The sequence below is a fragment of the Hibiscus syriacus genome, unplaced genomic scaffold, assembly GCF_006381635.1.
Source record: "Hibiscus syriacus cultivar Baekdansim isolate YM2019G1 unplaced genomic scaffold, ASM638163v2 tig00111718_pilon, whole genome shotgun sequence".
NCBI lineage: Eukaryota > Viridiplantae > Streptophyta > Magnoliopsida > Malvales > Malvaceae > Hibiscus > Hibiscus syriacus.
In genome coordinates, this window is record NW_024063161.1 from 214,733 (window position 1) to 286,821 (window position 72,089).

At 33.2% G+C, this 72,089-nt stretch overlaps 4 protein-coding genes, 1 long non-coding RNA gene and 3 pseudogenes across 7 annotated transcripts in view; 2 read left to right on the forward strand and 6 right to left on the reverse strand.

Moving 5' to 3' along the window:
* Nucleotides 1-24,879: 24,879 nt before the first annotated feature.
* LOC120168277 (cold-regulated protein 27-like) lies at nt 24,880-25,399 on the reverse strand (the record flags this gene model as incomplete). The annotated part of the gene is made up of 2 exons (XM_039177059.1): nt 24,880-25,174; nt 25,274-25,399. Coding segments are annotated over 2 exons (387 nt in total), but the record flags the coding sequence as incomplete, so codon positions are not given.
* Nucleotides 25,400-25,488: 89 nt separating this feature from the next.
* On the reverse strand, nt 25,489-36,015 carry LOC120168279 (annotated as a pseudogene).
* On the forward strand, nt 31,295-32,649 carry LOC120168262. Its single transcript, XR_005520122.1, has 3 exons — nt 31,295-32,010; nt 32,090-32,197; nt 32,461-32,649. It is a non-coding gene; the product is annotated as an uncharacterized LOC120168262 (long non-coding RNA).
* Nucleotides 35,536-39,989, forward strand: LOC120168260 (bZIP transcription factor 23-like). 3 transcript variants are annotated; one of them, XM_039177044.1, is made up of 5 exons: nt 35,536-35,639; nt 36,241-37,322; nt 38,054-38,125; nt 38,227-38,256; nt 38,743-38,898. In XM_039177044.1, exons 2-5 carry the CDS (start codon nt 36,249-36,251, stop codon nt 38,818-38,820), a joined length of 1,254 nt encoding a protein of 417 aa, XP_039032975.1. In that variant the 5' UTR covers nt 35,536-35,639; nt 36,241-36,248; the 3' UTR covers nt 38,821-38,898. The 3 variants fall into 3 exon arrangements, with proteins under 3 accessions (XP_039032975.1, XP_039032976.1, XP_039032977.1); XM_039177045.1 differs by having other exon boundaries at nt 38,746-38,898; XM_039177046.1 differs by lacking the exons at nt 38,054-38,125; nt 38,227-38,256; nt 38,743-38,898 and adding exons at nt 39,061-39,065; nt 39,979-39,989 and having other exon boundaries at nt 36,241-37,373.
* On the reverse strand, nt 39,112-43,564 carry LOC120168261 (annotated as a pseudogene).
* A 12,770-nt stretch (nt 43,565-56,334) lies between these two features.
* On the reverse strand, nt 56,335-57,180 carry LOC120168280. Its single transcript, XM_039177060.1, has one exon. The coding sequence runs from the start codon at nt 57,178-57,180 to the stop codon at nt 56,335-56,337; it is 846 nt and encodes a 281-aa protein (XP_039032991.1).
* A 5,017-nt stretch (nt 57,181-62,197) lies between these two features.
* Nucleotides 62,198-63,043, reverse strand: LOC120168286 (annotated as a pseudogene).
* Nucleotides 63,044-70,801: 7,758 nt separating this feature from the next.
* LOC120168288 (heat stress transcription factor B-4-like) overlaps nt 70,802-72,089 on the reverse strand; it is a 1,554-nt gene continuing 266 nt past the window's right edge. Inside the window, exons 1-2 of the mRNA XM_039177064.1 lie at nt 71,915-72,089; nt 70,802-71,809 (exon numbers count right to left, since the gene is read on the reverse strand). The exon at nt 71,915-72,089 is cut by the window's right edge and continues 266 nt beyond it. Coding sequence (XP_039032995.1) covers nt 71,000-71,809; nt 71,915-72,089 — 985 coding nt within the window. The 3' untranslated portion in view covers nt 70,802-70,999. The remainder of the gene's footprint in view (nt 71,810-71,914) is intronic.

Below are 72,089 nucleotides of genomic sequence, written 5' to 3' on the forward strand. Positions count from 1 at the left end.
AGTATTTATGGTATTGCCTTGTGGATTAGAGTTTTTATTTAGACTCCAACAATTCTTCTTCAAGTGACCATTCTTTCAACAGTGGTAGCACTTTAAATTCTTCTTGCTTCTCGACTTCGATCTACTATGTTTGTGACTGTTGCTTTAGTCACGTTCTGTTGATCTCCCTCTCATCGTTGTCAATGCTTTTGCTTGTTGCAGATTTACTTGTTTGTATTCCTTGTTCTTGTGTCGATTTTCTTCTTGTCGAACAGCAGCTGCAACTTCATCGAAGACTAGACTGGTGACATTACTGTTTGTCAAGTTGATGATAAGTTGATCATACGAATCATGTAGACTTTGAAGTAGAAGTTCAGCACGTTCTTGTTCTCCTATTATACATCTTAAGGATGTAAGCTGAGAAAATAACGTGTTCAGTGTGTTTAAATGCTCCGTCACTGAAGTAGATTCTGGCATACGGAGAGTGTACAATTTCCTCTTAAGGAAAATTTTATTGTGCAGCGATGTGGCCTCGTACAATTTTGTGAGATGATCACATATCTCCTTAGTTGTCTTCTTCTCCTCGATGCTTGACAATACTTCATCTGCTAATGCTAGATAAAAGTTTGCCATAGCATTCCCGTCCATTTCAATCCATTTGTTGTCATCTGTGAAATCGATCGGCCTTTCACTAATAGTTGCTAGACAACCGTCTTTCCTCAGGATGACCTTCATTTTCAATTTTCACAGTGAGAAATTTCTCCCATTGAATTTTTCAATATCAAATTTCGTTGCCATAGCTTCTATTATGGATAACTCCCACTATTTCACTATCGTGAATAGTTATCTAGAACCTTCAAAGGATGAGTAATACCTTCTTACTTTCTTATGTTGAAGGATCCACCTTTTGGTGGCAACCACAAAGACAATAAGTAGATATTACACACTCTAATCTGGCTCAGATACCAATTGTTGCGGAAGAAGGCTATCAGATAGAACAAAATCGCAACTGATAATTTGAGAAAATAAAAATGAAGATAAAAGAGACAAAATTTATGTGAAAACCCCTAAATAATATAAGGTAAAAACCACGGGCAACGGTAGAAGAACTTCACTATGAGAAAATAGGAATTACAACTTCTCTCTATCTACCAAGGAGAAAACAATGACAATTCTCTCTTGATAAAAAGGAGAAAACAACTCTTAAGAAACTCTCTAAATTCTCTAGTATTGTGAGAAAACTAGAATGATTTGGGATGGTTTTGAAGCTAAATGAGCTAGGGTATTTATATTTGAAGCTTAAGGACTAATCTTATAAATAACTTAAAGTACAATGACTAAATTGTGATTTTACTATTGTCCAAAAAATCAACAATTTCAAGCTGTATAATTTTGGTACATTAATGCACCGAAAGCCACCACCATGTATTTTTGGAAGTTTTTGGCCAAGTTGGAAACCATTGACTTTTCAACATGTATGCCATTCAATGTTTTGTCCTTTTTATACATGGTGAGATAAAGATATTCATGGAAAATCCACCGGAAACCATTGGTTATCATTTTACAGACAATTTTCACCAGGTATAAGCTAGTGTTCCAAATTCAAACATATCCATATCTTTCTTCACTACCCTTCATTTTTATTGCTATTGAAACACCACTGTACGCTTTGACAACGGAAAGCTGGATTTTAAATATCGAATATCACCTTTTTGAAAATAATTGTTTATTCTAATTTGATTATATTTTAGATTTATCTATATTGCTATATCTTATTCGTTTGTAGAAATGTATCTCTATCTCGCATCAAGCTGATATTATCAAAATACTTGATTTGTACGTATGAAATACTTTTGATGACAGAATCATAAGACTTTCCAAATAAAACTAGAAATACCTTAAAAAGTGGATGCAAATACTCCAAATTAATAATTATTCCTCTTACAATTATTTGGTATTTTACACCTCTTCCCCGAAAGTAAAATTAAGGGTAAATTATGCATTCAGTACCTAAACTATTAGTCTTGGTCCGTTTTAGTATATAAACTTTCATTTTTTCAAATTTATACTTAATGTTTAATTTTTATTTCATTTTAGTACCCGTCATTAAAAACTTAACACGTTTAATACCTAAACTATCGGTTTTGGTCTATTTTAATATCTAACCTTTCAATTTCTTTCAAGACTTAACATTAAGTTTTTAACGAGGTTACTAAAATGAAATAAAAACTAAAATGTTAAGTATGATTTTGAAAAAATAAAAGCTTAGATACTAAAACGGATCAAAACCGATAGTTTAAAAACTAAATACATACAATACTTATTTCCTTGCATTATGACAGGTAAATGAATCCTCAGTGTTCTTACTTTGAGTATGCAAACCAAATGCATGGGATGACTTTTTTAATTACGATACTTAAAATTATTTTTAAAAATTCAAATACATACCATACTTATTTTTAAATAATAATAATAATATAAACTAAATTAATATCCAATCGAGCACGAACCGAGCGACCTCAATGGTAAATGAATTATTGTTATTTTTTGATGTCTCGAGTTTGAACACCATGAATGTCAGCAGTATGAGTGTTCAATGTCAAATGATTGAGAATTATCTTTAAACATATAATGCCTCGTACGTTGAGCTTGGAGAAATAAATCGAGATTAACCTTATGTTTTTAATTGTTTCCAACCCATTTATAAAAATTCTTTCATCACAATCTTTAAACGTTTTATACCCTTTGTACCTTCAGCTCGGATCATCCATAATCCAAATTATTCAACTTTTGAAAGGAATCAAATTTCTTGTCAAGTTTAAAAAATACACAACCATCGTGCACAGAGAACAAATGCCTTCAATCATATTTCTCACTATTATTAGCCTTTTATCACCTTTCTCAAGCATCCAGAACCATATTTATAAGCTTACAACATTCTTAATAAAATTCTTTTTATGAGAAAATAATTTTAAATAAACTTTTCTAAATTACACAAATGATCACTGTTCAAAATAAAAAAGATAAGAAGAAAAAGAGGCTAAGGTTATCAATTTCTTGATAAAATGATATGAATATATGATATCGGATTAGAGTCTTAATTAAGAGGATGGAACTAATAAGCAATGACTTAACCATGGAGGGATCCATGGGATCGTGAACCCCAACCCTTTTTTTAAAAGAAAATATTGTGTTTTAGCGTATATATGATCTCGTAAATTTTGATTTTTTAATTGATATCTGTAAAAAGTTTAGACTTTTAAATGATTTTTTTGAGAAAATATGTAAAACTGAATGAATGAATGAATGAATGAATGAATGAAAATGAAAAACTAAAAGGCAGTGGCATCCAGCTCAACAGGTAGAGCTGGTGTAAGAAATGAATTCTTATGATCTCCGACTCCCACTTCGCCGTACCAGAATCCCATTATCTCAATCTGATTTGGTCCCCACACTAAAACACATTCGGTGGGCCCCATCCCTTGTCGGTGATACCGGACATAATCTCGCCCAAACTAACAAAAATGTTTGCCGAAGTGGAGCTCTTGATGCGGAATTGGACCGCAAACTTTTCTCCCGCACAATACCACTATTGCTCTAAGACAAAATGTGGCATGGCCAAGGCCCAAGGGGTTCTCTTCATGTCCTCAGGTGGTGCCCGTCACCATCACAGCAAGCTGGATCTTTGACACATGTCTCAATCTGTGTGGACTCTTTCCAGAGCCTTCCAATTCCTCAAGGCCCCCCTGATCATCTCTTGTTCCTCTCTAGAGGAACCTATCCTCACTCCTTTTATTTTCATTCAGATATTATTCATTTACCATAAAAGGATAACAAGTAAGAACAAACATCTGAATGTTGATATGAAGTTCCAACTTATAAAATGCAGCACAACATGACAAGTGATACCCGGCAGAACCAATATTTTCCAAATCAATACAAGTAGATTCTGTGGCAGTGGTGATGTATGTTTGTGCATATGTATCCATTAAATTATTTCATTATTTTTCAATATTTATTTTCTCTAGTGTCTTGAATCTATTAAAAAAAACACGATTTTTTCGTCAAATTTGTTCAATTCACAATTTTAGAATTCAAACATTTTGTTTTATTTAAAATGTATATTTTTTTCTATTAGACTAACCTATTATTGGTATAAAATTATATTTAGTTTATTTATATTCACAAATAAATTTATATATTAATTCATTAATAGTCTCTTTTATTAGTCTATCTATTAAAAATTGACGTCTTATTATAAAATACATTTAAACTATTTATATTTATTTCATTTATAATATAAATAATAATATTTATGTTTATATATGTGATCATTTCATATTTGTAAATATTAAATCAACAAATAAAAACACACATAAATTTAAATTAACTAACATAAAAATATTTTGGAATTCTCAAGGAATATAATGAAGCACAAATAAACCTAAAAAGAAAAAAAATAAACAAAAACTTATTCATTGAAACCCATTTCATTTATATCTTCTCAACCTATCAAAATATAACACTTCTCAGTTAGAAAATAATAATAATAATACTCGCTTTTTTATGGGAATATACCCTAGCACACAAGATATATAAAGATATATTGAATTTTATCACACTTATTATAGATGAAAGTAAATATTTGATATTTTTCTTTCAAAATTTATCCAATCATGGTTATGGATAAATCATAGTAAACATGGGTTCAAACCTTAGATAAGTAAATTTTAATTGTATTAACTTATTCAGATATTATATATATATATATTGATGGGTTATTCAGAGATTATATAAAAAGTTGCCTGTAAAGGAATAAATACATAATTATAATAACATTTAAATTGTTTAAACTGAGTTAATTCCTAATTAACTGGTGACATCAACCTAATAGACTTATATATATATATATTAATAGATTTATTATACAAATTGATACTCGAAGATGATAATTTTTTTAAATGATACTTAAACTTATTTTATCTTAAATTTGAAAATTTCTCAATTTGATACTTGAATCGATGTGCACTCAACCATTAATTAAGTTTTCAATAGACAATTGATATGATGCAGACATCGTTAATTGTTATGTATCACAATTTAATTAATTGTTCAAACATCATATTAGAAATCAGTATTAATTTACTTTTTTTTTCAAATTTGAGAAAAAATCATGTGATAATTTAAGGAAAAAATGTAAACATAAATTTATATAATAAACAATTTTAATATCAAAACTATAACAGGTACAAAATCGGATAAGCTATGCATTTAGTACATAAATTATTAGTTTTGACCTGTTTGAGAACCTAAAATTTCTTTTTTTCCCCAAAATCATACATAACGTTTAGTTTTTGTTTTATTTTAGTATCTCACCGTTAAAAACTTAACGTATTTAGTACCCAAACTATTAATTTTGGTCCATTTTATTACCTAAACTTTTATTTTTTTTAAAAACTTAACGTTAAGGTTTTAACGGGTACTAAAATGAAACAAAAATAAAATGTTGGTATGATTTTGAAAATATTAAAAGTTTAAGTACTAAAACGAATCAAAAATGATAAATTAGATACTAAACACATAGTTTACCAAAAAATAATATGTTATAGTCATAACGGAATTCAATTCATTTTACATATATCCCGACGGTATTCCAAACATAAATATGTTTCAATCCCGAAGTGTTTTCCTGTGAAAAGATTGACCCGATATTTTAGAACGTTGCGTTATTCAAGGGTTTGACTCTTTATATTGTTTGTAAAATGATTTTTGTAGTTATAGTCGCGAATGAATACATTCCCTTGGACAGCGTTGACGAGAACCCCACCATTAGAAAGCGTATTCTCTTTAGAAGACAGAGCCCTAATCCATGCCTACAAATGATGGATCTACGGATCAAAATTTGCGTATGCCATTGATGTCTCTTAAAAATGCTGAACAACTGGATTATGCTTTAATCACCATAAATTGCAAATTCATCGACGAAACACCTTGTGGCCCCTGCTTGCCTAAATTTGGAAATCGAGCTGTAATAGTGTTATCATTTCAACGTAAACAATCATGCATGAATGAAAAAGTAGAATGTACTAAGATACGGAACATTAGCACGTGTCGAATTGTGAGTTGCACCTTCCCTTTGGTTTCGACGCGTAGTTGGACATTGATTGATTTACGTAATCTTCGAATGACAAGGAAATCTGTCCTTCTGTCAATCATTATGCAGGTATATATCCGCTTCTCACAAGGTTCAGGTACGGCCACTCACCTTGCCATGGTACTCGTGTTGTTTAAGCACCTCAGCGTCTTTTGGTTGATGTCTGAATAAATAAATATTAATGTAGAGATCCTAATTGTTTATTCACGTAAGGAGAAGACGTGTTAAAATATATGATAATTAGGTGCACATACACTAAAAAGCAAGGCTGCCTTTGCAGTATAACTTTACGTCATTTCCAAGTGAATAAGTGTGCAACGAAATAAAATCTTCAACAGTTAATGGTGATGAGTGGAACAACTCCAATTCATTTGTTACTATTAAATAAAACCTCCGATTCTATTATTGCACAATTGGCTAGAATTTTAATAATTATAAGTCGACTTAAAATTAAAGTTGCCTGTGTCTTTTTATTTAAAGTACTGCGTTTGATAATAATCAGAAATTTTCATTTTGCTAGAAGTTTAAGAATTTAGTATGAAATGAGGTTTGAGTTTGACCGAGAATATAATTTGAGTTGACTGGGACAGGGTTTGTTGGAGAGTCCGAATTCAAGTGGGAGTGTAGATTCCTGGGTGGTGAAAGAAGTTGTTAGAGGATAATCGAGTGAGGTTGTGGTATTTGAGCTGACATTTATATAAAAAAAATCATTCTAAAAATTATTACCTATTAAAATGTCGTATTTATTAAAATGTCACCCTTTCATATTACTTGGCAATAAGATACATTCTATAGAACGCACTTTACGTACATGCCATCATACTCAACAAAAATACATTCTACAAAACACGCTTTATGTGTAAATGACAAAGACACTTTCTATAAAAAATATTTTTTATTGATTTCACGACACACGTGTAAAACATATTTAATATAAAGCATTTTCAAAAAATTAAAAAAATAAAACTATAAGGACAAAAGATGTAATTTGATACATTTTTGGCTTCATAACTTAGAAAGCTAATGGAGCTAGTTTATATGCATAGGTGAAGTTTTAGGCTTTTTTTGTAAACAATGCAAGATAAAGAACAAAACATCATTTCTAACTTTTTTTTTCAAATTATCTCTTTTTTTTCATATTTACAATATACCATATACACTATTATTAAATTTCAGGCTAATATTTATTATTAAAATATAAATTAGGATTTATATTAATTAAAATTAAATATTTTTATAAGTTAAAACATTTAAAAACTTGTTTTTAATTATGAATTATAATTTTTATGAAATATTTTGATGAGAATATTTAAATTTAAATTAAATAAATAATTATATATTTTATAATATTTTTACAAAATATTATTAAATTGATTTTGAGATTAAAAAATTATATTTATAATTTAAGATGAGTCTTAAATAAAAAAATATGAATTATTATACTGACACATATAAAAATAACTTTTAATAAAAACAAATTTATTAAAATATAAATTTTATTTTTAATATTATTCTTAATATAAAAAATAAGTAATTATATTTGAATAATTTACTATTAAATATAGAAGATTATAACAGTTAAACTTGTATACACAACTTTTTGATAAGATTCATTTTATAATTTATAAGATTAATTGTATAATATTTTATAGTATTAAAATATTTTATTTTAATTTATATATTTTTAATAATAAAATTTATATACAATAGAATATAAGTGGAATTACCATGGTATATTGTAAAAAGTAAAAATAATATGAATAAATTTTAAAGGAATACTTTTTTGTTCTTTACCCCATATTGTTTACAAACAAAGTCTAATAATTTACTTATGCATGTATAAATTAACACCATTAATTTTCTAGCTCAAAGAGTCAAATCAATTTTCATATTTGGTTCCTATAGTTTTATTTTTTTTCAAAGATTTCGTAAAGTACATTTTATTAAATATATTTTACGCGTGTTTGTCAAATCAGTATAAAGTGCTTTCTACAGAAAGTGCCTTTGCAATGTATGCATAGAAGTATGCTTTGTAGAACTTGCTTTTACTATGTGGAATGTCTTGTGTGCATGTTTTGTAGAACTTGCTCTTATAAAGTGAAATGTCTTGTGTGCAAAGTGTGTTCTTTGGAACGTCGCATAAATTACTGTTCAAAATGAGTTTAAAATAATACACATGCACTTAAACATTAGAGTTAGTAAGTTTCTACTGTCTAATTAAATATCACCTATATATTACCACATATGGCTTCTTAGGTTAGATGGCTAGCTGCCTAGTTAGCTAGGCACTTGGAACTTTCACTGTTTTTGCATCCTTTCAACATCCACACGTTTATATGTAATGTCGATTGAGGGACATATCGAGCACTAAAATTGCTAGCAAATTATCATTTTCTAGTAATATATATATATATATATATAATATATACATCATGGATTCAAGACACGTGCATGTTATCTCATCACAATTCACAAGAAAAATCTTTATTGGATTTGATTTCCCTGTGCAAAGAAAGGGTAACAAAATTCGAATTTACATATGCAATAGTATCTTCACGTCTCAATGCAATCGATGTCGATAGCTTTTGCTTGCATTCTATGTGGCCGATCGATCAATATAGCAAACTGAAGTCGTCGACTCATTTTTTTCGGATTAATATTTACTTTTATAAGAAATTAATTGATATGGATCAAAATAAAAATCAATATCAAATAACTATTTTTATTAATATACTATATATTTTAATGTCCATTAAATTCTTAGTTTTAAATTATAATATTAATGTTATATATCAAATATACCGTATTAATTAGTTATTAGATATGTCTGAATATCAACGATATAGATTAGATTGGATTATCTAATCTAATCTAATTTTTTCTCATTCAATTCAATTATACCTTGTATAATCCTTACCTTATGCAAAACTTTGACTTTCCTTATCTTTGTATAATTAGGTTTCCTTGTAATCTTATATATACTAATTACTGGTAAATGTTACAATTATCAAATACACAAATTCTTTACATGGTAATCAAAGTCTAGTAGAATTTCTCTACTCGATCATTATTTTTTCTCTTTCACTCTCCTTCAAATTGAATATCCTCTTATAGCTCCGTCTTCCATCACCAATAATCTCATGCATCTCAATGCACCGACCAACTTTTCAATCAAACTTACTCCTGCCAACTTTCATGTTTAGTGTCGACAAGTGAAGGTCATTCTCATTGATTTTGGGCTCATTGGTTATATTAATGGATCACATCATTCCCCATCTCAGTTTACTGATGTCATAGAAAAATTGCTAATTCCGAATATCTTCAATGGTATCACCATGATCAAATTCTTATCAGTTCTATTCTTGGAATTTGTAATGATCTAGTTCAACCTCTCATTTCATCCGCAGTCACCACTAAAATAGTGTGAAATACTTTGGTTGAAAGTTATGTTTGTGCATCTCCTGGTCGTATTATTGCTCTCAAATCCAAGTTAACTCAAAATTCGCGTGGTTTTAGATCTATCTTTGACTAAATGAAAGACATACAAGTTTATTACCTCTGATCTTGCCTTGGTAAATTATCATGTTTCTGATACAGATTTGTTGATTTCTAAAAATTATGATGTTTCTGATACAGATTTGTTGATTTCTAATGTTAATCAATTAGGCGATGACTATTATCTAACAATTGCTACTCTTTATGAGCATAACACATCAACCACAATTGTAACACTCCAATTTCCCCCAATTTCGAAACCTTAAAAATTAGGAATTTTGCTCTAAATCCCTAAAATTGCTTTTAAAGATTAAATTGATTTTTCATAAATTAAGTGATCATATTATAATAGAAGTGAAGTTTTGAGCCATTTTCGAAAGTCCTAATGAATTCAGGTACTGACTTAGCAATTAACCCATCTTCTTTACCTTAATCCCAACCCTGTATTAAAATTATGGAGCGTTCGTTTGCTTGTTTCACCCCCCCCCTTCATTTTGTTTCAAATTTACACCACTGCTCCCCTTCACACCACGTCTCCGTTCACTTTCCCACCAAGGTTGGCCGTCGATCGTTGCCCATAAAGCCCCTATGTTGTGAACTTAAGCCTTGCCATCGATGTGGGCTGTTTTGGTATGGAATCAGCAAGCTTTGGTCCAAATACGTCGTTGCTACCACTGTGTTACAGTCGTTTAAGGTAACAGTAAGGTTGGTCGTGAGTTCACCAGTCCATGGGACTGCTGCCAGTGAAGTTTTGTCGCCGACAGTCCTGTTTAAATATATTGACGGTCTGTTATGTTCAAACCAAACTCACTGTCGGTTCTCCTATCGATAGGAAATAATTTTAATTTGCACATTAAATTATTATTTAGTAATCTAAAATTACTGAATTAGGATTTGAATCGGATGTTGTTAATTTTACAGGAGAATTGAACTAAGAACCGAGTTATCTCTCCTCCGTCTTTACCCGCGAACTTCGAACCAAATCATGTTTCTTATGTTGAGCATGAGTGATAGTTGTTATTTTTAGTATATTTGGCTTCGTCGTTAATTTAATGTTATTTATTTATTTAAACTATTCCGTAGGTTTTGATTCGAGTTGATCCACTATTTAGGTTGACCGTGAAAAGTGTTATTATTGTCCTTAGTTGTTTGTCGAGGTGTGTCTCACTAATCGGTGCTACATTATTTTATTTAAATGATTAATGGCTTCTTTGGTTGGAAATTGTTTGAAAACATGTCTAACTTTGAAATTGATTGAGATAAATGTGAAAATGTCATGTGATACATGTTGATTTAAAATGAGATTTTTTTGGAATTTATTATTATTACTATTTTCGATTTTTTTTTTATAAATGTTTAATTTTAGGAACTCCAAATACCAACTTTGATATTAGGTTTTGCCTTTTGTAGATAGTTCTCTATGACACCTCGTAAGAATTCTCGTCTAGTGACTAGTCAAAGTCGGTGTCGTACCACTACGGCTAGAGTTAACCTTCCACCTCCAGGGTCATACCCAAAATTTGGATTAAGTTAATGAGATTGAGAAAGACGAGCAACCTATGAATAAGACTGAAGTTCATCAAGTTGGGTAGGAATGAGCATTCGATCGAGTCGAGTCGAGTAAAAAAATTTAAGTTATTCAAGTTGACGAGTCGTATTTTACAACTCGAACTTAACTTAAATTTTTTTGAGTCGAGTCGAGTTTAAGAAATTTGAGTCGAATTATTTGAGTTTCTATACTAATTTTATTATAATTATTTATAGTATTATGACAATGATTTGTTTCAATTTTTTTGACTTTCTCTAACCATATAAGATATAGATATTATATTATTTTCACATTAGAATGTTATTTAATATATAAATACAATCTAAAATTATAAAATATATTCATAATATTTTTTTAAAGAAAGTATTTTGAGGGTAAAATATTGATGAGAGTATAAAGGAGTCAACTAATTGATTGGAATAAAGAATTTGCAAACAATTATAGTCAAAATACCAAATTGAGTAAAATGCAAAGTTAAGAGACTAAATAAAAACAGATAATATTTTTAGTAAAAAAAGTATGAATTGAAGTTACAAAGGAATTCTATTGTGGTACATAAGCATGTGGTTCAAATTTGGTAAAAAAACAAACTTAAAATAAAGGATGAAGTGAAGAAATAAGGAAATTATGAAAAATTGAGGGACTAAATTAAAAATTAAAAAAATGTTATAAAAAAGAGGATTTGAAATCAACATTGATCATGGGCGATAAGACTCCATCGAGACCAACATTGCCGAGATTCTTTCGTACCTCCGCCCGAGCCCTTCACGACGTGGCTGTGGCTGCGACCGACATTGATCGGGGGAGTATTTTCACCCTCTCTTTTGAATTTTAATTATTGTTCATGTTGGGTTAATATGATTTAAGTGAGGGGTGGAATTAGAAATCAAGTTAACTCTTGCTTATTCTTTGTTATTGAAATTGAGTTATTTCTTGATTTGAATTGTTAATGATCTTGGTTGCTGATCTCTTGTTTGATTTAATTTCTTTGCGTTTCTTTGTGAAATCAATCATGTTCTTGTTGAGTTTGGGATTCAAAATAGTATGAAATGATTAATTTAGGTATATTTTTCCTGGTGATTTCATGAATTCATTGATTGAATTGGATGCATGACTTAGTTCAATAAGCCTTTCATGAGCGTCCTTGCTCGTTGTTTCAATTGAGTGTGTCGAATTAATCGATTGCATTCTAGAACTTGTAACTCGATGCTTGTTGAGACTACACATTTTTTATTGTGAAGTTTTAATGTGATAGAGGCATTAGGATTAAACACATTTCTTTTCTCCAAAAAAATTGCCTACCATTTTTTACTTTCCCCTAGAAAACCACTTTGAGCCTTATATCATTTTATTTGATTCACCACATTTTTAAACCCGAGCCGATTTTGTTTTCCCCTCTTTTTTGTTACCCTTCTTCAAGATAAGGTGAGATTGTTTCCCGAAAAAAACTGTTCGAGAAATACAGTGCATAATCGGAAAAAATAGTCTAGAAATTTACTCTATTCGAATAAAAGAAAAGAAAAAAAAAACTAGTGCAGTTTGGTTCGAACAATGCATAAAATTCAATACAGAATTTTTTTTGGTTCGAGTAAAAAAAAGCAAAAAGAAAAAACATAATGTTTCGAAAAAGGAAAAAGAAAAAACAGAAAAAATGTGTGAATAAAGCTTTGTTTTTCTTGTTTCGTCTTACTTTCATTTTTACCTTCCTTTGAATAAATTTTCGGAATAGTCTCCGGTTTGTATTGAATTTTTGAAACCCTATTTTTCAGCCTTTATCCTACCCGAACTATAGCCCCATTACAACCCATTTTGAAGTCCTCTTGACTAATGCATCTTTTTCATACTAAGTAGTGGAGATTAGATTTAGTTGCAAACCTATGGTAATGTGTTGAATAGTTTAGGCTTGAGCGATTCTTTCACCCGAAACACTTGAGCGAAATGAGTGAGCCCATGTGAGGAACTAAGTCTTGAATTCTTTGAAATTGATGGATGATTGAAATGCCTTGGCTGATTTACACCTAATTGGTTACACATTGCTTGATTGATCTTGAATTTCGACATTTGCTTGATTGAGTTTGCTTAGAAATCTTGGAAATTCTATGAAATTTGAGTTGGCAACTTGAGATATTTTGCATGCTAATTGAGAAATGCTTGGGGACAAGCATTGAATAAGTGAGAGAGAATTTTATTAGTTCTTAAATTATACATTATTTTATGATCTATTACTCCTTTATTAGTTATTTTAAGTTGTTAACTTGGCCTTTTTCGTTCATTTTCGATACAAGACATTAAATTCTGAAAATTATGCTAAAATTGACGAAATTGTGCAATATTTTATTCTTTGGATTCATGGTAAGAATAGTGGGCATGACTTTGTGCATGCTCTGACGTGGCATCCAGTTAGAAGCTTCTAGAAGGTCCAATTAGTAGTGGCATGAAGACCAAAGACTGAAATTTTTGAATTCAAATTAGGATTTACTTTATTTTTATTTTATGAATTATCTTTTTAGTTTTAAATGTTATCTTTTAGGGTTTTTGAGGACTATAAATATCCCATTGGGGTAAGCCTCAAACATCAACGCAATCATTCAGAATTCATTTTTCAACTCTTGTTTCTTCTTTCTTAGTTTAATAAAGTTTCCTTTTTTTATTTTATCGTCCTTTCTAGTTTTTATTTTATTTTTCTTTCAAAATGCTAAGTATGGTTTCTATCATGCTTAGCTAAGTTTTCATAGCCGAAGGTTAAAGCAATGACTTGATTCTAAGTTGTGAGAATCGAAAAGCTCATTATACCCTCAAGGGTTACATTTTCAGTTTTCAGAAATCAATGATCGATAATCGGCCATTCTTTTACAATCAAAGCGATTTCATTTCAAAAAGTGCACGCTGGAATTGAATTTAAGTTTCGATTAATACTTGAGAGGAAAGATCAACATGTGGTATATTCGACTTCCTGTGAACACACTTAGCGGCGATCCACTAAGAGAAACTGAAATCGGGTTAGATTATGAATTGAGACGGTAGAATCTGAGTCAGGTTTTTCAAGAACTTAAAAGCTTTGAATTAGTGAGCGATCGTCGCAATTGATTCACAAAAGAGTTGAGATCTAAAAATTGATTTTAGATTCTCGAGTCATTTGAGAGAAAAACAAGTTATAGAGGTTTGACCCTATAGACTGTAATCGGCGTAAGCCCAGAGGTAAAATCCTATTCAAAGATCGATTTGAATCGAAGTAGAAGCTTTAGCCCAAGACTAATTTAATCATATTGAGTCTTCTACGTTAATTTCATTTTTACTTTCTTTTGTTTATTTAATTATTTTCATATTTAATTACTTCAAACCCCCTTTTTTATTGTCTTTTATATCACGCCTAAATCGGAATCAAGAGCGAGAAATTCATCAATCTTCTAGTCCCTAGGATCGACCCTTACTCTCCCTATACTATTCTTTATTTAATTTTATTTTGAGATTAAGACTATTTTATTTTGACATCAGAACGACACGCTGTCAACAATCTATGTCGCTTGATATCTCGAGTTGTCGATGGTTACTATGTCTTTTTCATTATCTCATAATTACTCGTCCGAATATTGCTTTTGTTATTAATTATCTATTTCAATACATGCATGGTCCTATACTTTCACATTGGAAAAAAACAACTAAACGTATCATGTGTTATCTAAAAGGTACGTTATGTCATGACATTCTTTTTTCACTCCACATCTTCCCTCCATCTAATTAATTACATTTGCCGATGCGGATTGGGGTGGATACTCTACGATGGCAAATCCACTCCTAGGTATGCTATTTATATTGGTTCTAATCTCATTTCATGGAAGTCAACTCGTCAAAAAATGGTCTCTCATTCATCCACAAAAGTTGAATATCATGTTATGGCAAATACAACTGTAGCAGTACTTGGGGTTCAACATCTTATTCAAGAAATTGACAAGGCATTAAACAAACTATCATTTCTCTTTTGTGACAATCCCAGTGCCACATATGTTTGTAAAAATTCGTTCTTTTATTCTCGTATGAAGCATCTTGCACTCGATTATTTCTTGATTTTGTGACTTAGTTGCCACGGTTTCACTATTGGCTTAACACAATTCATCCAAAGCTCAAATTGTGGATACTGTCACCAAATCGCTTCGACAAAATCTCTTCCTTCATTTGCAGTCCAAAATTATCGTCTCTGATGGATCCTCTATCTTGCGGGATGTATCAAAGATAAAGATTAGATTATGCAATGTAATGTAATCTAATCTCATTCAATCCAATTATACCTTGTATAAACCTTACCTTGTGTAAAGCTTTACTTTCGTTATCTTTGTATAATTAGGTTTCCTTTTAATCTTATATATACTTATCATTTGTAAATGTGACAATTATCAAATATAAAAATTCTTTACAATGAAATAAATTCATGAAAATAAATTGTTAACTATGTACTACGTATCATCCATTAAAATTATTGACTGTAATTTGCTCTACATTATCAAGTATGTGTACTATATACTTATTCAAAGTGAGAATCCAATAACTTGGATAACTTTCAATTTTCGTTTTCATCATATCTACGGCTTTTTGAGAGCTGCGATGAAAACATCAGAATATCTTATCAGCGTCAAATAGTCGTCAATAATGAATGTGTTCACATATGATTATTTATGGAACAACTTGTTATATATGGCGGATAAATCAGTCGTTAAATTAAATATTAAATCTACAAATAAATTTCTAGTTAAATAAATGATGTATTATATAAATTGTAATTTAAATCTACAAACAAATTTATACTTGCTACTAAACCAAACCCCTATTTGTAATAACAAATTTAATAACAATTTAATCAAATCGTTGTATGACTAAAAAAATGTCGTTAAAAACCTGTTTTGTTGTAGTGTAAGGAGTCAGCCTCAACATGAAAAGTAGGCAATTGGCGAAATCCCAAGAAAGAATGCATTGATGAGCATAGCTGGAGAGGGGGATCCACGACCACATTATGTGGGGAGTGTAGAGGTACAATAACCAGGCATTCCAGATATTTTTCTTAGGAAGATGGCTGCTTAATTGCTTGATGTGGGATTCCACGCTTCGCCGCATCATTATATAAACCAAAAAATGGGCCGCTTTCCTCTTCAAACCCCCAAGTTATTGATTTTTAAAGGGTTGATTATTGGAACAAAAGATACGGAAGCATGAGAAAGAGTAGAATGAAGATAACATTTTTCTCATTATTTACTTTTTTCAAAAAATGTTTCTTATTTTTCAAAAATTATACAAACGTAATAATTTTGTTACCAATCGACTAACTATTACTCTGTCTGATTACATCTCCACACAACACACTATAATTTTATCACTAACCCTATACGATAAGACAAACATCCAATGAATCCCACTCTCAGTTCACCACCTATATAAAGGGCTTGTTGAGAAGGAGAAACTTGTGCATACTCTTCTCCAACATCCTCAGAGCTCCAAAGCATAGCAAAATCATCACCAGCGACTCAATCTGAATTGCCTCTTAATTAGCTTAAACTTGTGCATTTGATTTAGAAAGTAGATGAGACAAAGAAACAACGAAAAAGAAAAGGAGATATAGTATTAGCTTAGCTGTTAGTCATATTTGGCATGTAAAGGCAAAGAATATTGGTTAATACGCATATCTAATCATGCCATCAGGATCTTTGAAAGGTCCCATTGCGAATGTTTGAAGCAGCCATGCAATGAAAACACCGGTTCCAGCTGGAGCGTATCTGAATTATTGATTACCTTTGGCTTTGCGGTAAATAGGGAATCTCAAAACTCCCAATCAAATTGGACCGATCACTTACAGCCTCCAACTTTGCTTTTAAAATCAGTGCACATAGCTGGATGGTCAATCATATGTGGGGATCACTCTCGTCATCCTCTCTTTTCTTTTGCTCTAAAACGCTCTTATCAATATTGATAAAGCACACTTTGGTGTTCCGTGGCAAAAGTGGTTCTTACTTTATAGGATTAAAGTTTAGATTTTTGATTAATTTATGTGAGGTGGTTTTTATTTTTACGATGGGTCGTTTTCGTGAGTTTTGTACTGTCATCCATTACCGCAATCTGTCTTATCTTCCATAGCCCCGCCTCCCTTCCCTTGTCTTCATCCACACCATACATGTAGACACTACATTTTTTGTCCGAACTTTTATTTACTATTTATTTGTATTGTTTTAATAATATTATTAGTTTTATTAGATTATTTATGATTTTAGTTTTAATTATTATTAAGTAGTTTATTATTATTATTCAATATTTTTTGGTTACATATTATTATTCAATATTATTAGTGTTATTGGATTATCTTTTTTAACCATAAACTGTTTGGTTTTAGTAATTGTTTTGCTTTTATAATTATTACGAAAGTTAACGCCAATTATGATTAATTAAAAGTTCATAACAACAATAAAATACTATTATCATATGCAATGGGAGGTAGGTTAATAATAAAATACTATTCTCATATGCAATGGGAGATAGGTTAGTAAACTATCTCAAACGTCAGGTTGAGAGCAGCTTCCGTGGAAGAACTCCGACAGTCAGAAAATTAAAAATAAAAATAAAATACAACGCATGTATAAATAAATAAATAAATACATAGTTGAACATTCTTTATATGCAGTCATTCATATGAACGTCTGTAATAGGAAATAATCCCTACAAATAAATCCCTATGTAAAAATCTCTACATATAGACAGAAATATAAATTCCGAATAAATTTAAAAAAAGAAACATGAAGAGAAGTAATAAGGTCAAAATAGATTAAAACCTAAACTAAAACAACACTACTACGCTATCCTAATTCTACACCTTCATAAATTCCAATGAAGGAAACGTATAAAAAAATAGAGGTCATAAAAATTACTATAAAAGTAATTAAAAAGAAGACAGAGATACTATATCATATAAATGTGACCCCACTACTGGACTTGATTTTAAATCTCCATACTTCCCATCAGAGATTAAAAAGCAGTGAGTGATATACAGTGAGTGATAAGTTAAAAAGCAGGCATCCAGATTTTGCAGAGTTGGTCCCATCGGTATTCTATATATGGGATACCTTCATTTAAGGAAAAAATTGTCAGATATAATTGGGTTTTAAATCAAAATAGCAATAAACGAGCTGGATAACTTCTATTTATTAGCTTTTATTTATTTGTTAGCATATTACAAGAAGGCCCAAATTAGATGTTACAAACCAAAGGATCAATAACAAATTACAAGCCCGAAATTCAAGTGACTCAAGGCAAACCTAACTGCTGAAACCCAGTTGTAACCAGCCCACAATATTTAGACAGAACAAAGAAACCCTAACAGCTAGGGTTAAGGGGGCGCCACCAAGAGAGACCTACCGTTGGATCTGATGAAGATCAACGGTCCGGATTGTATCGTTTTAGGGGTTTTTTTATAACCCCAAATGTAACCCACCATTGTTTAAGGAAGAAGAATTATCTGATCGGCGCGTGTGATGAACGAGCTTAACCACTCGGCTTCCTAGCCGCGTAAGCCTTCACCGCCGATGTTTATGGTCACCAGTGTTGCTGACGACAACCATTTTCAACCACTCACCATCATCATCTCGACATCAACAGTAAAGAGAAAACCAAATCAGTTAGAAAATCCAACAAACCCATACCAAAACCCATTAAAAAATTAGATTAAATCCCAAAAAATCTAGTTTTTTAATGAAGTTTTAGAGAAATCATTTCCCTATGGCGAGAAGCTTCTCTGTACCACCAAAACAATCACCAAACATCCATATAAACATGTAAGAGGGGACTCAAAAGAAAAGAAAGGAGGGGCATCTATAACCATTTCCGAACAAAAGAAAGAAAATGAAAATAGAAAGAACAAAAGAACCAAATCAAAGCCAAAGAAAAAGACGAATAGTGAAGAGAAGGACTTATCTCATTCTTCGTTCGTCGGAAAGCTCAAAGAGGCGTTGGTCTTCTTGGTTACCGAAAGGTAATCTCTTAGATCTAGGATTTTTCGTTGGGTTTTGGTGTGAAAGAGACTCGATTTAGTGTTTGGAGTGAAAAAATGAGTTTTTTGGGTTCTCGGCCACCGTGAACGGTCGCCGTTAGTGGCGGTGGTTGATGGTCTCTCATTAAGGAGAAGAAATGGTTGAGAGAAAGAATCTCTCGATTTTTTAGATGGGGTTATAAAATAAGGGCTTCAGGCCTTTTTTTTAATATCTCAAATTTTGAAATGGTGACTGAAAAGTAAATTTCGAATGTCTAAGGATCAAAGTGTAAATTTGTAAAAGTTTATGGATTAAAAATATAAATTTTCAAAAGTTATATTTTGGGACTATAATTGAGTATTTCAACTTAGGAATAAAATTTTTGTGGGTTTTAGAAATTTGAATTGAAGTTTGTATAAAAGTTTATTAAGCGATAAAGATCGGTTAAATATTCGGATAACTGGATCAAATCGTAAGTTTGCAAAAATTTGAAGGAATGTTGTTTGGGGATAGAAATATTATATTAATATTTTTAATTAGTGTAATTTAAGTTGGATTGGTGGAATTTGGTGAGAATTGCACTGTAAAGTTGAATAGTATAATTTAGTGACTAAATTGAAATTTTGAAGAATTGGAGTATAAAAAGAAAATTTGGGAAATGATATTTTTATGGTTATTTAATAATATTAAAATGTAGATTATGTAATGGCATGTGTGTAATTTTGGGAATTCGTTAATGGTAATTTAGTCTTTTGACCCAAAATGAATAAAAATTAATTTTTAATTGATTTTTAAAGGCCAAAGTATGAGATTTTTTTTTTGAATTTTTGTGAACTCTTCTCTTCTTCAGCTACTGCCGTGACTCCATAGCCAAAGGGTAAGTTTTCTTTTTCTTCAATTTTGATCTATTTTAATTAGATTTTGGACTAAAGTATGAAATATAAAAATAATCCCCATTAAATCTCTACAATTTGGTGTAATTATTTCTTGGTTTCATGCTTGAATGGTGAAAGTTGTGATTTTGGTGGATGAAAGGGAGTTGAGAATTTGATGAAATTAAGTTTGATTTTGATATTATGAGTGTTGTAGAGTTATAATTAAGCATGAAAGTTGAATACAAATTTTTGAAGGGATTGGTTTGGTGATTTGGCCATTGATGGATATGTTAGTAACTTGGTTGAATTTGATTTGTTTTGCTTTGAATTTGTTTGGAATTGATTGGAAATGGTGTGTGAATGACTAAAGTGTGATTGAATTAAAATGGAGACCATTAGGAGAAATATTGCAAAGTTTCGGCCTAAGGGAAGAAATAAAGGGAGAATTTTGGAAAAATTCCTAATGGTTTAGATTGAATGTAAGAATAATTTTAGGTGCTTTAAATGATGTTTGGGGACCAAATTTGGAACTTTGATAGGCTTTGAGAACATTTTCGCAAGCTTTGATAATTTAAAGGGTTAATGCACAATTGTGGAAAAATTGAGGTCCTATGCTGAAATTTAGTGTTAGAATATCAAATTGGATTGATTTGAGGGAGTTTAAAAGTTAGGAACATAATTGTAAGTTGAAGGAAATTTGGTGGTGAGTTAGTGAAGTTGTTAGGGACATTTTACAAAGTTTAGGAAACTTAAAGGATTTAGATGCAAGCTTTGGAAAATTTGGATGCAATGCTGGAAATTTTAGTTAAAATATGGGAATATTGAATTTGGATTAAGGTGGAAAGTTTCACAAGATTAAAGGAGAGAAATTAGTTTCGACTATGTGTCGTTTATTTTTTAGAAAGTTGTTTGAATATAAATGAATGTTATATTATTAGTTAAAGTATTAATTCATATATGAAATTATTTATGTTGGGAAATTGATGATATGAAGATCGTGATTGAAAACAAAAACAAATCGAACCAAAATAAAAAGATTAAGTTGAAGGTGCAAGGAAGATAATAATTAAAGTGCACGGAGGCAAAATGTGAGTGTAACTAACTTTTTATTAAAATAATACGATGAAGACTTGTGATGAGTCAACCTCTACTGATTTAAAATGAAAAGATTTTCAAATCATATTTTGAATAAATGTTTTATTATAATTTTATTTATTTATTTCACGGTGAATAATTATTTTTGGGTATGAACTGGTCAATACTGGTTTTATGAAATTTTATTTATATTCAATCATATGAATGTTTTATATGGAAAACAAAATATTATTTTTGATATAAGCCCAATGTGTATGGATTGAGAATCTGAGGTACAAATAACATGGCATGAGGTGAAGTGATTATACGATACAAGTTTATATTGCACTTTCGAGTGTAAATCTACGAGGCACTTTCGAGTGCAATTGTACGAGGAATTTTCGAATGCAAATATATCTACGATGTACTTTAATGTGCATATAGCGCAGACTTGACTAGAATCATGTGCCTGATATTCTCAGTCAAAATATATTGGGCTATGAATTAAATACAAGAGAAGTACAAATTTATATGACTAGAGTATGGAAAATACAAGTTATATGAATTGAAAAATAACAAGTGATCTACCAAATGCGCAAGTTAATTTAATATCTTGTATATATGAAATAACTTTAAAAAAATTGTTATAAATTTTTGTTATTTTTAATAATTTTATATACTGTGATTTTATAAGACAATTTAGTTACTATTTGGTTTATTAGAATTTGCCTAATGCCTCATTAAGTGAAAACTTAGCGTGTGTGTATTTCATACGTAGGTGCAATATAGGAGGAAAAAATAGAGAGCATGTCAGTATTATTTTTGAGGAATCATTTATGTCACCAGAATCAAAAAGGACATCTTGTCTATTAATTTATTTGGTAGCGACATGTATATTAAAGAAGTTTCTAGTTGCTCTGATTTGAGTTTGTTTGAGATATTTTTGTTTAAGTTAAGAATATTAGTTATTTAAATCATAATTATTTTTTATAGAAACGATTTTCAAATCAAGCAGTTTTCTTACAGTTTTGATTTACGATATGTTACAATATAGAACTGCCAAAATGCTATCTAATTCGGTTTTAATTTTTACATTTAATCTTTGTCTTGTATACGGGTGCTTATATGGGTTAAGGGTGTTATATTTTTATCCATGAGTTTGAGGCTTTTATACCTCATGCCAAACGACGTCGTTTAGGGGAGGGGTGATGTGCGTTTTAGTGCATGGGTCGATCTCAGTTTTAGACATTCATATTTTGTAACATTCCGTTTTAGTCACCAAAAACGAGCTTTCATTTATCTTGTTTCAAACTTTTAATTTTATTACATTTTCATTTTAGTAATAATTTGTTTAATGATGTGATTTAGGTAAATTGCTGATCGTGACTGTTAATTATGTCTTATTGTGTATTAGTTCTTTACCAGTATTATATGTCAAAATATGCTTGATTTACACTTCTGGTCACTGTAACTTCACAATGTATTTATTTTGGTCTTGATTTTGGTTGAATATTCATGAACTAATATGGATTATTAACTTAATAGCTCGTTGCATTATTTTGTTGTTTCGATTTAGTCTATGTATTTTTTTAATTTTTTTTATAAATGGGATATATTAATATATTATTATTATTATTATTTTAAGTGGTATTTTAAATATATATAAAAGTATAGTATTAAATGTGTAGTATATATATATATATATATTTTTGAGAAACTTTATATATGTATTTATAATTGTCCGTCCAGCTCAGTTGGTAGAGCGTAAGACTCTTAATCTTGTGGTCGTTGGATCGAGTCTCACGGTGGGCAATTCATAATGCCTACTACCTTACCTTCCCCTCACCCCCATTATATATGGGAATAAGGTCAGCTAATTTTATATATGTATTTATGTATTAATGAAAAGAGATTTTTTTAAGTATTGTATTATGTACTTATGTAAAAATTTGTTATTATTAATATTATAAAATTATATAAGATTCTTTGTCAATTATTCAACAAACTTATGGAAGACCTCCGAAAACCTAAGGTGTCATTCCGAGAGTTATTAAAATAAAATAATATTAATATTAGTATTTGTTGCTTATTTACATTTATGATTATATTAAGTCAATTAGATATATATCTTATTCATTTTAAATAAATGTGTCATTTCTAAACATTTTCGTATTTCTTATAAAGGAATTATTCTAATAAATAAATATTTATTGTATCTTTTATTTATTTTAGTATCTTGTTAATTTTTTTGTTTACTCATTTGTTTATTACATCATGTGAATATTTCATCCATTTTATATATATCATTTATTATTGTTGCATTAATAAATCACACACTTATTTTCTTGATTTGTTAAATATTCAAAGAAAATGTTGTTTTGCGTCGTACATTAATAGAATTGCATCCAACATAACTGGATTTCAATTTCCGTTAATCCACATAGCAAGAGGCATGATTTTTAAATAAAAACGAGGGAATTAAATCTTTCATCGAATCAAATGTTTGGAGAAAAAGAGATTCACTCATTTTCTCTAATTCATAGAAATAAAAGGATTGTAACTTAAATTTTGAGTTCAAATTTATGAAATTTCATCATTTTAGACAACATATAATTGAAGGTACTAATTTTGGGCGTTGTAGGGGTACTCACCCTTCCCCATGCGTAACTGACTCCCGGATTCTTAAAAAATGAATTTCTAGTTGCATGTAGACCAATTTGTGTCTTTAAAATAATTTTTTAATTTTTTTTTCAGAAGACAATTTTAGGTATTCAATCTTCCTAACCGAAAGCCGATGATGACTCCAAATTTCAAATTAAACGAAAATTCATATTTTCTAAAATAAAGTCAATATTATTTTAAATTCATATATGGAGAAAAAGTACCAGAACCAAAATAACTTGTCTACTGAAGTGCGGGTATGGTTTGAGAGTGCTAGAAAATAACAATGAGATAATATGGCAGGCTATATATTAGGGCTAATGTTGCTACGTAAGATGTTGTAGCTTTAATGCAAGTGTATGTATCGTGTCAAGCAATAAAAGTGGATACATGAGCTGTATCAGATGTCGAACCCAAAATGAGCATTATGTTACAAAAGAGTTATGAAAAGATATTCAAGTTGAAAGAATTAGAAGCAAACTAGTGGCTAAAGATAAAAATCAGATTTAGAAATACCAGACAATGTTACAACATTAGTGAGAGCAATAGGTCAAGGATTGAATAGATTAGAAAGGCATTTGGTAGCTTCTACTACGAGTATGTCATGAACCAAATGTTTATGCATGTAGCAATGATTAATACTAACTAATAGACATAAATCAACTCCCATTAACTCAATCGACTAAACTATTAACAATGCTAGAAATTGGACATCATATATCTCACATGTAAACATGCTTTTCAACAAACCAAAGTTGAACAAAAGTAGTACATCTATTAATGAATTTCATCTCTAAACATCATCAATAAACATCCATGAAGATAATTATATTTTTACAACTATCTTTGAAAGTGTATCGATACAAAACATAAGGTCAAAGCATAAAACCTAATAAAAACATTCCACAAACCACCAAGTTTATATCCCAAGATATTAATTAACATTCAAATCTACTTGCTATTTCCCTATACCTAACGAAGAGCAACAGTAGAAAAGAAATCTTCTTGATTGCCAATGCTATTAATGAAACTACCATCATGAACACACCAAAATATCAGCTCAGGCATCTGTTTTATCGCCAAATGAAAAAAATGTTATGTTCACAGTCTTGCCAATTCTGAGTTATGACATGCATGTACGTGTTTGTGGAGCTGATATACAGAAAACTGCTTTATTCACATCTAAATTGTTTGCATTTTTACCTCTGGATGAAGAACTGTCTTGAAGAGTACAGGAGGCTAAAACACTTGTCTTAGATCCAGATCTAAAGTGCTGGATCCAAGGGCTTGCCACAAGAGAATGCGAGTCATTTGTTTTATGAAGTTGAACTCCAGGTCTTTGGAAATCGACCTTCTTCCAGCAACCGTCTCGAAGAACTTTAAACTACAATACAGATTGGGGACAATCAGCAAATAATATTTTGCTTAGTGAACGTAGAGGAAAACCATCAGTATGAAGAAGCATGATCTAATAGCCTTGATCCTGGCCAGAAGAGGTATAATGTTTTCGCCTTGATGACTCAGGCCTTGATAACTTCTCCTTTTGTGAGTTCGAGCCAAGAAGATTCACAGAATCATACAACTGGTTAACAAAGGATGTTTCCAGATTTCAGGTAACAACGATACAAGTAGCAACGCGAGAACAGAAAGGGAGAAACCGTAGAAATCAAGTTTTGAAGTTTGCAGCTAGATGATAATTCATGTCATTAGAATGTTGCCTCGACTATTTGTTTGCTGGATGGGATTTCCCTGGAAGAAGCGTAATGTGTTAATTCGACTACATTCACTGAGAATTCTAAAAGCCCACCTCCGCATTCCGTTTAGTTTGGCCCTTACAAAATGGTCGTGCCTTCTTACCAGGAGCACAGTAGTGACTACGAAAGCAAAGGCCGAGATTCCATCTGATACAAAAAACAGGCCAGCGAATGGGCGAGGGCCTAAGATTGAGCTTGAGCCTCCGCTTACGGCAGTAGAAGACGAACATGAGTTGTAAGAGTTGAGCAAGTATTCTTCCAATCGCGGCATTTCCCCATTTTCTACCACTATGAGGATTGCCTCTGAAAACTCAAATGCCAAAGCAGAACCTTTCGGAAACACCTATAGCAGAGAAAAAGTATATATTTTACAAAACATGTCTATGGAAAATCGATAGCTAATATCTTTTAATAAAGAAAAAATATTTAAAAGTGCTAAGAATTACAAAGCCAAAACCACCAAGCTTGAAGGTAGGTTCTGCCATGGTGAACCCTTTACAGTACTTAGCGAGAAAGACTTTTGCATGAGGGACAACAAAGAAAGCTGCTTGAATATCTCCATTTCCGAAGGCATCCGGGTAGTCATTAATGGAACTGATTTGCTTGACGTTATTTGGCTTAAAACCCAAGACACTGATCAAATACCTAACACTAAAGGAATTCCCATTACATCCAACAGTTGCATTTGTTCTCAAAAGTGTGTCGATGTCTGGAACAGATGGTTGGAGTTGCGAGATTGTCAACACGGAGGTAAGACTGCAGTGAAACTTGCTGATAGCCTGATATGATTAGAATTGCAAACAACCATGGTGCCAGCACAAATCTGGATAAATTGCTCCTTAGTGGTTCTCCTGCATGTATCATTTGTCAGAGTTCTCTTATGGAGATTAATGGAACATATGGAACACTTTTATGATCTGTTTGTTTGGCTATAATTGGTTTTTTGAAATTTGAATTCTGGAAAATAAATTACATTTTTTGAAGACGTTTTCCAGAAAATATTTTCCGTAAAATGAATTACATTTTTCTGGAAAATGTTTTACGATGTTTGGAATATGTTATTTAAACTTTTTTTTCACTAGTTGATGAATTTTTTAAAATTTATTTATTATAAATATTAAATATAATAAATAATATTATTTATCATAAAACTTAATATTATTATTTTTTAAATATTAAAATAATTTATTTATTATTAAATATTTTTTTATAATTTTATTAATAAAAATATTAATAGTGGTATATTTTATTGAAATAAAAATATTATAAATTATATTAATTATTTATTAAAGTAATAGTGTTATATTATATTTTAAAAATATTAATTAGTATATTTTAAATATCTTTATTAAAATATTATTAGATTATTATATTAATATTAAATATATAAATAATATTATGCATTATTAATAATTTAATATTATTATTTCTATGAAATTAATAAATAATATAAATTTTATTAAAAATTTATTATATATTATTAAAATAAAAATATAATATCTTATCTTATTATAATATAATTGATTATTTTATTATAATATTAAAAATATAATATAATATTATTAGAAATATTAATAAATATATTTTAAATATTTTAATAATTAATATTTTGATTAAAATGATATTAAAATATTTTATTAATATGAAATTCATAAAATAAAATTATTTTGAGTATTCATTATTTAAAATGAAAAGTTTGGAAAATGGCTTACGAAAAATTAGACAATAAGTCTTTTTCTACAAAACACAAAGGAAATTCTGTTGAGCAGGAAAATGTTTTACGTTGACCAACCAGTTTTCCTCCGACCAAACACTAGAAAACATTTTCCGGAAAACGAATTACGTGAAACAAGGGAAAACATTTTCCGAAAAATGAATTACGTGAAACAAACACAGAATTTCGAGAAAATCAATTTCGTAATTAATTTTACGGCAAACAAACATACCCTTACATTAATTTTGACTGAGCTTACTTTGTGCAAAGAATAAAACAGTGACAGAGAACCAAAGCATTGCCCCCAAAGCTCTTGAGATCAGGGTTCTCTGCATGTTCAATCAGCCAAATTACAAATCCTATGAAAGTGTGCATAGCTATAGTTACCAGCCACATTCTCCTTGTAAATGTCTCCAAGAACATCCACCGTTCTTTTGACTTATCCGGGTTTACTGTCACTACCATGATAACTCCGGATTCTAGGTATGGCTGCGAATACTCTGTATACTGATACCGATATGCCATTATTTCTGTATCTCCAACTGCTGCATCTAACCAAAGTTCACATGAATCTATCAGTGTTTCACCAATCACAGTTGAAGATTATAGATAACTATAACATAGAGAAACATTTGAAATATAGCAAGAATAAACCTGACCTTGCTATAGACTTCTTCCACCATGTCATCATAAGATACATAAAACGGAACAAGTTTGTAAGGTAAGTGATAAGGAAGGCGTTTAAGAACGGCTTCGAACACTTCAACTGAAAATCCTGTGACATATGAGCCATTAACGCTTTGGTCGTAACTCACTTTAACAAACAGGTTAAAAGCTCCCCTGGCAGGAACCCCACTTTTCAGTACTTTGTCCTCTCCAAAAGAAGTCCATCCCTTTGGAACAGTTTGTAAGCCGCCAGGCCAATAAAACTGGCCTAATTCATTCATGGTCATGTTTCCAATTCTAGAGTGATCTTCATGTTTCTCGGAGGTTCCTGTGAATCCGAAATCCGGTGACCAAATTGCTACCTCTCTGTAGCTTTTACCCACCACATTAATGATCCCAAAGGTTAGGTATTGCAATAATACGTTGCTTCTGAATCTTATTCTTCCGCTTAGACCTCCAAAATTACTTGATAATAGTTGTTTAAATAATTCATTGGGTGAGGCATTGGCCTGTGATTTGTGCTTGGCTTCTGCAATTGTCCAAGTTGCATCATAAGCTCGCAGGGCATAAATACTTGGGCTAGAATACTCTTCTTCTTTGGCATATCTTGTACCGTAGCTCTTTCGGAATTTTGTTTTGAACCGTCTAAAAGACTTGGTAGAGTCGGCGGAATTGATTCTGCAACCAAGTGACGATCCATACATATCCTTTTTCCATCATTCCTATTTGCTTAGCCTTCTCGAAAAGTGAGATAGCGAACTCTATAGAGGATTGTGCCACTATGAAGGCCCTGTTGCTCTTGCTCCTCCGCTTCCTAAGATCTTTTCCGATGGTATCATCTTGCTCTGAGACAGATGTTGGGGTGGGAAAGTTAAATGATCCTCAATCTCTGAACCAACAACTCTTAGCGAGTCAGAAAGGAGAGTTATGAGTCCAGAACCAGTAGTGAAATCATTATTATCTTGGTAAATTACAGTCACCTTTCGCCATCGGCACTACAACAAATTTATCAATTTATGACGAAATTTCTATATGACGTTGTAAATAACATCACAAAATATATTATAAATGTGACATTTTTTTGTTTTCGTCACATTTAGTGATTTATTATATATTTTTATGATAATTTTAACATTTGTCATTGATTTTCATCACTATATGTTTGGAGCCAAAATTTACCTCCAAAACTTTTTGGTAGGAAACCTTTTTAATGATGTTATAAAATTGTCTCCAACAAAATATAACTATTAGTGACGATTTAGTATTATGATGATATTATTTGAATTAGTGACGTTGCAGATTTGTCACTTATAGGTTGCATTTTGTGGCAATTTGATTCGTCATATTTTTTAAGATATAAAATATAACGTTTTATTTGTGCCACAAATAGGTTTAACATAACAAAAGCAAATATTTGTCACAATCTCTTATCTTTTATATAACAATTTTAAAAGACATCATGAGATTATGTCACTTAATATTTGGCACAAGGAATTAACCAAAAAAATTGTGGAAATTTTTTTAGTGACATCTTAGATATATCACTAATTTAAAATCTTATTCGCGATAAATTCTAATTTTTTTTTATTTTTTTAAATTTATGTATATATATACATAAGATATTTTTTGTTAATACATATATGTACATGTATTTATATGTTCAAGATCTCTTTTACTGTTAAAAAATAATCTTTAGTTGATCATGTTAAAGACGAGTGCTAATAAGATAATCAAATATGTTGTGCCCAAAATTGAGATTAAAATCATTTTTGGGTTTAAATTTGGTTTTTGATATATTAATTCTAAATTTTGGATTGAATTTGAAAGTTTGTAAAGTTTCTATAACCAATTGATAAGTTTTAGAAATGTGAACTATAGACAAATTAAGGAATGAACCTTTAATTTTACCCTTTTGGTTTATATTGAAAAAGTTTTTAAATATATTTATATGTATGCTTAAGTTTAAGAACCTTTTACCATTAATATTTTTTTGATGCCGATTTGCGTCACATACTTAATTTTGTTGGATGAGTCTCTAAATGAAAATTTTCTGCATAGACAAGGGGTCAAACTTGAGACATGCTTAAAAGATATCAACTTGCTTACCACTTGAACCAATATTTTTTAATTAATTGTGTCGAAGTCTATTTACCACGCTTTAAAATCAAGTTTAAAAACTTGGTCATAAGAGCGTAGTAGTAGTAGTAGTATAGTAGTAGTATAGTAGTAGTAGTAAAAATATTTATGGAAATATGTATCTTCAAGGAAATGATCCTGCAAAAAATAAAAGAAAATATATATTATTAAAATTTATTTATGATAATAATAAAATAATAATAAAATCAAATGAAATGACCAACAACATGTTAGTCCAATGTGATGAGCACTAAATTCCTTAAGCAAGGTAAGAGATTTGAATCTTAATAATTGTGAATGGAGCAAATTGGGTTGAGAGGGTTGCCCTTGCCTCTACAGTACCTAATCTCGATTAGTCGATCAATAGATCCAATACTAGTGATTATACCAAAATCAAATGATATGAAATAAAAAAGAGATAAAAATATATTAATCTTTAAAATTGACACTGTAAAAAAGAAAAATAATATGTGAGTGAAAATAAAATAGTAATAATAACAATAATTAAATAAGATAAATACATAAAAATAAATAAAAACACATTAATGTAAGGACCCATATGAAATAAAAAAGAGATAAAAATATATTAATCTTTAAAATTGACACTGTAAAAAAGAAAAATAATATGTGAGTGAAAATAAAATAGTAATAATAACAATAATTAAATAAGATAAATACATAAAAATAAATAAAAACACATTAATGTAAGGACCCATATGTAAAAGAAAATTTATTTGGGTTGCAATAGCAAATAAATTTGACTCAACATGATAGAATTAAGACAAAAATAATAAAACTGAGGACCAAAATTAATATAATCCCAAAGGTTGGATAGCAGCGCGGGTGTCCGTCCTCTGTTGCTCCTTTATATTTCCTCATGCCAAACTAAGAAAAATGAAATTCTCTCAACATCCAACCCTAGCTGTCGATGCTTTTAAGCCCTCTCCGTTGCGCTAAGGTGACTCTACCGGTGATACTTTTTATCAAAATGACCCACAATGCCTTCTCTTCTCTTCCATCCGAACGAATCTTTCGAAACATGAATAAGGACAAGCAAAACTAGATCAGAGCGTTAGTCTCTTCACTCGTTGGATTCACATTGTTCATCTTCGGATGTGATTGAAATCACTCAACGTTCCTCTCTTCGACTTAGGCTCCTTATCTACCATTTTGATTCACCGAAGAAAGCTCTAACCGTCACCAACTTAAGAACCCGAGAAGGTAAGCCTTCCATCTTCTATCCCTTTTGACTTCGTTTTCTTTCCATTTATCCTTCTCAAACTTCTTATTTTCTTTGAATCTGGTGGTATTAGATTTTACTCGATCATGGGTTCTGGGTATGGTCAGGGTCATTGAATTCAAATCTTATGGCTCTAGATTTTCTACATGGGAAAATTCGTGGTCGAAGCCCATGTTTGCTACAGAAGCTTATGAAACTGATGATAAACCAATCGAAATTTATGGTTTTAAAAATTGATGATGCCATTAGTCCATCAGACTACTGAGGTATAATTTCCAAATTGTTTCACCTAGAAGATTACCCTGTTTTGATTGTGTTTTATGGTCTCCCAAAACTTTTTTGTTTGCTCGAGAGAAACATGTTTTACTTATATATTTTTGAACTGTCGAGCCCTCTGTTGGTTGAAGTAGAATGATGGACTCGTGTTATTGGCAATGATTATTTACATCTTTAGTTATTGCCTTCAATCATCAATGGATCAATTTCCATATTCCTCTTAAAAATGTTTTATATTATTTGTCTATAACATTATTTTTATGTAGAATGGTGATTTGAATAATTCAATTTTTTGGCACTCGTTGTGCAGGGTGTTGGCCTGGAAAACTTGGGTAATACATGCTTTATCAATGTTTTGTTATAATGTTTTACTCACACGGTTCCATTTGTTTTGGGTCTTCAATCTTTGAATCATCATGAGAAGTCTTGTGATTGTCTGTTTCTTGTTTAATCCTTGTTCCTTTGTTTTCTTTTGGGGTTTCTCATTGTTTTTGTTTTTGTTTGAATTGTTAGGTGATAATGAGGGCTTCTGTTTACTTTGTGCTCTTCGTCATCATATTGAACTTTCATTGAATTCATCAAGAGTTGTATCGCCTCACAAAAGATTTTACAAATTGAACTGTATCCTTTATTTTTCTATTAGTTGCTTGATTAGTTTATAATTAATCGGTCGTTACATAATATGTGATAAGCATTGAATGATTTTGATTTAAAATTGTTTTTTTTAGTAAATTTTGGTCACTTTATTTCTTTAGTCATTGTAAGAGATTGACACATTTGTTATCAATGTGCTTGGAAATGTGTATTTCTAGTATGGGGAGTGACTAGAAAAATACAGAAATGAAGTATGTTCATAATTGTGATTCTTGACCCTAATGGACTAGGTATTGCATCATTTTTCAAAGATATCAACAGGAAGAAGCTCACGAGTTCCTGCAATGCATGTTACATAGACTTGAAAGCTGTTGACTAAAGCCCAAGAATGATTTGTCCTCTGTTGATTATTTCCTCTGGTCGCCTGGTTAGCAGAGTATAAATGTTACAACTTGATCATGGGTAATTATTGTAATTTGTAAAAGATGTATGTTATTATTGTAATTAATGTGAACCTTCTCCTTTAATGTAATTTATAAAAAGTTGTGGTATCTATTATAACTTATAAAAGGTTTTATCCTTAATTTTAATTTATAAAAAGTTGTCCTTAATTTTAATTTATATAAAGTTTTGTCCTTTTACTAAAATGTTTTGTCCTTTAGTGTAATTTATAAAAGTTGTCCTTAAATGTGATTTATAAAGAGTTGTGTTGTATATTGTAATTTCTAAAAAGTTTAGTCATTTATTGTAATTTTACACTTTTAATTTATTATTAAAAATTATGACAATATTTTTTTGTCACTAATACAATAAAATTATTATATTATTAATGACAATATTAATAATTAGTGAAAAAACTTTATATTATTTGATGACATAATTAATTGTCAATGAATATAATTTATAAGGTGACTTAATACATTAACGTCACTATGTATTCAATAATACGTGACGACAATATATACATCGTCATATTTGACATTTAGTGATACACCTAACGTGACATTCGTTGTGACGTCAAAATTTTACGTCAAAAAATATAAACAGTGATATAAATGTAAGTTTTAATGATGATATTTCATATGCCATAAATAAACACATTTGTTGTAGTGCGGAAATTGTTTACGAAGGCAGCAATGCATTGTATGTTGACGTTGACGTCATTAGCCATTTGGACCAAAAAGGGAAACAGATTTTTCAATAATGTTGAAGCTGTCTCAGGTGATGAAGTTAGTGATATTATAGGCATATCCCTGCCCCCGGACTTTCTGATCTCGGATACTATCGTTGCTTCTTGCGGACTTTCAATAATTGCTTGCACAATTGAGCAATTGTGCAATGCCTTTTTATGGAAGGGTTCAATGGTTCAACTAGGGGTGCTCGTGTTAGTTAAGAGCGAGTTTGTTATCTCAAATGTGAAGGGGGTCTTGGGATTAGATGTATTCTTGAGTGGAATAGAGCATGCATAATGAAATGCTTGTGGTTTCTACTCACCCAGTCCGGGTCTTTTTGGGTAGCGTAGGTCAAAGAATATGTTTTGAAGGGATGCTCGATCTGGAACGGTCCTTTGAAGAATAGCCATAATTAGGCGTGAAAGAAGCAGCTTAAGTTGAAAGATGATTATGGACTTATGGTTAGCGTGGATGGGGGATATCAAGTGATGAGGGTCTACGAAGCTTTTTGGTGCAAGTAGGTTAAGGTTCCCTGGTTCAAAGTTGTTTGGAGACCTATATATTCTTAGGCACTCGTTCATCTCTTGGCTCACTCTCCTTATTCAATTGCCAACTAAGGTTTGTATGCTTCGTTAGGGGGTCATGTTAATCTTTCATATATTCTTTGTAATTCTGACGTGGAGGATAGAGATCACCTTTTTGTTGTTTATAGTTTTTTTAGTCAGATTTGGACTGGAATTCAACAAGTGCTTCGTATTGGATTACATGCGTGTTGCCGGTTGGATATGGTGAGACGGATTCAAACTCAGGGTTGTGGTGAGCCTTTGAAAGCTACTATTATTCGAACAACTTGGTATTGTTATCTCTCTTTTGTTTGGCATGAGAGAAATAATATATTACACGGGGATGTAGATTGGAGGTTGATGGTATTATCATGCAGGTGAATTTTACTAATCGATGAGGGTCGAAGTGGCGTATAAGGGTTACTTCCTCTTCCTTTGTGCTTAATGCAAAATGATATCTATAAATATATAAAAATAATTTAATAACATTTATGAAATTCCTATCACAAATAACATTACAGTGAAAAGCAAATAGAAAGAAAAGATTGTGATTATTTAGGTGTGAATATGACTTTGGAAAATACGATTTATTTTTTATGTTTAACATATAAAAAATAAAAAAATTGAAATAATTAGTCTTAATTAAAACATATTAATTATAATGTAATTGACGAAGTGAAATCTAAAAAAAATCAAATTAAATATGATTGCTCAAATTCTAACTAAAATACTTATTCTTATAAATAATAATATCAATTTATAATTTATAATTATTAGCACATCATATAGCTTTATCATATATATTATATTATATATTTACAACATTATTTTTTTGAATCATAATTTTTTTTATTATTACGAAAAAGGATAAACATCACACAATCATAATGTTTAGACGAAAGTACCCCTAATTCCACTCCTGCTCATTGCACCTTTTTAAGTATTTAACCCATGTCGGCGCTATCCAACCAATAATGCCACTACAATCCAAAACCATAAAAATGCAAGGCTAGCACCATCACCTTAGAACGCAACGTGGACGGTTCATATCACCCCATTTTTCAACTTCTTATTGGCCACATCTCAAACCCCTTTCTTATTGGTCCACGCCTCCCTAATCACCTGGCCCACTAAAATTATTTAAAACACTCTTGCAAGAAAAACATATATATTTAGGGTTAAAAATGTATTAGATGTTCCTGTAATTAAAAAAAATCTATATATACTCATATTATTTTTATTTTAATATGATTATTTAACTCAAAAAATAAATTTAATATGTTTTATTGACTAATATTTTTGTGTCGTTGATTATTACAGTATTGATGTGACAGGTCAAGATATTGACACAATGATTCATAATATTTTTGTAATAATTTATTTGTTATGTTTGACTTATATATCAATTTAACTCAATATTATATCATATGACACGTTATTAATCACCGTGGATGTTAATATTGTGGACTATCACATCAATACAATAAACTGTTAGAACAATACTGTAATAATTAATGATAAAAAATTAATTAAAAGATTATATTAAATTTATTTTTTGAGTTAAAATATTTTATTAAGAGAAAAATAATATAAATGTTGATTTTTTTAAAATATGTTTTTTCTAAGAAAAAAAAAGAACAAAGGGACACTTGGCGCTTCCGCAAAAGCAATATCTCGCGAAACAGAAGAAGGAACCAATCGCTGTCCGACGAAGCAACCAGAATCACAAAAAATATTAAACCAACAAAAAGAAGGTGAAAAATATATATATTTTTAATGTCTCTCATCTTCTCTAACTTTAGCTCCTTTGTTTGCTGATCTCTCTAGCTCCTGCCCATTCTTCTCTTTGCTCTGTTTGTTTTCATTTGTTTAGAAAATGGGTAACATTTTTTGGATAATAATCAACTAATTTGTATTATCTGATTTTGTTCTCTTCAATTATCTATCCGGCCTGTGAAATTTTAATGCCTTCTTACCCCGGAGAAAAAGGTTATGTTTTCCTTAGCTCAGATCTTCAACTTTCTGATTGTTGAGAACTTGTATTTTCTTTTACACATTTAAATGATAGGTGTTACTAACAAATAAGAAAGAGTTGGTTTTTTACCTCCATTTTTATGTTAGCTTCTTTCTTCGATGTTCATGCTTTTGATTGTTTTCCTTAGTTAAAAAGTTCCTGTATAGATCTTGATTTCTGGTGGTTTTATTTATAAATGTGAACTTCAAAAAACATAGAAATTTACGAACCTTCAAATTGTGTGGATTTTATCTGTTTTGCTTTCGTTGAAGTGATAGCAAATACTTTTATAACCTAAGTTATTTTTACACTGTTTTATACTTATTTTAATGGGGACTAACATGAACTTCAAGAACTTTGAAAGCAACCTTTACGGCGGCGAAAATAAACCGCCGGGGATTAACCCGTTAACTAGACAGTCATCAATTTATTCTCTAACCTTTGATGAGTTTCAAAGCACCATGGGTGGAATAGGAAAAGATTTCGGTTCCATGAACATGGATGAGCTGTTGAAGAACATTTGGAGTGCTGAAGAAACTCAAACAATGTCTTCTTCCGGTGGCGCTGTAGAAGGAAATGGAGGGTTACATAGGCAAGGGTCTTTGACTCTGCCAAGAACACTTAGCCAGAAAACTGTTGATGAAGTTTGGAATGATATTTCAAGGGAGAATTCGTTAAGGAAAGACGGTATTGGAACTGGAGGCACTAATAATATGCCACAAAGGCAGCAGACTTTAGGAGAGATGACTTTGGAGGAGTTTTTGGTGAGGGCTGGTGTGGTAAGAGAAGATGCTCAATTGGCTGGGAAGTTTAACAATGGGGGATTCTTTGGTGGGAATAATACTGGTTTTGAAATTGGGTTTCAACAAGGTGGTAAAGGTCCAAATTTGATGGGGAATAGGATTCCTGAAGGTGGTAATAATATTGGTATCCAGGCTTCCAATTTGCCTTCCAATGTTTCTGGAGTTAGATCAAACCAACACCAGTTGGCTCAGCAGCAACAACAACTAATTTTTCCTAAGCAAACTGGTGTAGTAGGGTATGGAGCTCAGATGCCTTTACAAAGTGGTGGTCAGTTGGAGAGTCCTGGAATTCGGGGTGGCAATCATGGGATTGGGGATCAGGGAATAAGTAATGGTCTGATTCAGGCTGGTGGAGGGGTGGGGATGGTTGGTTTAGGAGGGCCACTCAGTGTTGTGACCAGATCGCCTGGGAACCAGCTTTCATTTGATGGTATTGGGAAGAGCAGTGGAGATACTTCCTCAGTTTCCCCAGTTCCTTGTGTGTTTAATGGAAGCTTCAGGGGTAGGAAATACAGTGCGGTGGAAAAGGTTGTTGAGAGGAGGCAAAGGAGAATGATAAAGAACAGAGAATCAGCGGCAAGATCACGTGCTCGCAAGCAGGTGAATATACTTTTTGATTTACTCAAATTTGTTTAACCTTCCTTCTTAGCTGTTATTTGTTCCTCATAGTGTAAAGTTCAGTATATATGCATTATTATCATATGTGAACTTAACATCTTTAAATGTTATCAGTCATCTCATTTGATGTTTTCTCATGGCTACCGAGTGAAACTTCTGTTTAAATTTATATGCATTTCGAGTCAATTAAGATTTAAGAACTAACCTAGAGCACATTAAGTTCCATGTTGAGAAATCAAAATTAGATTGTAGTGCCAAGAAATCTCAATAGACTTTCTACACTGTCTTTTGATGAGCCTTTTGAGGAACACCTTCCCACCCGGTTTCATTTTGTTGTAGTCTAATGAGTTTTATCAGCCATTGACCTTCTGCTAATATTATGTGTGACTTGGTTCATTCCAAAACTTCATGGAAGTTCTATGCTGCAGTATGGTAATTTTGATAGTGATTTGATATGACAAGAGAAAGATTTTGGGAAGTCCAGGTCATGGGAATTTATAAAGATCCTTGTCACCAGGTAATGGAGCATTTGTTAACACGATGAGAAGTTTGAAGTTGTGTGTCGTATAAGAATCTATAAAACCATTGATTGAGGTTTACATTCTTGACCGTGTGAATTTTGTTATAACTATATCAATCAAAACAGTTTATATCCCATGGTTCGTCACGGATATCTGCTTCGAAGTTTCTTATGGTTTTTGCTTCTCTGTCAGGCTTATACAATGGAACTGGAAGCAGAGGTTGCGAAGCTAAAAGAGGTGAACCAAGTATTGCGGAAGAAACATGTATGTTCTCCATCTTCTTCATTTGTACACCATGTTTCTTATTGTTGGCTTATGGCAAACAGCTGCTTACATTCTCATTGTCTGTACTTTGGTTGCTGCAGGCAGAACTCCTGGAAATGCAGAAAAATCAGGTAAAGAGAAGTTGTCTCTTTTTTTATTTATTTGCTAAAAACTTGATGTATTCCCTCCTCGAACATCAAGAGGCATCATCATATGGCATGCATCTTCCAGTGTTTTCGTAAGCCTCATTTTCTAGGAATTTAGAGTTGTGTCCTCATGTCTAGAATTCACAGAGCTTTTCTGTTTCTATTCCATCTGAGCATGGGGACAGGCTCGGGGACTCTTTAATCTGGTTACTTTTGCCTGGAAAGTTTGAGGGTGTTCCAAGTTCATTTTTGGTAGCGCTCTTTAACACTTGACTTGCACTATGTACTCTCTAGTTGACTACTTACTTACTACGGGCGTTTTTTAATCTGCACAGTGCAACTCCATCTTTTTTCTTTTGACCTATTCACTGTTACATTTTTCTTTATTTTTTTTAGTAACGTGCTTAAAACTTGGCACTTTTGAAAGTTAAATATTCTAAATCAAGATTCAATTTTCTTGATTGATTGTCACAGGTCATGGAGAGGATGAACACGCAAGAAGCAGCTAAGAAGAGATGTTTACGTAGAACTCAGACTGGTCCATGGTGAACGTGGAAGGGCTTCAACTTCTGTTTCTTAGTTAAAATTATGCTCGGCAGGCGGTTGCACAATGCACATAGTTAGATATCGATGATAGTTAAAACTAGTGCAGTGAGAATTAGAATCTTGCAATATTTGTAATTTCCTTTTATGAATATGGCTCATTTAGTTGCACCATGTGTAAATTTCCGAGTCTTAGAGTTCCTCACCATCACCATTAAACGAATTAGTTTTTGTTGGTTCATTTAGTCAATGTTATTCTCATATCTAATCGATATATTTTTTTACTTAAATCAAAGGATAGCGCTACGCATATTTGCTTAAACTATTTACCCTTAAACCATCAAGTCTCTTGGTAAACATAACCAACGAAAATGCCCAATCTTAGTGTTTTAAGCCATTGATTGTTCAATGCAGAGATACATGCCAGGAAAAAATAAATAAATGAAGACGTCAATCGGCATATAGCTTTAGGTAACACGCCCACTCATAATTTCACAAGTCAAGCCCTGAATACGAAAACCAATGAAAACAGCAGGGCATCGGCTCCCAAGGCCATCGTCATTTGATCTTAATGCAACTCCATGAATCAAAGACTGAGCCACTTGCCCTCTTCATTTTCTGTTTTAGTTTAGCAAGTTATCTTCACTGGTAGGATCACTGTTTTTGCTGCACAAAGGTTTATTCCGGACCCTTTCTTGGTCAAAGATTCATCTCCATGTTACTTCTCTGGCAGCTCAGCAAAATAATATCAAAACTCCATTCCTAAAAGGGATAGCCAGTAGTGCATTCCATGTCCTTCTAGGATATCATTTTCCTACGATCCCTCCCTCTGTATGATCTGGGAGCAGCCTACCACTAACAGGTTTACACAATCCAACATCTATCACAGAACTAGTCTTCCTCTTGTCTGAGGATGGAGTTGCCTCATCCATATAATAGTCAAACAACATAGCAGGACAGTATATTTGATGTGATAATGTATGGTTTTCATCACCCGGGGGTACCATCTTTAACATATGAAGATTTACCTGCACGATGCAACCATAGAATGAGAATTTGCTGCACATGCTTGGGAAAGATGGTAGTAACATTAAGCTCTCAGGAGATGCAATTTAAGTAAGTCCAGAGAATACTAATGAATTGATGGAACTCAACCATCAACAGTTCATCATTGTTACCACTCAAACAAAAGGGCTAAAACTACTCTACTGCATTTAATAAACCTTTTATCATTTCCCATTACCTATGCTTCATGTAATGTCATAACATTGACTATTCCTAGAGAAAATTCAACAAATCACTATCCGAGATAGCTACTTCAGAAATACTAGTGGCATACCTCGGCTTCCATAGCACGAAATTCATTATGCCGCCCAGAACAGTCATTCTCAGAAGAATTTCTCCAACTGAGTAAAGATTCACTGTAAACAACAGAGGTCTAAGAGGGTACTCCATACTGATCTTAATCTGCAACAGTTCAATTTGGTGTGTAAGGTTTCCATCTTTAATGAACATAATAAAACAAAACAAAGTAATTATTGACACCTTGGCTTCTAGTTTCATATTCTGCCCACTTGTGACCATTTTCCTTGTTAAATGAAGAATAAATTCCTTGTTACCATAGTCAACACATGATTTTTCAACTATTTCATAGCACTGAGTAGAAGAGTTTTCAGTCTCTGTCTCTAGAGGCTCATCCAGTTCACTAAACGTCTCTAGCATGAAGACATAATCATCATCATGCTTTTTGTAACTTTTCCCTTGCTGGCTGGGGACAAAATGCTCTTTGAAATCAAAGCCAACTGCTTGGAATGGTTAAGACTAGATCCCTTCAGTGGAGAAAGTTTAGTATCAATCGTCGCAGATGGGGCTGAAAGTAAAGATGGGAGCTCCCCATCTTCCCTAAAACCTTCCAGCTCTTCCTTCGTGATACAAGATCTTCCATCTATATCATCCATAGGTTCTTGAACTGGTGCTGTCAATAACAGGTTGAGAAGAATCCTCATTGACTTCGGATCCTACAGATGACCAACTATGCAAATTGCACAAGGGAGCATGCAAGGCCCATGGAACACTTTACAATTCAGAGCAGGCCATTTAAGCTTCATAAGTGAATCAAGCTGTTTCCTATAATTCAATAAAAGAATTCTAGATTTTCAAAAAAAAAAAAAAAAACTACCAAACTGAAGACAAAACAAGCTAAGAGCAATCCAATATGGAAAAAACAAATATATTCCCACACACAAGTTGCGGCTAAGGCAGAGAGATTTTTTTTTACTAAAACCAAAAATTAGGAATTATATATCATAAAGATTTGACCACATTGTGGAATTCACTCCTATTTGCTTTCTTATTGTTTTCTTCAAGATCCAAACTCCAAACATACAGGACAGTGACTCACGCAAGAGCCAGTTCTGCTTTTATCCGTGCTCGGATTCTCTCAACGACTGTCTGCACTTGGTTCTGCTGGCGGTACAATGCAAGACCAGAGATAACAGCATCGCTTTTGGTTTCACTGTTTGGAGCTTCATGGCTATTAAGCAATGGTGAAACCTCCGGTAAGAAATCAATTCCTGCCAAATGCTGGGCCCACTTGTACGGACGTGAAGTTCTGTTTTCATCAAATGAAGCACCATCACCAATGAAAAGCTTGGCTGACTGCAATACAACTCAGAACAGTTATTATTACATGAAAAGGAAAACTTGACAAAAAAGGCCAAGGTGAAGGTGGAAGCAATGTACATAATAGATGCAAACCTGGTGAGGCAGATCACGGCCAGTGTCATCAGGAAATAAATTGCAGAGGATGTTATACTCAGGTCCTTCAGTTGATCCATCAATCCCAACACAAACAACATTCATCTTTAACAGGTATTCAAACTTCAAAGTGACAAGTTTTGCTGATCCAGGATCAGATGCCTCATCATCATATATGTGAAGGATAATTTTCAGAGGATGAACTTGATAGACTCCCGCATGGTCAATAGCCTCCATACGAAGAACCCTCTTTGGCTGTTTTCTCCTTCTCTGTCCATTATCTTCCTCATCTGGTACGTCATCCTCCAACCTTGAGCTCTCTAAGCTAGTAGATAAACCTGGCAATAATTGAAAATCGTACTCACTTCAATTTTTTTTGTCAAAAGAAAAAAAGATTCAAGTAATTTGCTAGCCCAGAGCAGGTTAGAGCCGAGTTAAGAAGATAAACTGAAGTAAAATACAAACAAAAAAAACATCATAAAGAAAATTCTTTGCAGAAATAAACCTAACACAATAAAGTTCATTTCACTAGCAACCATAGTTTTCAACTTGATTGTTTATGTGCATTTCTACCAGCCTACTTGTCCATTGTCTTGTAATAAAGGGAATAACTTTAAAGTAACATCCGAAGAGCTATAAACTATTGCACTATGCACAGTTGCACACAACCAGAAGGAAGACCAGCATAACTCACCATTTTCTTTATTTGCTTGCTGGCGGGCAAAAGCCTGAGCATCCTTCATACTTCCTATGATCTCCAGATCAATATCTTCACCAAATGCTTCCTTCTGTGCCATGAACTGTGAGTACATCACATAGAGTGGAGGTGGAAGAAGCTCAGCCGAATGATGCAGCTTCAGTTTCTTTGTATGCAAAACACCCAATTGATTCTGAACAGGCAACGATGCTTTCTTAAGGGATTTGAGGTGTGATGGCAGACTTGATAGAAACTTCTTCCGATTAGCTATTGTCTCCAGAAGGCTTTTCTTTCGTTGTTCCAATCTTTCTATAAGTTTGCATAGATCTTTCCTCTGAGACAAATCATATGCAAACATAAGCTTAGCTACGCATTTTTACCATAATTCCTTTAAACACATTATATGTTGTTCTAAACACGAATAAGGTGTAGAAAAGATTCAATTCCCATAAAATTTAAAATTATATAAATAAAATATTATGTTTATCTATTCAACTTAGATTTAGTCAGTAATTTACCTGGAATAACTCATAATTAAGTCTCTTAAGCATCAAATTATGTGAGCTATCCTCAGACAAATTCGAACCCTTAATATCTTCAGGGGCGTCGCCAAAAAACTCTTCCTCGGGCACAAGCTCTATATCAGGATACTTAGATTTGAAATCCTTGCAAGTTTTTATAGCTTTCAAATAATGACTCTTCTCGTACATTAAATTGTGATGCTGCAGCGTCGTAAAATCCACCGGCGCCTTCGCACGTTCTGTCTCCGCTTTCACTTTGTCTTCCTCCAACAGTATGCTACGATTCACCTGAAAGAAAAAATAAACAATAAAATTAAAACACGAGATTTCAATTTCAATTTGTTTCCCTTTTTCGATTGATAAATAGTTCTCCTAAAGAGTACCTGGCGGAGATTGACGAAGTTGAGGAACATTTGCGTGACTTGTTCTCTGAGTTCAGATTTTGTTTTGTTTTCCTTTTTGACTGAGAGGATTTTAGCGACGACCTCTTCGACCGAGGCTTTGGTTTCTTTGAGCATGTCGTAAGGAGATTTCTCTGGCTTGCGCGGCAGAGCTGGTGACTGTGATCTCACATCGACCACCATTTCCTCCTGTATCTCTCCGCCCTCCATCTTCTTGCCTCCCCTATCTGTTTCGGACCAATCTCCAACAACGAACCCCCAGCAAAGTTCAGCTCCGACTTCAATTTGGATGAAACGGCGACCCTTTAATCTATTTCGGCCTTTCTTTCTTTCATTGCGTTAGGGTTTGGGTATGTTAAAACGGCCCCCCGTAGCCCAACTTTTAAGCCCCACAATCCAAACAAAGGGTAAGTTGCATAATTGATTACTGAACTTTCTTCTCCCTACTTTGATCTCTGTATTTTAAAATTTTTTAATTTAATAATTAAACTTTACACATTAAATTTTGTTGATTACTCTTTTTTTAACTCTGTTATAACATGATATTTTTTTATTAATTTTTAGGGTAAACTATAGAGTTTGTCATTTTTATTTTTATTTATAAACGTATTTTTTATAAACATATGATCACTCATTTCAGAAAAATTAATACATTGTCACTTTTGTTTCAGGTTAATGACTTAGCACCTTAATAAAAGGGTTAAATTTTATTTTAACCCTTGAATTTTAAGTAAAATATTAATTATGAGTCTTTTTATAAATTAAAAGCATTTTAGGGACAATTTTTCAATTACTCCTTTTTTTTTTCTTTTCTTCAATCTGCCAATTGCTGGATATTTCCTTCGGTCAACTACCCAAAAGAAAACGATCCGATTGAGGCAAGTAGAAGAGGATCGTTGCAAGTAACCTCTGATGATGGTATTGTAGATAAAAGCATCCGGCTGAGGCAATGTATCGAACAGGTGGAGGGCATAGTCCAAATCTCCATTTTTTTCAATGGCACAGAACTTAATGAGTCGACCCATGGCATCATTATCGGATGAAAGACAGTGTTTGGTGAGTTGGGCATGGTGTTACTTGAGTTTAGCCATGGAGGAGAATGTTTCGAGACGTGGAGGAGATTGTCTCCGATATGCTTGAGTTTAGCCATGGAAGAAAGACCTCTGTGACGGTCAAGTCGCCATGAAATGATGCCGCTCACTCTGCTTCTTCTTCAAACCATCTCTTTTTCTCTTTCGTTTCATTAAACTAATCAACTAAAACTTAATTTTTTTTACAAATTTTCTCTTTGATTTGGAAGAAAAAGTTGATTTCCCTTCGTTTTTTTAACAATTAAGTCAATGCTCCTTACTGCTTTCTTCTTCGCTTTGGATCTGAATCTCTGCTCTTTCACTGGCAGAAAAGCTCAGGATTCAGCTTTTGAATTCTTGGATCTGCTTTCTTCTTCTTTTTTTTATGTGTGATGATCCGAAGGGAATCGTAGAGTCCGCGAAGAAGATGGAGCACAAGAACAAAGGTCGAGAATAGAATGAGGTCGAAAGAGAAGAGACGGCGTCGAACGGTGCCATGGAAGAATTCCATTGCTCATCTTCCTGTCAATCGGTGGAGGTTTCGAGAGGGGCTCACAAGCTGAACCAGGTGCTCATCTTTTAGGTAGTTGAGGTTTTTCCCCATATCGACCTAATCCTTTGGTTCAATGGCCACTGTTGTTCACCGAAAGAAATGTTCAGCAATTGACAGGCTGAAGAAAAGAAAAAAATGAGTAATTAAAATTTATCCCTAAAATGTTTTTAATTTACAAAAATACCCATAATTAATATTTTACTTAAAATTAAGAGATTAAAATAAAATTTATCATTTTGATTAACGTGTCAAGTCATTAATCCGTTAATGGTTTAACGAATGTTAAAGTTTTAGTGACTAAATATTTAAAGATCAATACGTTAAGTGACCACGTCTTAATCAAAATGAAACAAAAATACTTACATATTAACTCTTTTGAAACAAAGGACCATACGTTTATAAAAATAACTAACTCGATAGTTTAACCTAATTTTAATTAATTAAAATTTTATTAATATTTATATATATATATATATATATATATATATATATATATATATATATATATATATTATTCCAACACCTTTTCCCCTTCATCCTCTGCAATTTCATCTCCTCGACGAATTTTATCCTTCGCTTCTCCATCTCCACCACTTGTTGAAGCGTAACGGTCTTCTCTTGTTCGTACGTTTGTCGAACTGTAATATCGCCTAAGTCAGTTCCCAAATCAAGTTCCCTCATTTTCTTCTCTCTTTTTTTCACCTAAATTTGCACCTTTATACCCTTCTTACTTTTTTTCATGTCGGAGGTGGTGCTAAACTATCAAATGAATCCACATCGTCATCCTCCCTGTCTTCCTCAGAATCCATATCCATCGGACCTTATTTCCTGTGATTCTTCAATACAACCATTCTCACTTGCTTTTGTTGTTGGTGTAGTTTTTGTCGTCTTTCTTAAGCCTGAGAAACTAATGTGGATTCAAACTAGACAAAAAGTCGGCACTTCCAACAGAAGCGGAGAAAATTATATTAGCATAAAATTTCGCCGAGGGTCCTATAGCTATAAGTTAATCCAATTTCTCAAAAAAAAAAAATTCATTTACTCGACCCACTTCCGGCAGATGGAATCTTCACATGCTTTGAGCATGCTTTCATGGTGTTTTCAGGGAGTTGAAGGTTTGCTTGGTTTCAGTTGCAGATTTAGACCCAGTCCTTCTCTTGCTCTTCTTGTCTAAAATTAGAAAGGACAGCTATGACTATGAGTTTCCAAATGCATCACAGTCGCAATAGTTGAGACAAAACCCAGGAAGAAAACAAGCTCAAGATTCAGCAGAAATTTTTGGAGTGTAGAAGCCTGTAATTTGATTTTGTGATGCACGAGGCCATAATTCTCGAAGGAGTGACGGAGCTTTTCTGATGCAGCTGCAGAAATCTCCATACAAGTTGTAGAAATCTTCACTCTCGTGGAATTTTCCTTCCAGCAATGGCTTTTATGAAGCCACTCAATTGATAAAACACTAACGTACTCAAGCCACATAATTTATTTTAGGTAATTTTTATTTATTTTTAAAATTTTTCCTTTTTTATATGTATTTTAATGAATAGAAAATAGTTAATTATCAATTTATAAAATTCAGTTATTAAATTGAAAACTTTGAACAGCCTCTATAGCGCATGTGGTTCACGCGCCACCGTCTCTCCGATCGTTTATCAAGCATGCAAAAAATCACACAAAAATTAGTGGAGGCTAAGGAATGTTCTAGCAAGCGCCAATCTTAGTTTTAAAAGGCGCGCCTGAGTGTGCCTAAAGTGCCAAGTGCATGTGGACGAATAGAAAAATGCCTCCAGAGTAAGAAGCGAGGCGAAAAACCAAAGGCTCATATAGGCGCGTTTTTGTAGTCTTTTGAAGAGGCACAAGGTGCATCGCTTTTGGCGCTTTACTGTCCCTCATTCTTTTGTTCAATTTTGTAGAGGATAAATTGTTCCAACTTCCACGTAATTACCATTTATGGTTTTGTGGAGACAAAGGCATATCTAGGGTCTGACACCTGGCCTTTGTAGCAGCAGGATTCACTGAATCGCCGCTTCACGCTGGATAGAAATTAGAATGTTTATAAGTGTCCCTCGTTCTTTTGTTCAGCTGTGAGGTGGAGGCAAAGGTAGGTGTAGATTCTGCCACCTGTCCATGGCTTTTGCCACCTGTCCATGGCTTGATTAAGCCAAGAGATTATTAAGAGCCTACAGGGAAAGATCAAAGCATTTGTTTTGTCGAATCATAGATGCTAAGCACTATTAAATTTATTACTTTCCTGATAATACCTAATATCTTTAGGAGGTTGAAATAGCATTAGAGAAAGAGCTGCCAGAACCTACTCGATTAATAACCCAATGTGTGGGACTAGAAAGAAGGCATGGAACTATAACTAGTGATTCCCTATTAGATTTCTTAGGGATTAGATAATACAATACCTCTGGATCAGTGAAATAAACAAAAAAGATAGTCATGAGAACTAAAATGAATATTAGGATATTATTGCGCTTCGTCTACAAAAAGCGTGTGCCTTCGCCCTGCACCTCGAGCCTAGGCTCCTCGGACACTTTCCGACTTAGTGTGCCTTGCGCCTTTTAAAACTAAGGTGCCAATAACCGTTCTCAACAAATTTCAAGTGAGAAAGTTAGTTTTAGCAACAAACTAAGCCATCCGAATTTGTTTATAAACACTGGTTAATTATTAGAAAAAGGACGAGATTAAAAAGCATTTATTACACTCAAGGAAAGGAGGCAGAAACATCTTAAAATAAGAAGATATATCGTTATCGGAGTCTTACCGGAGTGTCGTCGGAGTAGTAGTCGGGTTTATCGAAAAGCTTGCTGGAAATTCATTTGAAGGTAACATCTTCTACTCAAGCTTGGTTTTCTTGGTTTCATTCGGTTTGAAAAGGGGAAATTGTTTACGTCACCATCGGCTACAGTGGCTAGACGAAGGCCGGTGGTCGGTGGATGGAGGTCGGCAGTGTTCATTGTAGGTTCGATGGCAATCTCGGGTAGTTAGAGGTTGAAGACGAGTGGTTTCTCTTGAAACAAACTTAAGTTTATGATTAAAGTGAAGAGCACATAGGTTTTGTTCATGGGTTGTGTTCTTGGGATTTTTTTTAGAAAAATGTGAAAGGATTTAATGTTGTTTGGTTGTCGTTTGAAGTTTTAGATCTTTGAAAAATAGAGGTAACGGTGGTAATTGTGTTATTTTCGGATTAAAGAGAAGGAAAATGGAATATCAAGGGGAGAGTTCTTGAACTTTTTTTGTGTTTGATCTTCAAAAACGTATTTTAGAGTGAATTTTGGTGTTTGTGGAGGATCAAAATGAATTTTGAGGATGAACATGGGAAGAACAAAGAAGAACCTGGGAAGAAATGGGAAAGAAAGGAAGGCGATGGTTGAGAGAATTGGGAGAGGAAGGAGAAATTTTGATATAAAAATGAGAGATGTACTAAAATTTGGGTTTTTATTTTGGGAATATTTCTTCATAAATCTCCCACTATACTCGTGTTTTGGTTTGTAGATGTGGAATTTGGTTTTTTTATTTTGGTCACCATCAATTGTAGTTCAAGATCATTACATTTTCGCTAAATTCAGTTCAGCCGCAATTATGTTTAATTTGTTTGTCAATGTGTTTGTTTATTGAATGTGTATTAGTTTTCAATTTTTCTATTTTAGTCATGTGTATAATTATAAATTAAAACCCTCAGACTTCAAGAGATTTAGATTTAGTCACTCTTTAGAACTTGACTCTTAATTAGGTCCTTTAAATTTTTGAATTCTTTTAGTTTAGTTCTTAATTTTAACTCAAGTTTACATTTAAATTTTAGGTTTAGAACTTCATTAATTAGCTCATTAGATTAAACTTATAGATTAGATTAAAGACCTTAAGATTAGGTTCTTCAACATTAATCACTAATTTAGAATAAATTTGATCCTTCTAAGTTTAATTACTTCTAATTTAGTTCAAATACTTTTAAAATTTTTAGAAACTCGTTATAAATTTATAAATGAGGTTAATTAAAAATATTCGTTTTTTCTAATATTGAAAAGAGCGCTCCTAACATAACTGGACGTTCAATTTTATTATTAGTAAATAAATAAATATTTTTCAATTGGTCGCTTAAAATTAAATTAGATTATATTAATTAATTAATTAATATAAACTTATATTTCCTCAATAACCTGACTAATTGTTTAATTCCAAGTTTTTTAGGTATTTATTATTTGGTTTTATAAAAAATTAAAAAAAAATCTTTTAATCATTTTTAATTAAATTATAAGAAATGATTCCCTAAACACAACTAGAGAGTTATTTTCTTTGTTAATTAAAAATAAACAAATTGTGTCACATTTTCCCTAATTTTCTAAAAAATATAGAAAATGACAATATTATTTCAATTAAAACATAAGAAATAATTTCCTTACCATAACTAGGGAGTTACTTTCTTCATTAATTAGAAATAATAATAGACATTTTTAGGTTTTTTTAAATTTCTTAGAAAACTGAATAATCTGTTAATATTCTGATTAAAAAAATAAAGAATAATTCTCTCAACACAACTAGAGAGTTACTTTATTCTTTAATTAGAACTAAATAATAATAGTATATTTTTCCTAAAATTCTTTTTAAAATATTTTGAGAATTAAAGGGCTATAAATTCAAATTCTTAAATTTCTAATAATATGGAAAACGATATAATTGATGATACCCATTCCGGGCGCTGCAGGGGCGCTAATCCTTCCTCGAGTGTAATCGACTCCTAAACCCAGAATCTCTTAAAACACAGACCACCCACGTCTTTTTAAATTTTTATTAAAATTATTTAAAAGGATGATTTCTCGGGTATTCGACCTACCTAATCCCAAAGGTCGGTGGTAACTTTAATCTTTTCCAAACATTTTTAATTTCCGTCAAATACGTGACTCTCAAATTCTCGCTGACGGAAAAATTCGTCATGACACAACCCTAATCTCATTCTTTCTAGAATAATGCTTAATTTAGTAAACATTCTGAGCCTTGTGTCAGTTTTCAAGTACTAGATTATGTGAGATTTGTCTTATGTTATTTCATAGATCTTACCTATGAACCTGCACTGAACTTATCACTTTAAACATGTAAATAGCATAGCCTAGTTGGGTGAAAAGTTTTTATGAAATGTTCATGTCAGCTTCAGTCTTCAGATATTAATAAAAAAACTAATCAATATGAGAGGACATTAATTTTTTTAACACAAGTTCGATCTTATTGGCATGCTAATTTCTTCACATTTTGCAAGATCAAAAAAGAAGTCAATGATTGGTTTGACTATACCCCAAGCATTACAAAGATAAAAGTTAGTACTATCAAGTCTGTTAATAGATTTGCCCCTAAGGCGAATACCAACAACATCAATGATTTCTTTGAGTATAATGTCAACAGTTCAAAAACGACCCTGAAACATTCTCTGGTTTCGTTCCTGCCACAAGGAGTAGATGAAAGCATTCCACGAAATCTTCAAAATCGTGGTGATAAGATATTTCCCTTTCCAAGTTGAGCTAGCTCGAGAGACCATTTCTTCCCATGTCAAAGAAGTATAATTCATCCCATTCAGCTTGAGGACTGATTTCCAAAGACCAACAACCAAGGAATAATGTGAAAAAAGATGGTTCCTAGTTTCTTAGCGTATGTTGCAGTTAACACATAGTCCATCTATGCAAATTCCCATTCTTTGTAAACGATCTCTGGTAGGTAACCTATTCAAGATGGCCATCCAAGCAACCAAGTTATGCTTTGGAATATGCATAGGATACCATATAAGTCGATACCAATGAACTTTCTCCCCTTGCAACCGAATGTTTTCCCATATTTCCTTAGTCTATAGGGAACCAGAAGCAATAAGAGGAAAATCAGTAAACCTCAATTTTAAAATTCTGCAGAAGCCCCATCTAACGTTAGTTTCAGCTTTAAAATGCCAGAAACCCTGCTCTTTAAGGACATATTTTTAAAGCCATGTAACCCAAAGTGAACCATTACCAGCAAGAATCTTTCTTATGAGAGTTATAGTGCAAGCTCTATTCCAAACAGAAATATTAATCAATCCTAATCCTCCTTCGGACTTTGTAAGGCATATATTATCCCAGCTTACCCGAGCTCCGGCAGTAGGTTTGTCATCGCCTTTCCAGAAGAACCTTGAGCAAAGCTGGTCTACTGTTTTTAAGATCGAGGCTGACAGGACAAGCTGTCTGCACCAAAAATTACTGACACTGAACAATACAAATCGAATTAGCTCAAGTCTGCCAGCGTAACTAAGGTTTTGAGCAGATCAATGATGCAATCGTTGCCTAATTTTGTCAAGAAGAGGTTCGTAATCCTTCACGATGAGTTTACGAGTAACATGAGGGATGCCAAGGTACCTAACAGGTAGATAACTAGATTTAAAACCAGAAATGAGCTTAATATCCTCTAAGACCCTAGAAGAAATTCGCGCAGCGAAGAGCTTACATTTGGAGGAATTGAGTTTTAGCCCTGAAATTTGATAGAACTGATCAAAAACACTTAGAACACCAGCCACAGAATCAATGTTACCTTTGCAGAAAATCAGAAGATCGTCTGCAAAAGAAAGATGAGTAAATCCGTTCTTGCATTTTGGGTGAAAAGCAAAGATTCCTTTAGAAGCAACCAAATTAAGCATTTTTTAAAGGACATTCATTGTAAGGATGAATAAATAAGGGGAAAGAGGGTCTCTCTGTCTAAGTCCTCTAGCACCTCTGAAATAACCAATTAAGGTACCATTGAAATAGATGGAGTACCTTGCTTGAGAAAAGCAAACTTCAATCCAAGTAATAAATCTTTGAGGGAGATGGAGGGCTGTCAGAATTGATGTAATGAAGTTCCAATGCAAGGAATCAAATGCCTTATGTAAGTCAATCTTCATAGAGTATCTAGGAGAAATGGATTTCCTACCATAGACTTTAACCATCTCCTGAGCAATGAGGGAATTATCGATGATGTTTCTACCTCGAATAAATGCAGTTTAGTTCAAGGAAATAATATCATGGAGGAAATTAGTCATTCTATTAACAAGTATTTTAGAAATAATCTTGTAGATAACGGAACAGCAGGAGATAGGCCTAAAGTCTTTGACCGTACAGGGATTTGGGACTTTAGAAACAAGGGCAATAATTGTGGAGTTAAAAGCTAGATGAATGCTGGAATTGCAAAAGAAATCAGCCATTTTGTTTATTTTGTTGATTGGTTGTAGCAAAACTTTGCTATTTTGGGTAATAAAATTCTGAATTATCTAAAAAAAAAGAGAAGTCAAAATCACTGTATGGGAAAATCTACAGAAGGCAAAAGCTGAGCATCCATAACAAAACTAGAGGTTTCTTTTCTCCTGAAAAGCATTAATTACTGAAGTAATATTTCTTTCCATTCCTTCATTGTCTAGCTTGCTTATTTAGATGTTAATGCTATCATGAAACGTTAGTTTTTTTGCTTTTTAATAGAATATATAATAGTATTAAAAAAACAGCCATGACTGAAATTTTTTATAATTTGTGGTGAAATGCAACAACTTTTTTTTGGATAATTCAAAATTTTATTACCCAAAATAACAAAGTTTTGCTACAACCAATCAACCAATCAACAAAATAAATAAAGCAGCCTAATTACAAAACCAATGATTGATTAGACTATACCCCAAGCATTACAAAGATAAAAGTTAGTACTATCAAGTCTGTTAATAGATTTTCCCCTAAGACGAATACCAACAGCATCAATGATTTCTTTGAGTATAATGTCAACAGTTCAAAAATGACCCTGAAACATTCTCTGGTTTTGTTCCTGCCATAAGGAGTAGATGAAATCATTCCACGAAATCTTCAAAATGGTAGTGATAAGGGATTTCCCTTTCCAAGTTGAGCTAGCTCGAGAGACCATTTCCTCCAATGTCAAAGAAGTATAATTCATCCCATTCAGCTTGAGGATTGATTTTCAAAGACCAACATCCAAGGAACAATGTGAAAAAATATGGTTCCTAGTTTCTTGGTGTATGTTGCAGTTAACACATAGTCCATCTGTGCAAATTCCTATTCTTTGTAAACGATCTATGGTAGGTAACCTATTCAAGATGGCCATCCAAGCAATCAAGCTATGCTTTGGAATATGCATAGGATACCATATAAGTCGATGCCAATGAACTTTCTGTCCTTGCAACCGAATGTTTTCCCATATTTCCTTAGTCCGAGGGAACCAGAAGCAATAAGAGGAAAAACAATAGTCCTCAATTTTAAAATTCTACAGAAGCCCCATCTAACGTTAGTTCCAACTTCAAAATGCCAGAAATCCTGCTCTTTAAGGACATATTTTTGAAGTCATGCAACCTAAAGTGAACCATTACCAGCAAGAATCTTTATTATGAGGCTTATAGTGCAAGCTCTATTCCAAACAGAAATATTAATCAGTCCTAATCCTCATTTAAACTTAGTAAGGCATATACTATCCCAGCTTACCCGAGCTCCGACAGCAGGTTTGTTATCGTCTTTCCAAAAGAACCTTGAGTAAAGCTGGTCTACTGTTTTTAAGATCGAGGCTGGGAGGACAAGTTGTCTGCACCAAAAATTACTGACACTGAACAATACAGATCGAATTAACTCAAGTCTACCAGCGTAACTAAGGTTTCGAGCATATCAGTGATGCAATCGTTGCCTAATTTTGTCAAGAAGAGGTTCGTAATCCTTCACAGTGAGTTTGCGAGTAACAAGAGGGATGCCAAGGTACCTAACAGGCAGAGAACCATATTTAAAACTAGAAATGAGCTTAATATCCTCTAAGACCCTAGAGGAAATTCCCGCAGCGAATAGCTCACATTTGGAGGAATTGAGTTTTAGCCCTGAAATTTGATATAACTTATCAAGAACACTTAGAACACTAGCCACATAATCAATGTTAGCTTTGCAGAAAATCAGAAGATCGTCTGCAAAAGAAAGATGAGTAAGCCCGATTTTTTTTCATTTTGGGTGAAAAGCAAAGATTCCTTTAGAAGCAGTCAAATTAAGTATTTTTGAAAGGACATTCATTGCTAGGATGAACAGATAAGGGGAAAGAGGGTCTCCTTGTCTAAGTCCTCTAGCACCTTTGAAATAACCAATTAAGGTACCATTAAAGGAGATGAAGTACCTTGCTTGAGAAAAGCAAACTTCAATCCAAGTAATAAATCTTTGAGGGAGATGGAGGGCTGTCAGAATTGATGTAATGAAGTTTCAATGCAAGGAATCAAATGCCTTATGCAAGTCAATCTTTATAGAGCATCTAGGAGAAATGGATTTCATATCATATCCTTTAACTATCTCCTGAGCAAGGAGGGAATTATCGATGATGTTTCCACCTCGAATACATGCAATTTGGTTCAAGGAAATAATATCAAGGAGGAAATCAGTCATTCTATTAACAAGAATTTTAGAAATAATCTTGTAGATAACGGAACAGCAGGAGATAGGCCTAAAGTCTTTGACCGTGCAGGGATTAGGGACTTTAGGAACAAGGGCAATAATTGTGGAGTTAAAAGCTGGAATTGCAAAAGAAATAATTAACAGCTTTAATGACATCTTCACCTACTATGGACCAGGTTTTCTTGAAGAAGTAGGGGTGAAACCGTCCGGTCCAGGAGCCTTATCATTGCATTGGCAAAAGATGGCATTTTGGATTTCTTCAACAGTGATATCCTTAACAAGAGAAGAGGTATATTCTAAAGGCAATGAAAAGTTAAGGAGATCTTTAAGTATTGAAAGATTAATATCCTTAACCATTGAATCTGTCGTACTAAGAAGTTTAGAGAAAAAAGAAGTAACTTCATTGGCCATGGCATCAAAAGAATCAAGTCTATTCCCTCTATCATCAAGAATGACTCTAATGGTATCTCTCTTGTTCTTAAAGGCAACAATAGAATGAAAAAACTTGGTGTTTTTGTCACCATCTCTGATACGTTAAAATTTTGCCTTTTGCTTAAAGAGCAGTGATTCATCTTTTTCAAGGGTTTTCAACTGCTCCTGAGTTTCAAGTTCCTTCTCTATAGCTTCCTCACCTTTAAGAGTAAGAAGTTGTTTATTTTCTAACTCCATTCTCTTTAATTTAACTCTATATGAGAGGTTGCTATAATTTTCTTTGTTAAACCTTCTGAGACAATCTTTGAGTCTTCTAGGTTTTGTGAACAGAACCATCATAGGATTGCCTTGAACTTCTTGTTGCCAAGAGTGCCTTACTACATTCAAGAAATTGGGATGAACAACCCAGAAATTAAAAAATTTGAAAGGTTTAGGCCTAGAGGCTGGAATATCTTTTGAAAGTTATAAAATGGCCATGTTGTGGCCAGAAATTCCAGGGGCAAGGAATTCCACAAAAGATTGTTGAAATATAGGAGCCCAACTAGGATTTATCATAACCCTATTAAGTTTCCTAGCCAAAAATAATTCTTGCTGCTTATTACTCCAAGTGAACTTAGGCCCAAAGAAATGGTGGTCAAGAAGAGCAATCTCTTGAGTGAATTCTTGGAAATCTTTCATATCAGGAGAAGTGTAATGGCTTATCAGATCATGATCTGAGCTTTCGTGGGAATACAGGAAAATATTGAAATCCCCACCTAAGACCCATGGGGACTGATTAACAATGGAATTAACCTTCTTAAGTTTGAGCCAAAGCTGCCTTCGATTGATCCCATCATTACTTCCATAGATGGCCGAAATGAATATCGGATTACCAAGAACAGTCCCTTTTGCAGTAATACATTGATCAAATACTTGAATAATTGATAAATCGATTCCCTTCCTCCATAGCATCCAGATTCTACCATTAATTGCATGATCATAATTAAAGAAAAAATTCCAATTAGAGAAATTAGAGCTAAGGATAGCCTCTGATTTTTCCACTTTAACTCTTGTCTCCAATAGACAGAGAACATCCACATTATTTTGTATGGCTCTATGAACCACTTTATTCTATTTTAGAGGATTGTTTAGTCCTATAATGTTCCAGAAACTAATTATCATTTGAATGGTGATCCCAAGGAACACCATTGACTTTCCACAGAATGACTTTTAGCTTTGTCAAACTGATCTTTCTTTTTTGATTTGAGTTCTTTTACCAAACCAGCAACTCCCAATGATGTTGTTCTACGCTTCCTTGTTTGATTTTCTTCAATAGGATCTTCAACAGAATTTAGAATTTCAAATATGTTTTTTGAACCTGAAAGATAACCCTTAGCATTTTCCTTACTTGCTCTACCTCTACCCCGTTTAGAAGGTACTGGCTGAGAAGTGATATCAGTAAAAAAGTCTTCGACATACAGAATGCTTGAGTGGTCAATTGCAGTAGCTATTTTATTGATTGAGTCATTAACCACTTCAGCCTCATGTTGCTTAATCTGTGCAACAACATCAACAAAAGGAGTTGTGTGCTCTAGTTTATCAGAATGAACAACTTCTGTCTTCTCATGCTGAATTTTAGCTATAGCAACAACAGAAGGAGCAGTGTGCTCTAGTTTATCATAAGGAACAATGTCTGTCATCTCTTACTGAATATTATCTTTAGCTTCAATACCATCATTACAAGCTGGTTCTTGAAGAGTTTCGACTCCTCCAACAAGAATAACAGCCGAATTAGCAACAGTTTCTCCCTTCTTTTTCCAGACTTGAGCAACAGCAGGGGTAGCATTGGGCTTGTGTTGGTATCCTTTTTCATTATGCCCGAACACTTTACACTTCTTGCATGAAGGTGGCAGCCATGGAACCTCAACGTAAATCGAGGTTTTTTGACCATCTTTGATAGCAACATCTATAAACTTTGGTATGGTATCATTAACCCCGATTTCAACATAGACTTTAGCAAACTCTAGCCTAGATTTTAAAGCAATTATATTGTCCATTGAGAGAGGGATGCCAATGGCACTAGCTATGTAACTAAGGCCAACTCGGGAGAAAAGTTCTAAGGGAACATTAAACAGATGAACCCAAACAAGGATCTTTGTTAAGTTGAAACTAAAGGATTTAAAGCTTGGTTCCCACTTTCTAAGGATCAGGGTTTTGTTCTGAACATGCCATGGCCCATTAACAAGCACCCAATCCCTAGCCGATTCACTATCAAACGAGAAGATAAATAAATTATTACCAGCATAACTAACTTGGACCCGCGAACCCCCTAAGGTTTTACTCCATAAGCTGTCAACGATTCTTTGCAGAGAAGCGAAGCTTGGTGTGGCTCCAAGGAACTGACCCACCAACGACAATCTCCATTCGGAAATTCCAGCTTCAATAATCTCTGGAGAGGGAAGAACGAACGGGGTTCCATCTCGAACATTTGGGGGAAAATATTCAAGGTCTTGCGATTCGGAGAACTTGAATAATTTTTTCCAATCCATTTGAAGTACATAAAAGAAGGAAATGAAAACCCAACAGCAGCGGAAATTTGAGGTAGAAATAAAAAAGAACAATCGGCGACGGATCAACAAAAAACTCGGGCGCCATTAGTCCTGCTAACTTGCACCCATAGCATTTCCTTAACGTGCGCCATTTATTTTTTGTCTTTTTCTTTTTAATGCAACACTTTAGCTTGACGAAAAGCTTTACTTTCTTCATCATTACTAACAAAACAATATATTTCTCAGATGAAGCTAGAAAAGAAGATATCGTCATCAATGGATAAGATAATGAATAAGCTAAGATCAGCTCAGAAGATGGCTCACGAAATGAGAAGTTCGATTCTAGCGAGCCAGACCCATCAAGCAAAGATCTTGCATATGGCTATATCTTTCCGGAGAATCCGCCGGATGGCATTTAGTGGTTGCTTCACCTGCCATGCTATTTAATGCCTTAGCTATATGTTACTGGTTCATTCAGATCAGAAATATTGGGTAATATCTGCTTGCAAGGGTGATTTATTTTCATTTTCTTTATTCTTTTTAAATAGATTGTTTAACTGGTTATGTTTTTTTCTCTTACCAGTTTGAAGAACAAAGATCACTGGAGACAATAAATATCGCACAGGAAGCAACTATTACACCAACACAAAATCAGTGTCGCTACAGTTTTGATTGAATGAAGCACGACTATCTCCATCAGAATCCCCAATCAGTGCAATACCCCAGCCAATTTTCATGTCCTAGGACTTACACGGTTTCCTGAATGACTAATAAAATCATGTGTGTATGTATGTAAATCAACCTTTCAAGTGTTTTTTAGTCTATTTCTTACTATGTCAGTTTGCCATGGAATGAAAATATCATTCATCTCATTTAAGTTTTTATGTTATCATCTCACTAGTAATAGTAATAATGAGAAGGGATAGATGCAAAGAATTGTATTGCAAGTTTGTCATTAGAAGTTCTGTATGACAATTCTGTTTAGATCTATATAATCTGATTTCTATATACAATGTTTAGAAAATCTATCTTTCTACTACTTCAGATCTATATAATCTAAAAAGAATAATTTCTTGTTATTTATCCTAAGTCATAATTATGAGTACAATGGAGAAAAGAGACTTACAACCAAGTTAAATACAATGGATGTAATGAAGTCGGTAAAGACCAAGAACAAGAACAAGGTGATCCAATGGAGTTGACGATCTTTTTTTTTTTTTTTTGTGGTCGTTCCTCGAATTTTTCACGGTGTCAAAGCCTCGGCACCATTTGATGAAAATCTTGCAATTTTGTTTTCACGTTTCTTGAAACTAGAATCGGAACAAAATTTTGCATGATACTTGAAGAATACATCCCATACCTCAGAAAGGACAGATAAGAGAAAAGAAGATTATCCCGATAGGTTAGATTTATGCCCTCGTTCCACGGGATCGGAGAGACCCCTTTCTTTTTCACTAAAATCTAATCCGACCAACCGACCAACATGTTTTGTTTTCTAACGCAGCAGTCAATTTTCTCTTTTTGGTTGGTGCATAGTCCACTTTATCATCACAAAATTCATTTGTATCTCCTTGGGCGTCTGGATATTTAATGATGCTTATTTTCTCTCAATGTTATATATAAATAGTTATGTTCACGTTTTCATGTTTAGTGTAAGAATAAGCTCAGACAAAGACGAAACAGGTAAATTTGCATTAGAGTTCGGTAACATAGATATGGTCATTACGAGAGAGTTCCTGATAAAATGTATGGTCCTTTCTTAGATGTCGTAAATTAAAATCTCAACATTTATAATATCAAATTTCTTAGTTATCTGGTCTTGAAGTCATGGAGTATCCTTTATCAGTCGTAAGGTTTTGAAAGTTAGAGGGAGGGATGGCATAAATGGAGAGGACAAGGGGGGGTCTCCTTTGTTGAAACCTGGTCGTACCTGTATGTGCTGATGTTGGGGCCTTAGTGGGATTCTATCACATGGGTTTTCTGAGAACATGTTTGACCCTATCTCTCCTAGATTGAGATGTCGTATTTTCAATCTTTTACCATTTACGAAAGAAAGAGAAGTGACAACCATCGTAATTGTCAGATAAATATTTTTATTCTCAAAATAAAATAAATGAAATAAAATGTAGTAAAGAGAATAATAGTCAATCCGCAAGGACTAAAAAACTTCTCATATTAATTTACTTTGATCCTAAAACGAAAAATAAATAAAAGAAAAAAGGTTTAAAATTTAAATAAAAAGAAAACAATATTTGACAGATAGAGAAAAAGAAATAAAGCAAAGAAAGTTTTTGACAGAAATTTATAAGATGAATATAGGCTCAAGCTTCGTTTTGTTCAATTTTAATTGATCATCGAAAGAGATTTTATTCCGAATATATGCCGTTTATAGTCTACAAGGTTCAACCCTTGGAACTTACTTTTCTCTCTAATAATTCAACATTCTTAAGTTAATCTCCAAAATTCAGTCCTTACTTAGACTAACCATGACTATCATTGTTAGTATCAATACAAATTTAAGCGTTGGAAAAATCCATGCTCGGATTACGATGTCTCAACGAGAATCGAATCCGATCTCAATTCACCTTAGAGGACTACCATTAAGTTTGTTCCTATGAAATTGAATTACGACCAACCGATTCTTCCTCCCAAACTGTAAATCCAAACAACATTCAACTCAACGTGCACTTTTTGAAATGAAAGTGTAAAGATTTTAAAGAAAATGTCGATAACCAAATCAAGATTTTAAAAAATCGAGAATGTTATCCGAAGATGTTAAGTGTTTTTTAATTCTCACAATAGAAATTAAGTATCGCTAAGCTCTTGACTAAATGAAAAACATAACTTTTAATAAAAACTCAAGAAAATTTTATAAATCAAAAGTAGAAGTATCTTCTCAAGCTTTGAGAATTTACAAGAGGTAAACCTAAAAGAAATATTTGAAATAAAATATCTTAAAAAATAATCCTAAAAAGATAAATTCCAAATAATAAAAAGATAAATCCTAAAATTTTGTTTCAAACTCAAACTTAATCCCTAAATAATTTTCATTTGTCTTCATTCTAGATAATGCTGACTAGATTGTATTCTAAAAACTACAACTGACTTACCGCTAGAATCTGTCACGTCAAAAATAGTCATGCCCATAATACCAGCATGATTTCAAAAAATATTTTTTTTGTACGAAAATAAATTAATGTACGAAAATGAATAAAAAAAGCTCAAATAGTAATATCAAATTAATAACGAAAAATAATTATCGACAAAATATATACAAATTTGAACCCGAAGCTCACTCAATCCACAACTTTGATGGTAATGCCTTCCCCGTTCCTTTTCTTTCATAATTCACAAGAAACCCTTTCCATTTTATTATAAATGCTCACTGTCCGAAACTTTTATAGGCGAAATATAGAGTTTAAGATCGCAACACAACTTTACGTTTATAAGAATAGTTTTGTAAAAGGATTTAGAAAGTTGAGTAATATTAGTTTTCTTTTACATGCAAACGTTAAAAGAAGAGGGAAATGAGCACGTTGTACTACAGTATAAGTTTAAAGTTTGATGTGAAAACGAAATGGGTGGTGTCGGCACGTAATGCATGCTTATTTTGACGTATAATAGCCATTTCTACAAAGGAATAGAGGGATAATTGGATAATGATGTAGGCAAGGCATGCAGCATTCAAGATTTCATTTGGATTTAAAAAAAATTATCATTCATCCATGTATGTTTGATTTGATTTGATTTGATTTGATGGGATAGGGCTTAAGAATGCAGAATAAGTGTAAAGTAGGACTTGTTAGAAATCAAACTCAACTTTGCAACCATATGTCGGCAAGAAGAATGTAGAAGCATATGAATTACTTAGCAACAAAAGACTTTGAAAAGTCAAAGGCTGTAGAATGATGACCACTAGCAATATGGAAACATGGCAGCAACAACACTTTGAAATACTTAATTATTAAGCAAAGGTTAAGGTGGTAAAAGCTAGAAGATTCTTGATTAATGAAACATGATCTTGAATTACTTAAGAACTAAGCATGAAAAATAAACATGTGACAATTGACGATGAAAGGGAATTTCATTAAGATAAGGAACTCCATGTGGTAATACAAGAAGAATTTGGAAATGCATAGATCTTTTATTAATGATGTTTAATTACCCTTATAAATATATGCAATGTATGAGATGAACACAAGTGAGAAAAATGAAGGCTTAGAAAAGCCAAAATGAATAATAGCTTAGTAAGGCTATTAGAGAGAGGGTAAAGCTTAGCAAAGCTATTAGAGAGAGGGTGAAGCTTAGCAAAGCTTAGAATACTGAGGTTGTGTTTGTAAACTAGCTGTAGCTAGTATTGTAGTGTTGTAATATTGTATTATTGGGGTAACGTCGTTGTAACATATTTTTTTTCTTATCAATAAAAGTTAGAGAGTTATAAATTATCGAGAGCTCATATACGCTTCCAACAGGGCACAGTTGAGAAAGGGGTTGCAGAGTTGAGTATCCTCACGTGAACAGTTTGTTGTTGAAGGAGAACGACGTCATCGAATTGCCACATTGCAATTCTATAATCCCATCCACCGCTTTGTCAGTCTTCACGTGGATTTCCCCATGCATTTCTCTCTCTCAAAATCACTTGGTAAATTCATCAAAACATCACCTACAACCGCACCCATTTGGCTCCTTCAGTTCCTCACCTCTCATACATTATTGATACTACTTGGATTCGACACTTTTCAATCACGTTTCGGATCATACATATATTGATTGGTGTTCATAGCTAAAACAGAGAGATGATCGATGAATGAAAATTGGAAAAAAAATAACTGTATTAATCTTAAACAGTTAGGCCATCTGATATAGCAATACAACCTGGATTACGTTGCCTAAACATGAACACAATCTAATTAATTCTCCATCATCATGATTATATCAGTTCGTTTTTGCTTAATTATTCTTTATACATCTAGAACAAAAAAAGTTTGTAATTTATACCAAGACTCTCCACTAATTATTAAGCATCTCGGAATTCCTGAAGGTTGTGAGTAGGCTGATATGGGTTTCCCATCGGAAGAAAACTCCCATTTGACATTGGTTCAGGGAACCCTATACCTGTTGGCCTGTTAATGGCAGCTCTCTCCAGTGACTGCACCTGAATCTTCAGAAACTTGACGTAGTGAATTGCCTCATCTAACATGGAAGCAGTGTCCATTTTGGTTCCTCCGGGGCCGAGTCTTTGAAGTATCCTTATCCTCTCGCTTATCCTCTCCCTCCGGTTCCTTGCCGCCACACTTTGGGGGTCCTTTGATATCTTCACGTTCCTCCTCTTCGGCGGCTTCACCGATTCAGGGTCTATATGTATAGGCTGCATTGCTGCCATTCGGAATATCATCTCCCTCATTGCTGCCACTGAATTCTTCTTCCCGGATGATGTGGGATAAGCACTTGCACCTGCTTGGGTAAACGAGAAACCCGGACCTCCTCGTTCTTGAACCGGGGTTGAACCATTGAATGGAATAGCAGGTTTATGAATGCACCGGGTGAACCGACGGTTGGGTTCTCAACAAAATGTGGCGTGGCGTTGATGCTATTACTGGTAGGACTACTGCTGGCATGATCAGCAAGCTCAGGCTCAGCTTGAGGCAATACAAACGACGTCGTTGTATGCCCCGTAGAATTAAGTGAGGTTTTCCATGTGCTGCATCATCATCATCACCATTTCCATCTGATCTTCTGTTGCAGACTTTAACTGCTCAACTTCCATGGCTATTGTTACAGAGCTGTGAATGAGAGAGCAATCTGATAAAAACAGAGTGATGGAGAAGAGGAGGATTTTTATCAGAATTTGCAGTGAAGGAGATGAGAAGGAAATAATATATCTAGAACAGACTATCGATCTATAGTGGGAATAGATGGCTCTATATGGCATAAAGTGGTTGAATACTATATAAGATATTTAAAACTTTTTTCTAAAATCTATTACTTCTTTAAAAGAAATTCCACATAATTGTTTGGTAATATGGTTGTATACTTGAAGGTGGAGATGGACAATTCTTTTCTATTTATGACGGTTGTAATATCAAAGCATTATTAATATTATATGCACATTTTAAAACTATTTGTTGTTATTTTTATCGCGATCGTCTTTCGTGTGAGCTCGAAATTGGGCTTCAACTTGAAATAAATGGTTAGAGTCACCACCGATCACTTTAAAAGTAGTTGGGTGGATCGGACACCATATTACCTGATCTGCATTTTCCAGAAATATGTCAGGTTCAGGAGTCGGTTACAGTCAAGGAAGGATTAGCACCCTTGTATTGCCCTTTCGGTACCAATTAATTTGTCGGTTGTCTTAATTGCGAAAATTAAAATTTAAAAATTCAATTCAAACTAATTACCTTTGATCGATTGAAAGTATCCCTAAAAAGACAAAAATATTAGATAAGAAATAAGAAATAAATATGAAATAAATTAAAGGGAAAATAAAATAAAATCAAAGAAAAAATAAAATAAAATAAAATCATAAATAAAAAAATAAAAATAAAAAATAAAAATATTAAATAAATCAAAGGGGAAATAAAAAAAATACAAAATGTAAAATAATAATAATAGGAGGTAAAAAAATAACACAAATAAAAAAATATACTAAAATTAACATGAAAAAATTTTAAAAAATGCTAAAATTAAAAAGGAAAAAAAATGAATAACATACAAAAATTTAAAGGATCAAATTGAAATTGATGGATTAAATGGGCACTAAAATTGAGATGCAAGAGAAAAATAAAAAGTTAAGGGGCTTAATTGCATAAATATAATGAATATGAACAGGGATTAAATCGAAACAATTCAAAATTCGAGGGTAAATTCACAATAGGTGACCAAAATAAATTACGCATCAAAACTGTATGAACTGAGGAAATAATTTAAATATTTACTAATTATACAGTAGTCCACCTATAAATAGCCCTTAAAACCCAAAAAACTATCATTTGTAATCATTCACTAAAAAATCTTCTCTTTAAAAAAAAACTCTCAACCTGTCTCCCCTCCCCGATGGACGACCCTTCGATTTCGACGGTGCTTGGCTCCCCTCGGTGTCGACGAACAGAATAACGTTCTTTTTTTCTTTACTCCTTTTGTGAATGATTTGTTTTTGCTTGGTAATTTCTTGATGCTCCTTTTGTTGTGTATCAGACGGTGATTTGTTATGTCGATTTGTGTTGGTTGTTGTTTCCGTGCTCGGTTTTTGTTGTTGGATCGTTGTGTTTGGTTGCTCGATATTCTCTGTGGTCGTGTGTTGTTTGTTGATGATTTTGTCGTGGTTTGGTGGGGGTATTTATACCCCCTCCACCAGTGGCCGTTTCCGATGATCTCGAGATCACGGTTATGCTATGGTGGGTTGATTGAAAACCTCGGGATGGTGTAGTCTCGGGTTCTTCGGCCAGACGTTTCGGTCGATTTCTATTGTGGTCGGTGGCGCTGAGGCTAAAATAGAGAAACCCTAAATTTTTGGGCTCATCGGGTCAGGTTTAGTGACCTGCTGGGTTAGGCGGGTCTGAACCGTGATTTGAGCAGCCCATATCCTTGTTAGACCTGGAGTTGGACCTGAAAAGGAAAAAAGAAAAGAAAAAAACAAATTAAATAAATAAATAATAATTAATTAATTAAAAAAACAAATATATATTATATAACTTCAAAAACGTTTTCAAAACTTCAAAAACATTTTCAAAACTAAATATTAATGGAGAATGACATGAACAAAGAGACACGTTCTGTGCAAGAAGAGGTTGGATAGGATAAAAAGAATACAGAGAAGCAAGATATTGTTGTTTGTCGGGTTGGTTTCTTTTACTTTGCACTTGCACCACCTTATCTTCTCTTCCCCACGTCCCATTTTATCTTTTATTTATATCAATCCAACATAACAATCAAAACCATCCTTATTATTATATTCATAACAATGGAGTATTACTTCTTCCCGCGACTTCACCCTCATCGGGAACTGCTGGGATTAGTAGGCTCACTGATGAAGCAATGAAATAAAATATAACATTATTTTATTCAATACATTATCCTATATCTATTTTAATATTATATATCTAATTTGGAGTTTAAAAATTTCTTTGATAGCACTAATTATTTGAAAAATGATAGTTTAGCAACTTGTCTCGTGAGCGTGAACGTGGAATGCTAATTATTGAGGAAAAAAATATGTAGCACACCAAAAATAGATTCCAGGATATACAAATTAATACATGTATTGTTTTTATCTACTACTTGAATGTCCATGATGCGTACCTGCGTGGTCACAATTTTATAGTTTTGCCGCCAAAAATCACTCATCAATGTGACCAACCTGCATAACTGTCATGAATCTTCATAATATGTTTCATAATTATGGTACAAAAAATTTGCCATGAGTTTCTTGTTTGTTTGATTATCCGCCTAGTCATTATGCAATCAAGCCTCAGTCACTTCACTTGGATTTTAGTTGCAGCTGAGGACAAAGGGAGATGAAGAGTTTAGACAAAGGTGTCGAGTTGATGGAATATGAAATACACATGGTAGATAATTAGAAGTCATTAATGATAACTGAAGTTGAAACCACCATAATTACATAATTCCGGTCCATAATTAACTATGCAATAAGCTTTAAAGTAGACCTGAAGCTCTAATGTGATCGTTAATTAGCGGATAACTATGCTAGTAGCCGGGAAAGAACGTGACCAAAGGTGGCGGATCGGTCGCAAAGTTGAGAGGAAGCAAGAAAATGGAAACCTGAGGAGGCGAGGCCGTGAGGACTGGAGGAGAGGCACAAGCACTGTAACGGGGTTACTCTCAGCAACCAATGCCCCCCGTCAATTTAAGATGATTAAATTACAACATTCATTGTTAATTGCAAGTTGGGCTTTTTTTTTCCGAATTGGGTTTCAGATATACCGACTAGGAATTTGTTAAGGTTTCTGTACAAAAGAGAATGCTGGGCTTTAAACGACGACGTTTCATAACTCTTTCTTCAATCTTGGGCCGGATAAGATAAAAGTGTGCAAGTTGTGAGTGAGCCCTAAAATGTGCCTCAGACCCGATTCTTTTCTCTAGTCATTAATAAAATTCACGAGTTAAATTAAAAATAATTATTTTTTTTAATAAAATTCATCAAAAAAAATTTGATTAGAAATTAATTTTTTTTAAAATTGTTAATTTTTTTTTTAAAATTGATAATCAAAATAATATAAATAAAAATAAAAATGATTAAAATCTCATTTTTCAAAACTAATATTAAAAAAATAATACCAAAAACAAGAGTGCCACCCATATAGTTTATCTATTTAAGTTCTAATAAAATTTTACTTTTAAAGGGAAGCTATGCTCTCAACCCCTACCGAAACGCAAACCAAACCAATCAAAATGGCTCCCATAAAATGGAGGTGCAAATGCAACACCTTTCCAATAAAATTAAACTTAATTTCCTTTCTTCATGACCTCACAAATAAAAAAAATCTATACCTTTAATTATATATGAATAAATATTGAAGTTTTATCTATTTTTCTTTTTCATGATATCCTATGTGTTCAATTAATGCACATCGACAATCACAAGGGACAAAGTTCGGGACTATTGCATTATATGATTTATGTGTGCTTAGTGTAACGGGGCTAGGCTTCTGTTAGCTGATTCACGCGATGCTTAGACGATTTCTAAGTTGAAAGGTAACCTAAATCAGCCTTTACCACGTCCTTGTGAGACTCTGGCTCACCAGGCGGCACACTAACCTGCTAGGGTTAAACCAACGATACAAAAGTTAAACACCAGTGGGTATCAGAGCTTGTTTCAAGACAAGCGATTGAAAAGCTAAGCCACTAGTTGTTCAACCTTGGTGGCTTGGATTAACCTAGCGGGTTAGTGTGTCGCTTGGTGAGCTAGAGTCTCACAATGATGTGGTGAAGGCTGACTTAGACACCCTTTCAACTTAGAAATCGTCTAAGTGCCAGACGAATCAACTAGAAAAAGTCTAGCCCCGTGACAAGTAGTATTAGAAATTGTTTCAAGACAAGTGAACAGAAAATATATGAGCATGTCAGAGTGCTGGATTGAATCATTATGGATTCAATGATTGTTCTGGCTTGTTTGTGGAAAACATGATCGATATGGCACAACAAAGAGATGTTCCCACAAAGAATGGCGTGAAAAACCATGGTGTTGTTGGTGGGGTTGTGCTAGAAAGACAAAGTATGGGAGAAGCCGCATGATCAGTAGAGATACTGATCGAGAGCTTTGAAAGCTTCGTCGAAAAAAATAAATAAGGTCCAAGAGTTTTGGGATCACGACTTAAATAGTTAGAAGCCACGAGGGACGAGTTTAAGGCCTTGGCACAAAAGAATCTCAACAATTGGTCGTTATTGGTGATGAGTAATGCGCTCAGGGATGATGTAGAAGCTGTAAGTGAAGAAATAGATGAGCTCAAGAGTGAGTACTCATGTGCAGGGATGCAATGAATGAGTGTGGGCCGTGCAAGACCTTCTTTGAATAACTTAGACTAGGGGCGATGCTGGAAGTTGAGCAGGGTGGTACGCAGAGTTGTTCGGAAGTCAGAGATGTAGTTGACTCACAGTTAGAACCTGCATAAGTCAAGTCAATTGGTAGTGAGTTGTTCAGACCCATGCCTAGTGGTAGGGACGAAAGTGGGGGAGATCACAATAAGGGACAATGGGTAGATGGCAAAGAAAGCTCTTTGAGTTGCTTGAGAAAGTCATCGACTGATCGTGGTTGGAACAAGTCATTGGGAAATCGTGACAAAACCAAGTTCGCGAATAAGAATGGTAACCCTTTGGAATGCTACTTTTATGATGGTCCTCATTTGATTAGAGGATGTCTCGAAAAGATTCACCTTGTTACACTCGTCAAGGGTGAAGACAAGCCAAAAGGGGAAGTAGTCAAAGATGGTGAGATTGCCGTAGTCAAAACAATCAAATCAAGAGCAGAGCTCGCCGCGAATGCAAGTGGCAAAGCAGGAAAGTCGAGAGTAAACAAGCGCGAGCCACTGAAGTGTTTCCTATGTGAGTGACCAGACAAAACCAATAGTTGTCCGGGAGAAAGCTCGGCACGAATACAGATAGCGGAGTAGGAAAGCATAAGGTAAATAAAGAATAGTCGTTGAAGTGTTTTCGTTGTTAGAGATCCCATAAAATGGAAGTGTAAATGCAACACTCTTCCAATAAAATTAAACCTAATTTCCTTCCTTCCTCACCTCACAAATAAAAAATCTATACCTATAGTTATATATAATAAATATTGAAGTTTTATCTATTCTTTCTTTTCCTTGATATCCTATGTGTTTAATTAATGCACGTCGACAATCACAATGGACAAAGTTCGGGACTATTGCATTATATGATTTATGTGTGCTTAGCCATGTGCATTGCCGCACTCTATGCATTTTGATATCTACAAACCAAATTGTTCCTGAATTCCAATCGAAAGCAAATCACGACAACGTTTCACATTCTTCATTTCACCGGTGCTCCCCAAATCTCCCATGAATAATCTAATTAGTGAGTAGTAATTATACCTTCGTGATATTATTATGTAGCATTTAAGTGAATTTAATTGAATTTGAAAAATTAAAAAAATTATTCATTGTAGTATAATTGAATATCGCGTGTACATATTAAAACAACGGAATAATGATCCCAAAAGCACTTAAAAGTTTATGGATTATTGTTAAGTAGCTCCATATTTAAATATATATATATATATATATATATATTCCCCCCGTATTATAAAATATGATTAAAATGATGCTTCAAATTCATCACCAATCCAAATGTACTTTGCACAACAAATCGGATGGAGAAGAAAGGTAAGATCGAAATTAAACATCTGGACACTTGCATCTTTGCAGCCTTTTACACTTCTTTATTTCTTCTCTATAGTCTAGACATACACTTTTTTCATGAATACGTTATTTAATTGTATTCCTTCTTTGAAAATTGTCAACAAAGTGTTTGGCCAAAAGAAATGGTAAAACAAAGTGGATTTCGAAAGTGCAAAGAAGTCTAGGGTACAAAAGTAAAGAAAAAGAAACAATTTCCTTTCATAAACCACATTCTTATTAGTCCAAGTCCAACACGTCTATTTTTTTTATTAAATTAGAGGGATTATAAAATAGTATTTCTCCTAAATACTCACAACAATTTAACATTAAATATTCAATTATCCTATTGTAGTAATTGGTGTTTGAAAATAATAACAAAGTCGCTGCATAACACACGTGCACTTAAATTCTAGGTCACGCGCAATACCTCCAACAACTCCAGAAAAAGAGTAGGACCCAAAGACATGAGTACAGTTAAATTAAGATTTTAGGGTTTGGGTGTTTCTTTTTTCCTTTTCAAATATATATATGGTACGAAAAAGAAATCATGCGGTCGACATAGATATTGTAGGAGTTATGTATTGACGCATTTATGTCTTTAGGAAGAACTTAAATAGGTGTTCCTTAACTTACATTGCTGTCTCACATAGTTTTCTGTCTTAGGTAATTAATAACTGCAAGAAAAATATGCAGAAAGAACCAGATTCAAGAGCAAAGAGCCTGCTGGAATGCCTGGTCAAACTTTATGTGAAAACTTTATTTGTAATGGGATTTTGGACAAAGAGACAACAAGAAAAAGACATAAAAGAGAAAATGGGTAGTGTTTTTTTTAAGAAGATGTAGGGTTTCAATGTTTAGCTACCAGTGAAGGGTTATGTCTTAAGGTCTGTAGCACACACTCTCTCTATATTTTCTACGGTTTTCTGGTGTGGAAGAAGTGGAAAGAGAGATTGGAATTAGTAAATAAAGGAAGAGGGATCCAAAGATGGAATTTGAAGACTTTGATCAGATACTTAAAGTAGGAAAAGGCAAAGGTTTCTGGTCCTCAGAAGAAGTATAGAAGTCTTGATTGAAACATTTCAAAGCAGCATTTATAATTTTTTTCTCTCTAATTATTTCTCTTTCATCGAATTACTCACTCTTTTGGAAAATTTCCTCTCTTTGGCTCCTATCTGATTCTCAAATTTAAAACCCAGTAACTCGGGATTTTTTTCTTTTTTATTGATTGACTGACGGTTGAGGAACAAGAAGAAATAATGGAGCTGATTATGATTATAACCTTCATGGAACAATATGATAACCTTCTTTTTTGACAATAATAGAGATTATATTAACAATAGTACTAATCATAATTATTATGATGTCAAACTAATGTCAGCGGCATTTTTTAACCCCCACCCCATTTTTATAGTAAATGAGGGGTTTTGAATTTCGGGTGAGGGTACCAAAAGCATGGTTGTACGTATCATTCATTAATGGATTAACCAGAGAAAGCCCTTGAGAAGTTATGAGGCAGAGATTTCCTCAGGCTCTCTCAGCTTTCTTTTTTATTCTCACTGAAACTGAAAGTAATGAGGACACTATCTCTCATGTATTAATGCAAGCATATATGTAACTGAAACATACAGACATCAGAGTCATGAATAAAGGGAGAAGAGAAAGAGTATGGGCAATAAATTGCACCAATGGAAATCTGAAGAAACATCAAAGAAAAAATATGGGTGATGAGATTTTGAACTTGCCTTTAATTTCATCTTCACTCTAACCAAAACCCACCTGCATTGATGTGGCTAGTTAGGGGGGAACAAAATATTACCGGCACTAAAATTATATACAACCTCATTAATCTTAAGAGATAAACTGAGACAATTAATAGAGAAAAAAACTACAGAGAAAGTTGGAAAAGGGAAGCTAGAATATTCTTGAATGGACATATGAAACTAACATGTGGGAGGCATAAGGTTCAACCGTAAATCATCTTTTTCCAAGACCAGACGTGCTTTGCTAGTCTCCATGTTAGTTGTTGCACCATACTCCGGGTGCAACCTCTTCTTGGATTGTAAGGGTACGCCAAAGAGCTTGGTTTTGCGACTATTGCTGCATGGTTCTTCAAGAATGGTCAAGGAGCTCTGCGATGTAGCAGTTGGAGAGTTCAAAACCTGGACTCGGGGCTTGGGACTATTTGGATAATGCCCATGATGATGGTTCGAAGGCTTTTGCAATAATGAACTATTGGTGGTATTAACTATAGGAGCAGCAGCGGATGGAGGGCCATAAAGAAGCATGGAAGGGGAGTATGAATTGCTAGGAGTGACGGGCTTAACATGGTTTTGAACAAAATAGATGATATCGTTGTACAGTTTTTTCATATGGGCAAGTTCAGACATCAGCAAACTGTTTCTTTTTCTTAGCCTCTCATTGTCCTCTGATAAAGCTGTGACCGAGCTGTTATAGCCGCTACCAAGAACCGAGACTCCGGTGCCTCCTCTAGCTGAAGAAACTGGAGGCGAGTCACACCAGTTGCCTTGTTCATCTGAGTCCGGTGGAGAAATGCTGACTCGGCTTGGAAATGGGAAGATACCCGGGCCATCAACCAAAGGAGAGTGCGGGTTGTGGTGATGATGGTTTATCCCGGCCACTTGTGGTTGCGCGGTCTTTCTTCTATGGATCTCACAAAGCAAGTGTTTTTCTCCTTTCTTAAAGAACTCATTGGCAAACTCCCACCTGTCCGGTACAATCTTCCTAAAGCCCTAGTTTCATTAACAGAAAACAAAAAAGCAAAATCCAGATCAGTAATACAATTAAAAAGGCAAAGAATTTAGAGAAAAAAAGGGATAAAGAATGAGGTTTTATACGTAAGTATTGAGCTGTCTGACAAAGCTGGAGAAATTGTTGTGCTTGAAGTAATTCGGGAGGAGATCACGAGCAAACTCAGGAGGTCTCCAAACAACAAAAGTAGTATCATCTTCACCCCATGAAACTATGTGGTCGGAGGAGGGATCATCGACTAGTTGGTAGGTTTTGGTGAGG

What these genes read in the sequence shown, in the direction of transcription:
- LOC120168280 (XM_039177060.1), bottom strand. Translation starts at nt 57,180, where the DNA reads ATGGATTGGAAAAAATTATTCAAGTTCTCCGAATCGCAAGACCTTGAA.
- LOC120168260 (XM_039177044.1), top strand. Translation starts at nt 36,249, where the DNA reads ATGGGGACTAACATGAACTTCAAGAACTTTGAAAGCAACCTTTACGGC. An exon ending in GATCACGTGCTCGCAAGCAG is followed by an intron (nt 37,323 to 38,053) that starts GTGAATATACTT and finishes CTTCTCTGTCAG; the next exon opens with GCTTATACAATGGAACTGGA. An exon ending in TGGAAATGCAGAAAAATCAG is followed by an intron (nt 38,257 to 38,742) that starts GTAAAGAGAAGT and finishes GATTGATTGTCA; the next exon opens with CAGGTCATGGAGAGGATGAA.